Raw genomic sequence first — 63942 nt, 5'->3', positions numbered from 1 at the left:
GCGGTCTCGCAAGTCACAATCCACCTGATGGACATTAGATGACCCATGTGTATAAGAGGTGATGAGAGGAGGTGGGCGCCCGTAGACCATCTCGAACGGCGTCGTCTTAGTCGCAGAATGATAAGTAGTGTTATACCACCACTCAGCCCACGGGAGCCATCAGACCCAGTCCTTGGGACGGTCACTAGTAAAGCAGCGGAGATAAGTTTCCAGACACCGATTAACCACCTCTGTTTGTCCGTCGGTCTGCGGGTGGTATGTTGTGCTCATTTTCAGCTTGGTACCCTGTAACTGAAATAGTTCCTTCCAAAACTTGCTAGTGAATACAGGATCACGATCACTAACAATAGACTGAGGCATCCCATGCAACTTGAATATGTTGTCGATGAACACTTGTGCAATAGTCAAAGCAGTGTAGGGGTGGGATAGCGGGCAGAAGTGACCGTATTTTGTCAAGTGATCAACAACCACGAATATAGCATTCTTTCCTTGGGATATTGGTAGTCCATCGATGAAATCCATAGAAATGTCAGTCCATATCTGATATGGAATAGGCAAGGGCTGAAGCAAGCCAGGACTAGCCACTGTCTCCCCTTTATTTCGTTGGCATACATCACACTCTTCGACAAATTGCTTGACGTCCTTTCGCATGCCCTGCCAGTAAAAGGCACGTGATAGTCGTTTGTAGGTCCGAAGATATCCAGAGTGACCAGCAATTGGGGAAAAGTGCATCTCCTGAAGTAGGACATGCTTTTGGGCTGAAGTGGCTGTCAGCACCAATCGACCCTTATACCTCAAGTCAACTCCATTCCAAGTGTAATGTACACTTGTGGCATCATGTTACAGATTTTGAATAATTCCTTGCGTAGTCGCGTCGTCCACCCATTCCTTCTTGATGTCATCCAAATCGGTGCACCAAGGCATAGATATCGCAACCAGTTGTGCTTGCTCTGGAATATGGGACAACACATCAACGACTACATTCTCGGACCCCTTTTTATAGATGATTTCATAATCATAGCCTAGCAACTTCGATACCCACTTTTGTTGTTCCATAGAAGATATCCTCTGCTCCAAAAAATATTTTAAACTTCTATGGTCTGTCCTGATTTGGAAGCGACGTCCAATCAAGTAAGGCCTCCATTTCTGAACAGAATGAACAATGGCTAGCATTTCTTTGTCATATACTGAAAATTTCTGGTGTAGCAGAGAAAGGGCCTTGCTAGTGAAAGCCAATGGATGACCGTCCTGCCTCAATACACCGCTAATGCCTACCCCGGAAGCATCGCACTCTAGAACAAACTTTTTATTGAAATCAGGAAGGGCCAAGACTGGCGTGGATGACATGGCATTCTTCAATCCCGTGAAAGCTATATCAGCTTCTGAATTCCATTTGAAGGAATCCTTCCGTAAAAGGGTTGTTAATGGTGCGCTGATTTTGCCATAATCTTTTACGAACTTGCGGTAGTAACCAGTTAAGCCGAGAAATCCGCGTAATGCCTTGACGGACTTGGGTGCAGGCCATTCTATCATAGCCTTGATCTTGGAAAGATCTGCTGCCACTCCCTTACTAGAAATGATGTGACCCAAGTACTCTACCTCATATTTCCCAAAGCTGCATTTAGACTTCTTCACAAACAAGGAATGCTCTGAGAGTAATACGAATATGGTGCAGATGATCCGTAAATGACGAGCTATATATGAGAATATCATCGAAAAATACCAAAATGAACTTACGTAGGTGTGGCCTAAAAATGTCATTCATCAAGCTCTGGAGGGTGGATGGTGCGTTGGTCAATCCAAACGGCATCACAAGAAACTCGTAGTGGCCGTCGTGAGTTCGGAAAGCCGTCTTTGGGATGTCTTCCTCGTGCACTCTAATCTGGTGGTACCCAGATCGAAGATCTAGCTTGGAGAAGTATTGAGCACCGCTAAGCTTGTCAAGCAGTTCGTCCACGACCGGGATCAGATATTTATCTTTGACGGTGATCTGATTCAATGCCCGATAATCGACACACATACGCCATGTTCCGTCCTTCTTTCGCACTAGAAGCACTGGAGATGAATGTGGACTGACGATGGGCCGGATGATCCCTGTTTGCAACATTTTCTGAACTATCTTCTCGATCTCTTCTTTCTGGATATGGGGGTAACGATAAGGACGGACATTTGCAGGATTGCTACCCGGAATGAGAGGAATGTGATGATTATGGGTACAATGTGGTGGCAAGCCCTTGGGCTCCTCAAAAATGTCAGGGAACTCTGACAATAGCAACTCTATCTCATGTTCCATCATTGGTTGAGAATGTGGTTGATCAAGTGACCGAAGATGCAATAGGTAAGCGTCACATCCCTTTCGGAGGATGCGCTCCATGCAATGGTTGCTCACTGTTGTAACGGCGCTGTCATTCCTGCCTTTGATTGTGACCGCCTTCCCTTCCAGTGTGAACTGCATAACTAGCTTTGAAACATTCCAAGTAATGTCACCCAATGTGTGTAACCAACGCGCTCCCAAAACAATGTCACAACCATCTAATGGTTGTAAAAACAATTATGTGGTTAACTCGTGATCTTGTACGGAAATTTTCACATGAGAGCATCTTCCCGCACTTGTCAAAGTTCTTCCGTCGGCTACCTTTACATCAAACTTGGTTGACTGCTCTATAGGACAAGCGATTCTTTTGGCCATCCGTTCATCAAGAAAATTATCGGTACTACCCGAGTCTATTAGAATCGTCACAGGTTGACGTTTGATGAATCCATTGACTCGCATAGTTTGGGGTGATGAATAACCAGCGAGAACATTGACAGAAATAGCAACAGGGTCATTATTACCCTTGGGGTCCTCTTGTTCTGGTTCATCACTATCCCCACCCTCTTCTCCTGGGTCATCAGGGTCATTGGCAACATCAATCATCAGAAGTCGTTTTTTCTTACATTGCTGACCCCTATGCTACTTCTCATCACATCGCCAGTATAATCCTTTTGCCATTCAATCCTTGAGCTCTGCGTCTGTCAACCGCTTCACTGGATGGTTTTGACTAACAACCTTTGTAGAGTTCTGCCGAGAGACTTCGGAAGGTCAACTAGTTGCGGTACGGAAAGACCGTCGACTATCTTCATTCAGACGCTCTTCCTGTAACCTGGCATAAGAGATTGTCGAGGACATAGTGCGAGGCGAATACATCTTGACTTCTCGCCGAATTTCCGGGCGAAGTCCTTCAATAAATGTTCCCAGTGACTGAGGTTCCAACCAATCTTGTGCACAATTGGCGAGTCGTTCGAAACAGCTTTGATACTCTAAAACCGTCGTAGTTTGCCGTATCTTTGCTAACTCGCCGTGAACATTCTCATACTGTGAAGGGCCGAAACGGACTATCAATCCATCTACAAACTCTCCACAGTTTGGCAATCCATGATAGATCCCCTCAAACCACTTGAACCATTGGATGGCATCACCTTCTAAATTAATGGAGGCGATGGTAACCCATTGGTCGATAGGAGTTTGATAGAATCGGAAGAAACATTCCGCTCGTGTCACCCATCCCTTTGGATCACTACCATCCCATCGTGGGAAGTCTATCTTCATACGGGGACAATATTGCTCTCGTTCAGAGCCGGAACCGCCTTCCCGACGAACACGATCTTCGTCTCGTCGATCCTGTGTATTGACAGATCTAAGCCCTGCACCGGAATTGTCATGAGTAATAGTTGGCTCAGGTGACGGACGTGTTTGCAGAAGAAGATCCATGATCTTTTGTAACTGGGTCTCAATATTGTTGAATCACGCCTGATAAACCGCATCGAGTTCTTCTCTGATTTCAGCTTTCAAGGCATCCGCCATGGAATAGAGTTGAAGGTCGGTGATGCCGAAAAACTCTTTCTGATGGCGAGTCAGTACCATGCACCAGGAAAGTGCTCTGATACCAAGTTGATAGAACCCTAAGTTCCAACGATGAGACAATAAAAAAGAGAGGGAAAGAGAAAGAGAAATGGGTTGATTCGAGGTAACCCGGGCCTCCCAATAAGCAAGAAAGCAATAGAATTTCGCATAATCTACTAGCCATACGGCATCTACATTATATAGACAATCTATGGGTTCCCGAATAGGAATCAACCCAAAGATGGAATATGTAAAATAGGAAAGACAACATAACAGTGCTAATAATAAAGCTTGCTAAAATAAAGTCCTGCCAAAAGGAGGGACCGTAACATCCCCACAAGTGTCGCTTTAACAATTAACATGGCATAGGAGAGGGAGTTCAGAGTTCTGCAACTCCACAATGAAACCGAAATTTCCGCCCAAATTTCGAAATTTCGGGCGAAATCCAACAAAATAAATAAGAATATAATTTATGTTGTACAAACTTTCGGCCGAAATTTCAGTAATTTGGGCTGAAATTTCGGCAAATTATATAATAATATATAAAATCCAGGTTTTTTTGGGATTTTCCTTAAATTTCAGGAAAAACAAAATTTTGGTCTAAGTTTTAATAAGGTTTTGGGTTTATACGATTTGATTTGGTTCTCAACCGAAACCCGAAATTTTTATGATTTTAGTTAAAATTTTAAACCATGGTCCTACTCTCGGTTTCCCTATCATTTTTTTTTATTTTTTTTTGAATGGCAAAGAATTATAGTCCAGTGAAACCAGATCCGGGGAGATAGCCCTACCATCAAGATGATCAAAGGAAAAGAACCAAGAAAGGGAAAACACAGAGAATTTGTTAACTAGTAGTACAATCCAAACGCTCCATTATGACAACCAATTGTGAGTGCTAAACCGATTGTTGGATGTGTTAAATTCTTAAGTGTATATTTTGGCACCCCATTTTGTTTAGCTTAGTTTATTTTATTTTATTTTTAAGAGATGTAGTGAGGGAAAATATGTATTTTTGTGCCCTTGGGCATATTGCTCATTTTCCCTAACTTGCACATGTGTGAGCCACACATGTTTGCTCCATCTTTTACCACTATCTCTTATTTCAAATTCAAAACCTACTTGAAACTTTAAACTCACCACTTCCCTAAGCATTAAAGTCTCGACTTTCCCATACCCCCAACCACTTACCAAAGCCATTACCTCTTTACTTAACTTAGACTAAGCCTATTCTCATTAACTCCATTTTTTTTGTAGAGATTCTCTATTATCTACCTAGACCTCCATTAAAGCTCCTTGTGTGCAAGCTTGAGATTTGAAGGAAAGGCCAACTTGCCCATATTTTCTCTATATATTGAAGCTTTCTTCCTGAAGCTTTCTTCTCTCATTTTTGTTTTTGTCTTGTATGTTATGTTCTTTTTTCATATATATTGAAGCACATATTTGAAAACTTCAGTTTCACTATTTGAAAAGAAGATATTCCGGTGTTGCAAAATTTGTCTTTCTCTATAGGATGTGAAGAGCCTTAGGCCTTGTTCATTTCATATTGTGACATCCAATTGTGAACCCGCATCCGATTATTGGCATAAAATGGATGGGGAGATTTGCCCCATTTTCTTCCCTCTGCCACCCCTCCTTTCTTGTATTTATGACTACTTTGTTTCACCAGGCGGGGGTGGCCCAGGGAAGAAAAGGGAGCGGATATATCATTTCCCTAAGTAAACAAGGGATAGAGTAGCAAGAGAAGAAATCTTGTCTTGACGAGCTCACACGTGATGTGTGTTAGAATATGTGAGATCCAAACGTTGGATTGGGTGTAGATCTCACATTGGATTATCTTTGTGGTAGATTAAGCAAATTGGTTAGATGAGGCAACCTAGATATAATAGGCAACCATATTATATTAGCAATTAGGTTATATTAATATATTTCTATATACTTATCTTTCATGGGTTATTCTTTGAGTGTTTTATTGAAACATTCATTAGGCTCTCTGTAATGTATCCAAGATTTAGTGAAAGTTTTAAATTTATCATGGTATTACATAGGCCTTGATCCGGGTGGATCTTAGCTACATCTGATCTATCGCAGGAGCTCTCTTTGCATTCGACATCATGTGGGTCCTAGACAAGGGGCCCACTTAAGGGCGACAAAGGCCCACTTAATTGCTACAGATTATAAGGAAAATGGGCATGTGGCCAATTGTGCTGAGGTGGTTGAACTATGTAAGGGGGCGAGCAAGGTGCTGATGTGGCTGTTGGACGGCCATTTACAATTTTACTTTCGGGTGTGAGGTGTTATTTCCATTATTGAAAGAAAACTAGGGATGCAACTTGGGTCTGGTTGGGTTCAGCTTTTGGTAAAAAAATGAATTGGAATCAACCCGAACCCGTCCCAATTTTAAGCTAAAAGCTGAACCCAAATTCCCAAAAATCGCCCCGAGTTGCACTCCTAGAGAAAACACACATCAAATTGAGTTTCTACTGTGAAGAGCAGCCAACACAGCTCATTGCTATTTTGGACCTCAAGTGGAAGCTGCATATCATTCTATTCTAAGTAGGCATTCAACTGCTAAGGTGGGCGGTATCGTATCTTCGCTAAATATAGCAAGTAGGTTACATGAAAAGGAGGGTTTAATGGGTTTTCAGAACCTAATTGCAAGAAAAAAGAAGGGAATAGAAACTAAATAATCCAGGGATTGTCCAAATCGAAACTTGATAATCAAGAGCCTTTGTTTTAGGAAAAAATATGCAATAGGATTGGCAATAGCAGTTTTCCATTATGCACTTTTGTATATGAGTAGATTGTTATGTGCCTCTATCGGTCCCACTCGGGATGGAATAAATTAGTTTATATTTTAGAAATCTCTAGGGTTTGCTTTGGGAAGTGATATATGCGCCCCTTTTGATTATTTAGGACACCCAGCAGCAGTGTACATGGCAATCAGACCCATTGAATCCTTCTGACGTGAAGTATAATCAGCCCCTCTGCAGTCATTGATACACTGACATTGTTGTTGGGTGTCCCAAGTAATCAAAAGGGGCGCATATATCACTTCCCTATGCTCTTTAGCTGTTGGTACGGATAAGAATCTTAGAGGATTATCTAGATTGGTTTTGTAAGAGTTTTAGATAAAGTGGTAAGTAGGTTTTTCATTTATACATAAAGTGTAAGCTGTCTTTTGGAAGGAATGAAGAAAATTGTTTCAGAAAGTGTGTTTTTATGCACAAAGAGGATGGTTGATCCTTCCCTCGAAGTGGATCAAGAGGCCGATCTTCCCTCTAAGAAGATCAAATCCGTTACGAACCGATTCGGGTTCATAACAAGTGGTATTAGAGGCGTCAATCTTGTGCCATGGCTACGCCTTCAGAGTTTTGGGAATCCATACATGAAGATCTACATGAGGTTAAGCCATTGGTTTTGAAAATTATGGAAAGACAAAAATGATTTGCGGAAGGCTTGAAAAAAAAAATGTTGTGATGATCAACAAACCTCGGGTGATGAAAAAGAGACTTCGAAATAGAAAAAGAGGAGAAAAGAAGAAGGAAGAAAGAAAGCAAATAGAAGAAAACAAAAATGCAGAGAGAGAGAGAGAGAGAGAGAGAGAGAGAGTTGTCAATTTCGACAAAGTCGTTGCCCGAAAATCCATCATTCCTCTCAGCCTGTACGCCATCACAAGATCCTCATTCATAGTCATTCGTGCGACAGAATCCCAATTGTTTTAAACAAGCACGGCGATGGAGCTTTGATGAAAAACACAATCAGTTCGATTTGAAAATGGAGTTTCCTCAACACTTGGTGACTAATTGCAAAACGAAGAGAAGAAAGGGAGCGAGAAGGGAGAAGAGTTTTGAAAGGTGTTGTGCAAATCTTTCACAAACGGCCTAGCGTTTAATTTCCAACCTTTAGGTCAACCTTACAGTTCCCATGGGCTTTCAGGAGAATGGTTTTAGTTCTACATTTTTTGTAAAAGTGTCTCTTTCCCTATCATCAATTTCTTCAAGCTTTCATAGCGGATTTGTCCATTTTATGGTTGGCGTGTAAATGGAGTTTCCTCAACACTTGGTGACTAATTGCAAGACGAAGAGAAGCAAGGGAGCGAGAAGGAAAAAGAAAAACAGAAGGGGGGAAGAATTTTGAAAGGTGTTGTGCAAATCTTTCACAAACGGCCTCGCGTTTAATTTCCAACCTTTAGGACAAGGTTGATTCCAAGAGGGGAGGAATGTACATGCCTCTATGGGTCCACTCGGGAAGGAATAAATTAGTTTAGATTTTAGAAATTTCTAGGATTTGCTTTTTAATTGTTGATATGGATAAGAATCTTAGAGGGTTATCTAGATTGGTTTTATACGAGTTTTAGAGAAAGTGGAACGTAGGTTTTCTAATTATAAATAACGTGTAAGCTGTCTTTTGGAAGGAATGAAGAAAATTGTTTCGGAAAGTGTGTTTTTATGCACAAAGGAGGATTGATCCTTTCCTCAAAATGGATCAGGAGGCCGATCTTCCCTCTAAGAAGTTCTCATCCGTTACGAATCGATTCGGGTTCGTAAATAGGTTTTGTAATTTGTAGTTAATAGCAGCAGAACGTTTGAGGAATTGGTCTTTGATGTTTAGAGTTTGATAGTGGAAAAGAAAACGCAAGGGGACATTTACCCTCTCTATTTTTTTTTCAATAAGCCAATTCCCAATCTCTCCCTCTCTCTTCCTTTCATGGTTATGTGTTGCTCTGAAGATTTTTAAGAGATTGTAATCCGTAGCGGGGGTTGCACTCATTCTCTATATACCAATTAGTATTGTGATTGGTTTTTCCATCGAGTGATCACAAGTATCAAGAATTGTTTGTTGTCGTTGGGTAGATATCCGGAGTAGATTCTTTCGAGGGGGCAAATCGTCTCCACTCGAATCTGGATCAAGTGGTATCAGAGCTTAGGCTCGCATACATTACTAGCATCGTGGTATATGGTTACCATGTGTGCACAGCATCAACTCAACAATGAGGGAGTAGTGGATCATCTATCTTCGGAAAGGAGAGAAGGAAGGACTAGAGCCATGGCAGAGACCAACGTAGTAGATGGAAGGCTCTCGTAGTTGGAGGCACAAGTGACCAACATGGTAGCCATGATGGCTAAGTTGGTATACCCAAGGAGTATCAACATCCAAGATAAACAAAGTCAACGCAACTACTCAACAAGATGTGGAAGCCAATGTCGAAGAAGAAGATGAAGGCAGTGAGGCACCACCGATCTATGGTGGCCAAGGCTGATCATTTCTCCAACTTTTCAAAATTGAGATGATGATGAATAGGATATTTTTAAAATAAAAATGTTTTTAGAAAATAGTTTCTAAAATAAAAGCTTTTGGTTTTGGAAAAGGGAGCTTTTTGAAAAAGGTAAAAGAAGAGTTGTTGGAAGAAGGGATTTTTGTCCCACATTGGAAACTCAAAATGGAGGAGAGGGGTTAATATACTCCCTTCCTCCTTTCTCTCTCGCTTTGTTTCTAAAGTGGGTTTTGGAAAAAGGTGGATCCGCGGGACACGCGGTGTGGGCAGTGGCCTGTAGGGCGCTAGTGGTGCTTTTTGGCGCACTTTGGACTACACATCATCGCGAGGAACGATTGGAGCGCTTAAATTTTCCAACTAGAGTATTGGAAAATTACAACTAGTGTTGTTGTTGTGCCTTAGAGAAATTAAACCAAGCAGCATTGACATGATAATCTAATGGCATAATTTGGATTGTTTGCCACTATATGATCTAATAACATACTTTGGATTGTTTATTGCCATAAACACACCTACTCAATTCAAGCCATCTTGGTTGTTTTTGCAAGTCAAACTGCTTTGTGATTTCTTGCAATTTAAGGTTGGACAACAGCACATAAACCCATTAGAGAAGTGTCAAACAACCTATGGAAGCATTATATGAAATATCAAAGATGGGTGAAAATGTAATTAATTAATTACAAGTTTCTCCATGTAATTATAAGCTACAACACTTAGTATTGTTGGATATTTTAATATTTTTAAAGCTTTAAAAGCCTTGACCGTTTGAATCAAAACCCAAACGTTTTGCTAGCATTTATTATATTTTAATATTATATACGTTTTGCATAAGTTGAATTGCTAATATATTCACTCTTTAATATTTTTAATGTTTCTTTTTTGTAACCATTTTTGCCATGAAGAGAGAGACGTTGGGGATGGAAGAATAGTTGGCTATATATACTTCCTTTATGTATACAACAATTCATCCGTGTGATTTCTCTTGCGCATATACATATGCACAAAACAGAACTTCTTCTCTCTTGTTCTATCTATCCATTTTTATATACTTGTGATTTTTACAAGTTTAAAGCTTTCTTTGCAAGCCTTTGTAAAACTATATTTTATTTGGGCAAATTTTCGGCATAAATCGTTGTTCACAAGGTCTGAGCCGGTGCGTGCACATCGTCAACGACAAAGAAAGTGGTGTTGTATCCTGGAGATAGGTCGCAAGAGAACCTGATTGCATACCAAGCGTGGTGGGGGCGATAATCTATCTTAAGGGTAGCGTTATTCCGTAACGTGCCTCTACCACTAAATTCTTCTCAGTTTCTCACATATATGCTTTGATCTTTGGTTACGGATTTGCGGTTTACATTCGGGATCATCAAAGGCAACCCTTTCTTTATTTCATTTCAATTAAATATATCACTAGTTTTGTTGAACTAATCTATTTGACACCTAGATTATTTTCCAACAATCTTAAGATATTATTGGATTAGTTCAACATGGCCGGTGAAGATTACACTTGTCCAGAGAAGTTTGACGGATTGAACTTCAAGCGTTGGCAACAACGCTTATTTTTTTGGCTTTCAACTCTTAAAATTGCCTATATCTTGACCACACCCAAGCCTAGTCCCGAAGAGCATGAGCCCGCTCAATTCGAGGCTACTCAAAAATGGGAAAATGATGACTTTTTGTGTCGTGGTTATATACTTAGTGCCATGACGAATTCCTTGTATGACGTGTATTGTGGAATGAAGACCGCCAAAGAAATGTGGGAAGCTTTAGATAAAAAGTATAAGACCGAAGATGCCGGAGTGAAAAAATATGTAGTTGGAAACTATCTTAGATTTGAGATGGTAGATGGAAAACCCTTCTTAGGACAAGTTTATGAATTCCAACTCTTATTGAATGAGATCCTAGCGAAAGGAATCAAAATGGATGACCGTTTCCATTCGGCGGCCATTATTGATAAACTTCCACCTTCATGGAAGGAATTCGGAAAAAGTCTTAAACATAGAAAAGAGGAATTATCTTTAGAAAATCTCCTAGTAACACTCTGAATAGAAGAACATAGGAATCGTGATCAAAATGACAAAGAATCAGAACTCCTTTCTAAGGCCAATCTTGTTGAAACTGGTGAGAAGAAAACAAATAAAAACTTTGGGTCTCATCAAAATAAGAAGAAGATGGAGAACCGAAACCACTTCTAAAGTAACAAAAGATAGACAAAAATAAGAAGAAAGAGGGTTGTTTCAATTGCGAAAAACTTGGACACTATGCTAGACAATGTCGACATAGAAAGGGGAAAGACACTTCCCAAAATGTCGGAAACTCTCAAGCAAAACCCGCTCCTCAAGCCAATATGGTGGAATCTGGAACTGTTATTCACAGAACCGAAGTGAAGAAGCTTATAACCGTAGACTCTGAAGTGAACATGGTGTTCAATGTGAGTGATTGGTGGGTAGACACTGGAGCCACTATACATGTCTGTTGTGACAGAAGTGCGTTCGTCACCTATCATCAAGTAGATGAAAGCGAAATGCTTTTCATGGGTAACTCCTCAACGGCTAAGGTCATGGGGAAAGGGAAGGTTGATCTCAAACTTACTTCTGGCAAGATTCTCACACTGCACCAAGTTCTCTATGTTCCAGAAGTCGGGAAGAACTTAATTTCTGGCAACTTGTTGAACAAGCACGGTTACAAGCTCGTCTTCGAATCTGATAAGTTTATTCTCACCAAGGGTGGGATGTTTGTGGGAAAGGGTTATGCTTGTGGAGGTTTATTCAAGCTCAATGTATCCATCAATGAAATCAATAAATTTTTTGATTTTTCTGCTTATATTATTGAATCGTATGATATGTGGCATGGTAGATTAGGACATGTAAATTCTCAATCTATCAAAAGGATGAAGAATTTAGGTATGATTCTGTAGACACCCCATTTTGACCGGACCCAAGTTCGCGTTGCTTGTGCGAAGCCTCGTCAAATCAGTGAGCTGGGGTCCCAAATTGAACCTTGGAGTAGCTTAAGGTCTCCATAAAATTTCGTCGAGATCCGAGCGCGTTTGCTCAGTAAACGAGCCGAGAGAGTGTGCGCAGTGCAGACCAAAAAGGGGAGTGAATACATCTGAAAAGGGGGTTGTCTGCGGGAAAAGGAGGCAACTATATCATCTTTACATGAAAAGGGGGGTGCATGATCCCGTCCGAGTCTCGTCCAAGTTCGCGCGCTTAGCACATTTTGTGCGCCCATCAGTGAGTAGTGCTAATATCAGTAACCATTTTTTTTAATATAAAAACCCAAACGAAAAAAATCAAAAGGAAGAGAGTTCATTTTCGTCGAAATTTTTGAGAGGGAGAGAGAGAGATCTGAGAAAAGGGAAATTAGAGGAATTTCTGAGATTTGTGAAGAAGAGTGAGAGAAATCTGGGAAATCTCAGATCTGAGATCTCATATCTGAGAAGAGATCTCGGTTTTTCTTATCTTCCGATCGATCTCGCCTGAGATCCGATTTAGTTCCGCCATTCCTCTGCTTTCTTCGGATCTAGCTACCTTCGTTGCCACGGCTAGAATCCGATCTCCTTTTTCTCCAAGTGCCGTTTCAAAGTTTCTTCTCCGATTTAAGGTGGAATTTTGAAGAAATCGCTAGATCGAGCGTAGAAGAGTTCTTCAACAGCTAAGAATCAAGAGAATTTCATTAATAATTTTGATCAATTTCAGTCAGGTAAGTTTTTATTTTGTCTTCTGTAATTTTTCTATATGCAGTAATTTAGATCTGATATGTATATCTTCGATCCTTATTTGATTTCTTCACTTATCTTTGTCATAATTCAGATAATGATTTTTATGTTTGTCTCATTTTTCTGGACTATGTTATGAAATGGTGAATGAATGGAGTTATTGATCTTGCTATGAATCTTTCCTATCTGATGAATCAAAAGGTCTTTTACGAATTTTCTTAATATAATTTTGATTTTTTTATTGGTTCGATTTGGTAGTTTTCCAACACAGTAAGAAATCCATGAACTGCTTGGATGTGGGATTTTGGTTTGATGTATAAATATTGTTATTTTGCTTCTCTTTGAAAATTAATAAGATCAGGTACTAAAATGGGTGTAGTAGCATTTTCTTTGTTAAGATATGATAATGCCTATCTTAGTCTTTCATTTTGTTGTTGATATTTGATGATGTCAACTGTTAGTTGAACCACTTTTCGTCAAAGGATTCATGATATCATTTAATGATTTTGTGCTCTGCATTTAATAAATTGTGCTGCTACTATTTATCAAATATTTGGTCTAAGGATTTTCGTTATAATAACAAATGGTTAGGGGTTTAATGGATTATCCCCATCTAGTTACAGATCAATTGATTTTGGTAATATTATCCATTCAAGGACATTTACACTTATAATGCTTTGAGATTTGCTCTTGTTCCTTGGAATGGGGCTAAGGTCTATTATAGAACATTTTGTATTTGTTCTCTTATTATGTCTTGTGTTGTTCATTGAATAGTGGTAGAATAATGACTGAGCTGCTCTTCTTGCAATAGGTATAGTCTTTGTCCTTGATAATAGATTGATAACTCACATAATTAACATTTGAGGCTGCATTTGATCCAAATGTTACTTTAATCTTGTGCCTAATGTGTCTTAAGTGAGTATGGAGGTGTTATTCTAATTTAGGAATCCCCATGTAGCGTTGGAGTATGATTCTTGTGTTTGTTCCTTTGGTGCTACGCCCTGTGGAATATTTAGCTTATATGAATTTTCATCAAAATGAGCCTTTGGTGGTTTTCATCTTCTTTAAACTGATTTTGTAATATTTATAATATTTAAAGCTTGAATGTAGATACTTTGTCATTATTACTTTCAGTTAGGCTTACTCTTTGGCCTCAGTTTTATTTGTTTGGGAGTGTTCTTGTTATGAGTTTTTGTTTAGTAACTCAAGAGATCATATTCTTATCCTCTTTAGTATCTTGCACCATCAAGCATATATCCCCTTTCATCTCAGTTGTGTCTATGTGTCTGCTCATGATGTTCAGCTGAATCTGTGATGATATGGCATAACATAACTAGCTCGTTTGTTGGAAAATGTATGTAGAATTGTAGCATGCAATTTAAACTGATTGTTTGATGCTGCTGCACATAATCTAGTTAGTCATTAGAGGTAAAACATGAAAATCAGTGTCATTTCTTTACCATTTATTACATTAACAGATGATGATAAGGTTTCAAGGTATGAAAAGTTGAGATGGGTTGACTGTTTTTGGGATTAATTTTATATGTTAAATATTTAATTGTTAGCTGAAAGATTTTTATTATATTATTTTATTGTTTTGAAACACTAATTCATATCTTTGGGGTAGTATGCATTTGAAGTGATTTCGTTATTAGATTCTCTAGTCAAAATAAGAGAGTGATGGTGTTGCAAATTGGGAATAAAAGTCTCATGGTAGGTTGGGGTTCTCGGGGTTCTCATATTTCATTTAATGTGTGGAAGTGGTTCCTTCAAGGTCATGAGTCATAGCCTGTAGGCTGTGATTCTTCATTAAAAGTCTAAATGGTCAAATAAGTGGAATATGGTTAGTTTAATTCCATTACCTTTGCTACTCAAATTCTCCTCATTTTATGCACAATAGCTCAGCCCTGTTTGATGACAGGCCTAGGGCAATTCATCCACTTTTATTTCAGCCCCAGTTTTAGCACATTTCAACTCATGATTAAGCACAGTTCAACCCCTGTTTTTGTGCAGATTCAACCCATGAATCAGTCCATAATTTGGCACTGTTTTGGCATAAATCCAGCCCATGATTTTGGCACCTGTTTTGACATAAATGCTGCCATCAATGTATAACTGATGTCCTATGTTTCTAAGCTTGGTAACTGTGATCTTAGGTGAATTAAAACGCACATATCTACTGCCATCAATGTATAGCTGTTGTCCTATGTTTCTAAGCCTGATAACTGTGATCTTAGGTGAATTAAAACGTACATATCTGCTGGCATCAATGTATAGCTGCTGTCCTATTTTTCTAAACTTGGTAACTGTGATCTTAGGTGAATTAAAACACACATATCTGCTGCCATCAATGTATAGCTGTTGTCCTATGTTTCTAAGCTTGGTAACTATGATCTTAGGTGAATTAAAACACACATATCTGCTGCCATCATCGCATAGCTGCTGTCCCATAGTTTTATTACTTTGTAATGGTGATTTTTAGGTGAATTAAAATGCACATATCTGATATCCATCAATGCATAATTACTGTCCTGCAGTTTGTAGGCTTTATAATTGTAATTTAGCTAAGTTTGCATGTTATGATATATTGTCTTTGATTAGAACCCGCTCCTTTGCATGTTGTAAGTACTTGAGGCAATTGCCTAGTCTTTTGGTTACCTTCGGAGGTTGGTTCTCTATTCATTGCAAAGGGGGCAATGATGGCGATAGTCGGAGCCTCCCCTTTAGAGAGACAATTTGTGTCTCTATAGAGCTAGCCCAACCTCAGGGGACTTGCTTGGTCCAAGTAGTGTCCCCCTCTCTATTTTAGTAGACTTCTCTGGGTTTTTTTTAGAAACCATTAGATGGTATTTTCTCTTTCTCATTTAGGAGACCATTGTGGTCTTATTAGCGAGTCCCATGCTAGGAGACACACTCTGTCTCATTGAGGTAGTTCTCTTTTGAAGACAAGCCTCATTTTGGACCTACCCTTAGGGATGTCGCTTTAGTTTGGTAGGGAGTATACCCATAGGAGGCATGCCTTGCCTCATTTATAGAGCCCCTATTTGGAGACAAGCCTTGTCTCATTTAGAAGGTTTCCTTTTTTAGAAGGCTTACCCAGCCTTATATTAGAGCAGCTCCTTTTAGAGAGTATTTAACTCATTCTTCCTTTAAGTTGTAGTATTAGAGAGCCTTTGGCTCATTTATCTTCCTTACTGTTTTTTTATTAGAGAGTCGTTGACTCGCTCGTCCTTTGGTTGGCATTGTTAGAGAGTCTTTGACTCGCTCGTCCTTTAGAGAGTGTTATTAGAGAGTCCTTGACTCATCTGTCCTTTTAGGAGCGTTATTTGAGAGTCTTTGACTCATTTACCTTCGCTTTTGGTAGTGTTTTTAGAGGGAGTTTCTCTTTAGTTTTGGTGTCTTTTCTCTTCTTTAGAGATTAGCACAGTCTTATTAAAGCTTTGTTTAGTTGTGATCTTAGATCATCTCATTACTTTTGATAGCTAGCTTATTCGGTTTAGGGGTTTCCCCTGATAGCCCTAGGGTTTGGCTCTAGGGTGTTGCATTGCATTTTCCCTTAGGTCTTTGACCAAAAGGTTGAAATCAGAAATTAAAAATTTAAAAACATCAAAAATTCAAAATCCAAAAACATATAAAAAGCTTTAAAGCCCAAAAACATTGAATACGTTTAAAACTCAAAAACATTAGAAATTTAAAACATAAAAAACATTTGAAAAATCTTTAAAAAAAGCCTAAATTGTTAAGTGTTTTAGAGGTAATAATTAGGAGAGTTCCTTTCGAACTACATTGGCTTGATCCTCTTTCACGAGGTACGTAGTGCAGCTTGGGATCTTTATCCCAAGTCCAGCCAAACCTTTAAAAATAAATTTGTCAAACCTTCCAAAAATGCAAAAACTTCTTCAAAACCTTTTTCAAAGAGATCTTCCCCTAAAGTTAGGAGTTTGTCCTAGCCGTTTGGTTTGTTTTAGAGTTAGGAGTCTGTCCTGATTTGATGATATGGTGTGTCCTGTCGTGTGAGTGTCCCTAGAGTTAGGAGGCCTCGAGTCGATCGGTTAGACATTTAGTTGAACCGATGGCTAGACTAGGAAGCATATAGTCAGCCCATGATTTTCATTAGGTTGCACAGCCTAGATACACATAGGTTATAGGACCCACCTGCGTTAGCTTAAGGCTAATCAACTTGCATTAGTTAGGACTTATAGAGAGTCCTAAAAATTATAATTCACATGAATTTAAGCAGTTATACAAAAAGCTTTAAAAATCAGTCGAGTCTAGTGGATCGAGTCTAGGTTAGTGGTTCTAGATGGTTAGGCATCGTAGTTAGAATAGGTCATCGAACTACGTTGACTCAGATTCTTCCCGAGGCCGGGATACGTAGAGCAGCTGGGATGGACGGCCATCTTGGTCCGAGTCAAGTCGCATTAGAGTTAGGATTTGTTTTGTCCTGTCATATATAGGATTGATTTGTGTTTTATGTTTTGATGTGTTTTCTTACTTTCTTGTACTGATACTATACCTTTAGCTGTAGCTTGTATGTGTATGTCCACCAGAACTTAGACACCCATTAGGCTTGTCACTCATAACCTAGCTATGCTTAGGTGACACATCTTTCATTTTATTTTATATGTGTTTATTATCTTTATCCTCAGGAAATGCATGCTTAGGTAGACGATTCCTGAGGATTATTCTCATTTCACCTGATTTTTACCCAAACTTCTTTGGAGTTAATAATAAATAGCATAAGAGACCAAGTGCTTGCACTCGGACGAATTCGGGGTGCTCTCAGACCTTCTCCATTCGTATCCAAGCACAAACCCATATATATTTCTGGTTATCCATTGCACAGAGGATTTGATTTTAGGGTTCCATGGCATATCCATGGATGGCGACTCTGAGTTTATTTTAGGTATGTCTCGGTTTCGAGCTCTGGCTCCGGATCAAGACATATCTCTTTCTTTTTTATATATCGCCACTCGTGCTATGCTATGAGGGTGGCATCCGTTTCGAGAGTTCCCTGGTAGAGCTCTCCTTCACACGTGGATGATCCAGAGAGAGTGTTAGGGACCCGTTCCCTCACCCGTCCTCAGATCGGGGTCCACAGATTCTAAATGTTTCTATTGAACAAAAACCAAAGTGTCAAATATGTGTTCAATCAAAATTTAGCAAAAAACTATTTAAATCAATAGAAAGAGATTCAGAAATTCTAGGACTAGTACATAGTGATGTTTGCGACCTAAAGAACACTATTACTAGAGGAGGAAATAAATATTTTATTACCTTCATAGATGATAAATCAAAATTTGCAATGGTATATCTTCTTAAATCTAAAGATGAAGCTTTAGAAAAATTTATAACTTATAAAACTGAAGTGGAAAATCAGTTAGAAAAAAGAATTAAAATACTTAGATCAGATCGAGGTGGTGAATACACCTCAAATGAATTTTCTGAATATTGTAGAAAATATAGAATTATTCATGAGGTGAAGGGACCTTATTCTCCACAATAAAATGGAGTTGCAGAAAGAAAAAATAGGACTCTAATTGACATGGTAAATGACATGCTAACTAGTTCAGGGCTACCACTTAACATGTGGGGGGAAGCCTTATTATCGGCTTGTCATATACTAAACAAAATACCCTATAAAAATGAAAATGGAACTCCATTCGAGTTATGGAAAGGTAGAAAACCAAGTCTTAAATACCTTAAAGTGTGGGGGTGTTTAGCTAAAGTAAGCTTACCTCCCCCTAAGAAAACAAAGTTATGTTCTAAAACATTGGATTGTGTATTCATAGGGTATGCACAAAATAGTGCAGCTTATAGATTTCTGGTGGTAAAATCTGAACATAATTCCATTGATGTAAACACTATATTAGAGTCTAGAGATGCAGAATTTTTTGAGGCTGTATTTCCTCTTAAACAAACTAGTGTGAGTCAATCTCTAATACCTCAAACAGAAGTTACATCTAGTAGTCGTGGTATTCCTCAAATAAAAAACCAAGAACCTAAAGGAAGAAAAAGAGGTAGAGAAGAAGGTAACCTAGAGATAGAACCTAGAAGAAGTCTAAGAGCAAAGAAAGCTACTAACTTTGGCTCTGACTTTTATACCTTCTTGGTGGAGGATGATCCATCTACTTTTAAGGAAGCTATGTCTTCTTTGGATGTAAACTTCTGGAAAGAAGCTATAAATAGTGAAATAGAATCCATTATGTCAAATAACACATGGGAGTTAACGGATTTACCTCATGGGTGCAAACTAATAGGTTGTAAATGGATTTTTAAAAAGAAACTTAGAACCGATGGATCTATAGAAAAATTTAAGCATAGATTAGTAGCCAAAGGTTTTAAACAGAAAGAAGGGATAGATTTTTTTGACACCTATTCTCCTGTAACTAGGATTGCAACAATAAGAATGTTGATAGCTATAGCAGCTATCTATAACTTAGAAATCCATCAAATAGATGTTAAAACCGCTTTCCTAAATGGAGAATTAGAAGAAGAAATTTACATGGAACAACCTGAGGGATTTGTAGTCCCAGGTCAAGAACGTAAAGTGTGTAAACTTATAAAATCTCTTTATGGTTTAAAACAAGCACCAAAACAATGGCATGAGAAATTTGATAAAGTAGTGTTATCAAATGGTTTTACCATAAATGATTCTGATAAATGTGTATATAGTAGATTTGAAGGTAATTCTGGAGTTTTGATATGCCTATATGTCGATGATATGTTAATCATTGGTACGAGTCTAGATGTTATAAATGACACTAAGAATCTTTTGTCAGAGAACTTTGACATAAAAGATCTTGGATTGGCAGATGTAATCTTAGGGATTAAGATAATTAAAAATTCAGAAGGGATTATTTTAACACAATCTCATTATGTTGAAAAGATCCTTAGAAAATTTAACAAATTTGATTGTACTCCCTTGAGTGTACCATATGATCCTAGTTCAAAACTTAAGAAAATTACTGGAAAAAGTATATCCCAATTAGAATACTCCAGAATTATAAGCAGTTTAATGTATCTAATGAATTGCACTAGACCAGATATAGCTTACGCGGTTAGTAGGCTAAGTAGATACACTAGTAACCCTAGTCAAGAACATTGGGATGCACTTATCAAGATTTTAAGATATTTGAAAGGCACAATGGAGTTTGGACTCCACTATGGTTGTTATCCCGCTGTATTAGAAGGATATAGCGATGCAAATTGGATTTCAGATTCAGAAGAAACTAAATCCACAAGTGGATATGTTTTCACTTTGGGTGGTGGTGCTGTCGCTTGAAAATCTACCAAGCAGACATGTAGAGCACGTTCCACCATGGAATCTGAATTTATTGCTTTAGATAAAGCAGGTGAAGAAGTGGAATGGATTAGGAATCTGTTAGCAAATATTCCTCTATAGTGCAAGCCAATTCCAGCTATATCTATTCATTGTGATAGCCAAGCTACAATAGCAAGGGCTAAGAGTAGAACATATAATGGTAAATCCAGGCACATACGTCTGAGGCATAATAATGTGAGGCAATTGCTTTTAGATGGAGTGATTGCAATTGACTTTATAAGGTCAGAGAGAAACTTGGCAGATCCACTGCCCAAAGGACTAGCTAAAAAGCTAGTGGCTGAAACATCAAGAGGGATGGGGCTAAAGCCTATCAAATAGAATCACCAATAACGGCAACCCAACCTATATGACTGGAGATCCCAAGAACTAGGTTCAATGGGAAAAATAAGTTATTCGTGTGATCGGTGAAAGCACTATACTTAAATTTTCAAGAGACTGAAAGACTTCTCTTGGTCTATCCCTAAGATGTAAATAGTACTAACTGTAACAATATGGAGGAAGAGCTTTGCTCTGAATGGGTCTATAGCTGTTTATAAGCGGTGTGCGTGGTTACAGGTACCCTTGATGGACTCACCTATGAGTGTGGAAGTGGGGCCGCTTCCTATGAGAATTAAGGGTTGTTCTCTAGAGCGCTCATGAAACAGGACCAGCGCATGGCCGAAATGTGCTACCCCGATAGAACACGGTTACATTGCCGATATCATGTGTGTAATATATGAAGGTCTATTACTCAAAGTTCTTAGTTCAAGACGTAGTTCACTTAGAACTTTAATAGACTCAAATATATAAACACTAAGTGGAGGTTCAAGTCCACAAGACACCTTCACCCATTGCATGATATTTCAAAGTTGCCCATATTTGATTTAATATATTTGATTTGAATTTTAATTCATGTTGGGGATTGTTAGATATTTTAATATTTTTAAAGCTTTAAAAGCCTTGACCGCTTGAATCAAAACCCAAACGTTTTGCTAGCATTTATTATTTTTTAATATTATATACGTTTTGCATAATTTGAATTGCTAATTTATTCACTCTTTAATATTTTTAATGTTTCTTTTTTGTAACCATTTTTGCCATGAAGAGAGAGACGTTGGGGATGGAAGAATAGTTGGCTATATATACTTCCTTTGTGTATACAACAATTCATCCGTGTGATTTCTCTTGTGCATATACATATGCACAAAACAGAACTTCTTCTCTCTTGTTCTATCTATCCATTTTTATATACTTGTGATTTTTACAAGTTTAAAGCTTTCTTTGCAAGCCTTTGTAAAACTATATTTTATTTGGGCAAATTTTCGGCATAAATTGTTGTTCACAAGGTCTGAGCCGGTGCGTGCACACCGTCAACGACAAAGAAAGTGGTGTTGTATCCTGGAGATAGGTCGCAAGAGAACCCGATTTCATACCAAGCGTGGTGGGGGCGATAATCTATCTTAAGGGTAGCGTTATTCCTTAACGTGCCTCTACCACTAAATTCTTCTCAATTTCTCACATATATGCTTTGATCTTTGGTTACGGATTTGCGGTTTACATTCGGGATCATCAAAGGTAACCCTTTCTCTATTTCATTTCAATTAAATATATCACTAGTTTTGTTGAACTAATCTATTTGACACCTAGATTATTTTCCAACAAGTATCTCATCAGATTAGTTCATCTATGAATTTATCATGTAGAATATCTTCTTTCAATGTGTTTCTCATCATATTAGCTCAACTATGAGTTTCTCATACCAATGTTATCTCATGTATAATGTGTTTCTCAAACATGGACGTTGATTTCTAACTTATAAATTGTAATAAACATTAAACTATCAAGATTCTAATGAGTACTAATTTGTTTGTAGATCTCAAATCCAGCAAGAGGCAAGGGTGCATACGAGCAATGGAGTCCTCAAGAATCTCGGGAATTACTTAGGAACTCGTAGATGAAGCCAACAATGGGGCAAGGCAAATTGATGGGTCTTTCTCCAAAAATCTCATCACAAATAAAGTCCTGGCAATGTTAAATTTAAAACTTCAATGTAACAAAACATATGACCAGGGTGCGGAAAAGAACTTACAAACCGATTGCAAAGTTAATGGTGTCGAATTCAGGACTTGGTTGGGATAGTAAAAAAAATTACAGCCCCAGAGGAAGTTTGGGATGCTTATATCATGGAAAGAATATAATTTGTTTCCAACTTAGTGTATTATGCTTTATAAAATTATAACTAAGAATAAATTTTGTCTTTCTTTGATATAGGCGCACTCAGAGGCTACCAACTACAGAATGAAGACAATTGAGGAGTTCGAGGACTTGAAGACAATCATGGGCCAAGGTTTCACAGTTGGTTCATACACTTCACAGGTTTCATAGGCTAGCGTGGATATGGGCAATGGGGAAGATGACTTTGTTGATATTGCATTGGATGATGATATAGGCAATGGTGGAGATGGCTTTGTTGATGATGCACCTTCGCATGTGCCGCCTACCCAGTATACCACATCATCAATGCAACAAAAGAATAAAAATGAGGGAATTACTTCATCTCGTCAAAGGGCACGACTTGATGCAGTACCACAATGAAGTACTTGTTGATTCATTTGTTGAGCTAGTTGGCGAAATGAAGGCTCTTACCCGAAGAATGATGCCCATGCCAATTGGCAAAAGGCATTAAATGAGATTCCGAACTTAGAACGAGACCTTCTTTATAGGGCCCATGAGTTCTTGAACACCCCAGAGGTCAAAGAACAATTTATACAGAGGGACGTGAAAACTTGCAAGGATTTTCTAGGATGGAAGTATGAAAATAGAAGCATATAACTAAGAGCTTGAGGAGAAAATTGATTACTTTGACGATAGATTTTGTCATTTTATGGTATTAAGATGTATTTTGTGGTTTTGTGGTTTTAATAAGATGGAAGTCTGAAAGTAGAAGCATATAACTGATAGCATGAGGAGAAAGTTCATTATTTAGACTGATAGATTTTTGGGTTTTGTGCTATTAAGAAGATGGTTTTTTTTTGTTGGACATACGGTTTGATAAGACACTTACATCATTTTACTATAATGATATATATGCTAAAAGATGATTTTCTCTTCTGTATATGACATGAATGTAGATCGTGTCTCATTATCCTTGGTTGTACATGCATCATGCTAGTTCAGAATTGCCTGGATAGGATTCTTTGTTGCTTTTGTTTGACTGTCTAGTTCATGTCTATACGATGGAAAGCCTAGTGTGGTATGCTCTTCTTATCTCATGTGGCTTGATTTTGCATTTTATTATCATGTTTCCCTTCCTTTCCTTTTATGTTCCTTGCTCTTCCTATCTCATTGTGATGGTTAGTTCTAGTTGTTAAGATTTGTCTTGCTAGTTGGGAAATTTTTCATTTGAGGTTGTGGACAGAAGCCGGGTAGAGCACCGCTGGAGGGCCACTTTATTCAAGAAGTGGTCGTGTTAGATGGAACTTTGATGACTCCAGCTAATGGGAGCAAACAATGGTATAATAACATGGCCCCCTAGCACACAATCTATGTGGATTGGTGGAGACCAACTTGGTAATAGAGGTTCAATTGAGTTGGAGGTTGCAACTTATCAGTTCCTGCATTTTATATTTCCAAATCCTTTAATCAGAGAGGTGATGGTCTATGCTATGCGAGCTCTGTTGATCTTAAATCAGCCATTCATTTATTTTGAATCCGGTTGAGATTAAATTCTCTATTTTTGAAGGTTATTCTACAAATAAAAACCCGTTTGATTACAAGTACATGTTGCATTTTAAATTACATTGATCCTAATTAGAAAGAAAGAAATTGTATACACATTAGAACTCAAACAATAATATGGTGTGGGTGAATCCAACATATGGCCTATCAAATTGATGGTTTGGATCAATCAATGGTGAGGCACATGATGTAATAGCGCATCAAGATTGCACCTTCTAAAGCATTCCTCCTACCGAACAAATGTAATAGGACACATCCACAAAAATATAGTGTGTCCCACCTTGGAATGATTCAGCCGTCCATTTGATAAGTTTTGCTTTGGATCTCTTGTGGCCTCCAAAGGAGATCCGACCCAAGCCCGGCAGTTCGAATCACCGTCCTAGCAGGCCTGATTTTGAGGCTAGAGGAGATCCAAACCAAGCCCTATCAAGTGAACGGCCCAGATCAATCTAACAAATAACTTATTATTGGCCTAGATAGATGAGCCTATGACCCTATCCAAAGTGAAATTACAACTTTAAAAGGACCCACAAATGCACAATATTACTTAAATATTTTAGTAGGGCCCACAAATCTATGGGATCATAGTAAAAATTGATTATTAAAACTCTAGGACTTTAAATTCATGTATTTGTTGATGACTAACAGGTGATTTCAATGTCTGCATGACTCTAAAAGGTCCCCGCTGAAGTCCCCAAAGTTCCAAGTGTTCATGCATTAAAGTCCAAGTCCTCAAAGAGTCATGGACTATATGGAGAAGTCTGTCCGCACAATAAAATCCCACGTATGATGATCCCCACCCCTCTCCTCTCTCGCTTAGGATTTTGCACTCCCCTTTTAACATGATTTGACGTTAAAAAGCGTTAAAGTATGCCCACAATTCACGTTAAAAGGGGGTGAAAAAATCATCTCCCCCTTCGTAATTGTTTAAAGACTTTTCTAAAAAATAAAGAATAATGGATTGCTTTGTTTCAATGCCTCTTTGAGTTCTTATGAAGCCAAAATTGCCCACCCTTAACAATTTCTACTTTTTTAATCTAATCAAACGTTTATTAAATAAAAATCCAAAGTTCCAAACTAAAATATAACACTTCGTGAAAAGACAACCACTTATAGAGATATTTATGTAATTTTATAGACGAGGATTATGGGGCGGGTTGGGACGGGGGCGGGTCAAGAGCCATCCCATCCCCACCATTGAAGGTGGCAAACGGGCCGTGCCGACCCGCGGCCCGGCAAGGCACGGCACGCCACGGATAGCTACAATGACGCGGGCCGTGTTTAGACCCGCGGCACGGCACGGCACAGCACGACAAGCGGCACAGCATGGCCCGACACGGTAAAATCAGTGTAAAAGTGAGTATTTAGGGCTTTTTTCCCGGGCCGTGGGCCGTGGGCCGTGCCGTGCCTAACCTTCAACTTTTCCGTGCCGTGCCGTGCCGTGCCTGGCCCGCGGACCACATCGGGCCGAGAAGTTTCATGCCTTGCACGACCCGTTTGCCACCTTGACCCACCACCACATCCACTTCCCTGTCCTGCTTAAATCAGGAAATTCCCACGCCGTGCCGGCAGGGCAATATCATTTTCCCTACTTTGCCCGTAAGATCAATGGACCCAATTAATGAACATGCATGCCATGTGTACAATGGAGCCAACTGAAAACAATTGTCAAGGGTGTGGCAATATCATTTTCTCGACTTCATTTGTTTGAGGACTTGAGGTGGTCTATTTTCTCAACCACCTCTCCAACTTCATAGAAACACAGATATCTTGGGAACGACGAAGACATTAAAGACAAGGAAAATTATCTAAAGTGGGTGGACCTTATCAACATTTGATCGAGATCTAACGGTGAAGGGATGTGGGTGGACCTTACATTAAGGTGCATTTAGAATCTAGATTGTCCGAAATCTGGGGCTCGAATCAGCATCTTATTCCGATTCCGCCTGATTCAAGTGTTTGGTTCAAGAAAAAGATCAAAATTCAGGGAGCGGAATGGACACCGACGCAGAATTAAAGGGGGGAATGCCGCAATCCGATTCCCACCCACATGAGGTGGTATTCTAATTCCAACCTAGTTGAAATGAATTTTTTTATTAGAATTTTTTTTGAATTAAAAAAAGGAAATAGCAAGGGCTGATTCTTGCCAATTGTCTCAGGCTCTAAGCAGTACTTTCAATAGTTTTTCTCACCTTGCTGCCCACGCCTACAACTACCAATAGGACCTAAAGCTCTATTAGACTAATATTTTTACTTCCATTACAAATAAAACTTCAAATTCTAAACAAACTCCATAGTCAAATCTTAAACTAACAAGAAAGGTTGGTTCAAATATAATACTAATTTTTATCACCCTTGTTTCAATAATGGCCCTCAACTCCTTATTTTACACCTTTCTAATAGAGTTATTTTGCTGTCAAGAAACAATCAGAAACGTGGGGTACGTAGGGGTGTCATGTCAATAGACTCAGGTGGACCGACCGATCCTCAATATCTGATACAATTAAATAGATTTTGGGTGCTAATTTTAATTTGATGGATCCTTTTATAGATCCATATTTAAGGATCCGATTAGGGTTAGAAAATTTTATTTCATTTGCAATGTCGGCAGACATGTTTGAATCTCACTAAGGTCTAGCAACTCAACTCAACTCAACTAAGCCTTTGTCCCAAACTAGTTGGGGTCGGCTAATGAATCCGTTGGAAACTTTTCATGAAGAAGGTGAAAGAATCTACCCGGCTCAAATTGACTAAGTCTAATCCTGACACTAGTTGGGTTCGTCTACATGGATCATTTTCATCCATTCTCTCCTATCCGAGGTCATGTTCTCTGTTATGTTCATAGCCATCAAGTCTTTCTTCACTGTTTCTACCTAAGTTGTTCTCAGCGCCTACCTCTAGACTAGGGTCTAGCAGATTACAAAAAAGCCCTTACATATTTTGTAAGGTATACATTATAAGAGTATTTTTGTAATTTTGTTAAAAAAATATATCTAAATATTAAATGAAGGCTCTCTATAGTAATATACATTGTTGGATTCTATAGGCCCTATTTGGATGACAAGAAAAACATTTCTTTTAGATTTTTTTTTCTTAAGAAAATATTCTCGTTTCCACAAAAGGGTTTATGCGCTCGAGTGCAGAAATAGGGGTGGGCCACATTTGGGGGGGGGGGGGGGGGGGGGCATCTAAAGCATTCATTTGATGGGCCGTTTCATGGATAGGATGTCCACCAAAAATCGGCTCCATTGGATCACCTAGGGTGTCCATTTGTGGGGTGAAAATGGGTATATTTGTGGACAAACAGTATCTGTCTATTTTCTCCCTCACAATTAGACACCTTAAGATGGTCAAATGGAGCTGATTTTTCGTACACCCTCATCCATGATGGGGGCCTGTCAAATGAATGCTTAGGATCACCCCCCCCCCCCCAATGTGGTCCCACCCCTGCTTCCAGCACTCGAGCGCAGATAAGCTATCTGCGCTCGAGCACAGGAACCCTTTTCTCTTTAAAAGGAAATAATATGGGTGTCTAGGAAAAAAAATTAAATGGTGTCGGTTTAAGTGACTTTTTTTTATGTGTAATCAAAGGAAAAGCAAGAAATCCTGAAAAAGTTTCTTTCTGAACTTTTCCAAATATTTCCTGCAATCGGTCATAGGGTTCGGCATATTGTCTATCCTCTCTCGAGGATCAGGACATGAGTGGATCCTATCTTAATCGTGTCCTGTCCTGGCCCCGGTCCATTGACATCAATATAGAAAAGTTGTTAATAAAGTTTGGAGTGTCATTAGCAATACTACTAGATATTCCAAAAAAATGTGGGCGTGATGCACCCACTCTTGTCTGGCTCACTGTCATTTGGATCGGATGATCCTGGCCACTCAGTCTCTAAGACCATGTTTAGGGTCCAGCAAGAAAATCAAAACTGCTGATTATCTTATGCGTTAATCTTAATAATGGGATATCCATCCTTGCATTGTTATTTTGTAGCCCTTAATCTTAATGATGTGATGTCAATTTGATCAGCCATGTCGGCCCACTTGATCAACGGTCTCAATTACACACACATATCCCATGTGGGACCCAATAAGTTTCAATCTCAAACGTGATCTTCCAAAGTAGTTGGACTCCACTATAACACGTGGGCCCCCATTGTATAATGTTTTAACATAACGCGTGGGCCCAGATTAAATGTTACCTGTAAGGCTGTAAGTCTGTAACTACCACCTCCGCCAAACGTGCTCTCCTCTTTCTTTTCTCATCTAAAATCCACAAAAAATCAGTTACTGTAAACTAACCGTTGAGAATTAAATTCATTTAATATCGCCCTCCTCAGCATCCTTAGAGACAAAAAAGAACACCCAGTCACTTAGATCGAACGGTTAAGATTTATTCATGGGGATGTGCTTTTCTTACCTTGGCCCACTGCAACACTTAGACGGCCCAGATCGTTTTATTATTCAAACAGAGTATTAGAGAAAAGGTAATTACAGTAATTGGAAACTAAAAACAGAGACAGCTCTGTTTTGTTGTCAAAGCAACCAAAAAAAGGATAAGTGATATATTCGTCCTCTTTTCTTACTTTGGACAGCCCCTTCTAGTGTATTTATGAGTACGACTAGGGCTGCAATAGGGTCGGGTTGGGTCGGGTTTTTCAAAACCCTAGCCCAACCCTGGATCCCATTATCTCGGCTCTGACCCGCCCTGACCTTGAGTCAGAGCTGAAAAACCTCAACCCATGGTCCGCCTTACAGGGCTCAGTGCTGACCCTGGCCCGCCCTGATTGGCCCTGATTGGGCAGGGCCGGGACGGGCCGGCCCTAATTGACCCTAGTGCAAATACCTGTTAAAAGAGCCAAAAATAAAGCAACCACTTATCATATATAACTAAATGATCAATAAACAGAGAAAGGGAACAAAATAAGACAATATGAATTCAACAACATGATGGCAACAGAGACAATTAATAATAATAATCTAAAGAAACACCAATCCAAGATAATAGAAAACATTAGCAAAATGAACATGCATAGATGGTTCAATTCTATAATAGAAAACTTAGGATCAGGCCGGATCAGGGTACCCGAGGCATTAACCCAGAACCCGACACGACCTGAGTCAGGGTCAAAAACAAATGAACCCTGACCCGCCCTCAGGGATGGAAAATCCAGCCCTGACCCTGTTCGGGCTCAGGGCGGGTCAAGGCTGACACGGCCAAACTTGCACCCCTAAGTATGACAACTTTTGTACACTAAAGGGGGCTGTCCCAATAGAGAAAAAAGGGGGAATATAACGTTTCAAAAAAAAAAAAAAAACTATTCAGTGGGCTCCACCTTCCTACACCAATGTGGGCCCCACCCAAACCAGCTGTTTCTTATCATTGAATTTTTCTTTGCTAAGATCTGTCTTTATTTTCCTTTACAAAGAAATTCCAAGTTGTGATTTTTCTGCCTGAGAAAGAGAGAGAGAGATCTGGTAATTTTGACATCTGGTATTCATTTTATCTCTTTCTTCTGAATCTGAAAGAGAGTTATTGCTTTGTTGAAGGGTCCTTTCTCTTTTTTGTTTCTGGTTTTTGCCCCATCTTTTGGTCGGCAGATCTTTGTAAAGTTCCTAACTTTTAAAAATAGAGATGGGTTTGTGATTTTGTCAAAGATCTTTCAATTTCTGAACGTGGGTCTTTCCTGCCTTGTTGTTTGGTTTGTGGGGCTTGTCTTTTCCATTTACTTTTTATTTTTCATTCTCTTAATGTCTTCAGATCTTCTTTTATTTGGATCTTTTGACAAGTTATTTTTCCCTTTTTTTGTCAAATTTTCTGTATGGCTATTTTTTTTCTTTCTTTTTTAAATTCTTCCACTCTGCTTAAATAGATTTGTACTGATTTGTTATGGGATTGATTTCATATACAAGAAAGGAGGCTCTTTTGATCTGATTTGGTTTTTTGTGTACTGTCATTTATTTAGGTATCAAGATCTGATTGAGGAATGTTAAGAAGATGGGTAATTCTTTTATTTGGATCTTTTGAGAAGTTAATTTTTCCATTTTCCTCTTTTTCTTTGTCAAATTTCTGTATGGTTATTTTTTTTTTAACTTTTTTGAAATTCTATGACTCTAATTCAATAAATTTTCACTGATATGTTATGGGATTGATTTCATATACAGGAAAAAGAGGTTTTTTTTTATCTGATTTGGGTTTTTGTGTAATGTCATTTATTTAGGTATGAAGATCTGATTGAGGAATGATAAGAAGATGGGTAAGAGAGGGAACTGGTTTGTTGCAGTGAAGAAAGCTTTCAGCCCTGAATCTAAAGAGAAGAAAGAACATGTAAGAACTCTCTTTGTATTTCTTTGGCTTCTTAATTTTGTAATGTTCAGCGCGATTTTGATGGAAATGTTGTTCCTTTTGATTAGAAATCCAGTAAATCAAAGATATGTTACATGGATTCTTCTGAATGGGCGAAGAATCCGTGTCGGACACGTCTCGGATTTCAATTCTTTAGGATTCACAGAGACACTTCTAGGTCTCTTATAATTGTTTTTTTTTTTTTTTTTCTGTTTACTTCTACCGCAACCTTACAATTACTTCATGTTTTAAGTTTATCCTTCCTAATAGTAAGTGTGTTTTTTTATATTTTTTATATGAAAACAAAACATTATATTTGCTCAACCTACTAAAAATTTTAATATAGTATTTACTATAATTAAAATTTCAAAATTAATTAAAATATTTTGACGAATCCACGAATCTTTTGTTTCGAGGTTTACTGAATCCGACACTCGTATCCGTACTGATGCAACATGTTAGGGAACTCTCTTTGTATTTATTTGGCTTTTAAATTTTGTTATGTTCATCGTGTTTTTTATGGAAATATTTTTCTCTTTTCATTAGAAATCCAGTAAATCAAAGAAGAAATGGGGCTTCGGGAAATCGAAACACGCCGATCCTTGCTCTTCTTCGTTAGAAACAATCGAACCTCCCCCGATTCCTCCCCCAATCCCGCCGGAGGAGGTGAAATTGACTGATGCAGAGCAAGAACAGAACAAGCATGCTTACTCTGTGGCGATCGCCACTGCCGTCGCGGCCGAGGCTGCCGTTGCTGCCGCTCAGGCTGCGGCGGAGGTTGTTCGTCTCACGTCTGTGTCACACTTCTCTGGTAAATCACGAGAAGAAGTGGCTGCAATCAAGATTCAAACGGCCTTTCGAGGATACCTGGTTCGTTTCTCATATAATCCTTATTCTCTTTCTTTTCCTTTTTTTCTTGTTTAGTCGGATTTTTCCATGGATATGTTTGAATATGGTTGGAAATGTTTGTGATAAGGCACTTCTATCTTCTTATTATTTATTACTGAGAATGCACTCTAACTATCCTTTTCCAATATTTTTTTTCATATTTTCTGTGCCACTGGAAAATTTGTTGATGGGGATTTGTCATGACTTTTTATGGGATGGTTCATAGAAATATCAATTTGACTTGGAAATATCAGTGATGCTTTGAGATCTTGAACAGTTACATGAATATTTTTCTCAACTTAATTGAATTAATTACAAGTTCATTGGTTTTTGTAAGGTTTCTAAAAAAAAGATTGGTGATTTTTCTGACAGATTTTTGGAAATTTCAGTGGAGAATTGGTCCTTAAATTGGTCGCCTTTGATGAAAATGTTAATTCTTCACTTTTACACATTGTTGGTTTTTTTTTTTTTGCATTATCATGGTAATAATAGTTACTTTCTATTAATAGTTTTTTATTTTTTTGGTTTGTTAGTTGATCTGTTTTAGACCTTTTTTTTTGGTAGGTATCCGTTTTAGACCTGTCAGAACTACTAATCAATTTGTCCTTTAGTTGGTTTCTTTTGGTGAAAATGGCAATCCATCAGTTTCACACGTTGATGGTTATTATTTATTTTGCATTATTATTGTCGTGTTAGTTACTTTCTATCAATGGTTTTATATTTTTTTATTTGTTAGTTGATCGGATTTAGACATTTCAGTACTAGTTAATAGTTATTAATTTGTAATCCATGATTCTTGTATTTATTTATTTTCCCTTCAGTGGGCCCCACTCTATCTGATTCTTTGAGTTTATCATGGTACGAGTAGTTACTTTTTATTACACTTAGTTCAATCTGATGTTCCAAAAAAGAATGCCTGACTTATGAATTGGATCTATCACTACAACTTTTTGTTTTTTTTTCAGGCAAGGAGAGCATTGCGAGCTTTGAGAGGACTAGTTAGGTTGAAATCTCTGATAGATGGACATGCCGTCAAGCGTCAAGCCACGACCACACTACGTTGCATGCAGACACTGGCTAGAGTGCAATCGCAGATCCGTACACGAAGGATCAGAATGTCAGAGGAGAACCAGGCTCTTCAAAGGCAGCTTCAGCTGAAACGTGAAAAGGAACTCGAGACCTTGAGAGCCTCTGTAAGTGCCCCTACATTTTGTTGCTCAAACTACTACCAACTTGGTTGTTTCACGTGGTATTAGAGCAAAGGTCCTGAGTTCAAACCTCCTTGATATTAAAAATCCACATGCAATGGCCAACCCAAAAGAGGGGCTACATGTGCCCAATGGGCCACACGTGAGGGAGAGTGTTAAAGTATAAAAGATTAAAATCATTAAACAACGCCATCTCCACAGCTTAAGCTTTTGGAGTAATTGGTTATTTCACCGCATTGTTTGTTTGGATTTTGAGAACCAATTGTGAGTCGAGAACTGATTATTCCAATAATCAGTTTTGGACTCACAATCGGTTCTCAAAGTCTAAAACAAATAGGGCCTTACTGGGGAACAACTGATGTTTACTCCTAATGCAAATGTACAGTTCTACAGTTTCATCAAAAGTCTGATATGTTAGATGGTTGCACTCCATTTTTTGTTCTCCTAACTCATAGAGAAATGAATGATAAAACTGCATCATTTTTCTACATGTGTGCATATGTGACTTTTTAGGGAAACTTTAATTAGCTTTGTTGTTTGGCTGAATTCTTACTTCTGTCTCCTTAATTCCTATATGCTTTGCAGTTCATTGAATGCTTTTCTTGTATCTATGTTCACCAGTTTTAGCATTTTTTGAAGTCCCTTGTTTGTTGAGTCCCAAAGAAAATGTTAACTTACGAACTTCTCCAAAAGCTTAAGCTGTTGGAGAAAGGCGTTGTTTTTCTTTTATACTTTAACACTCCCCCGCACGTGTGGCCCACTTGGCAAACACGTGACACATGTGGTCCCACTTTGAGCCGACCATCGCATTTGGATTTTTGCTATCGAGGAGGTTTGAACTTGAGACCTTTGGCTCTGATACTTCTCCAAAAGCTTAAGCTATTGGAGAAAGGTGTTGTTTATCTTTTATACTTTAACATAAAACAATCTGATTGATGGTAATCTCATACCATAATTGTCTGTCAAACCTATTTCTCGATTCAATCGAGGCCCACAAAGAAGTACTGTAGTTTTATTGCTCAAATTTTCAAGGAAAACCCCATCTAATCTTGTAGGGGCAAGGTGTCCCTACTCCCAGTTACACCTGCAACGCAGAGATACATCCATGATTCCAAATGATCTTGCAGTCTTGAATGTCAACTCCTTGGAGAGAAACAGTAAAAGTAGTGTTTCCAAATGCATAAAATGAACTCGTGTGTGCTTCCATAAACGCCCAACAGTCCAGAAACTCAAATTTTGAACAGACTATAAAGGTAGTGCACTGCGAATGACTAGGATGACCCTTTTGACTCCTTTTGCCGATTTATCTGCCAGTTCATTTGTTGATCCCACATGAGATGGGCTAATCTTGAAGGATAATTCCAATATTTTAGCAATTGTACGTGTTGATTTCCATGGCCATGTTGCTTTCCTCTTTTGCCCAAGATATTACATTAGTTAAATCACCTCCAAAGATGAGATGTTTGCTAAGAGAAAATACAAAAATCTTTAAACCAAGATTAACTTGAGCCCGTTAATTGTGGAGGGTGACTCGACCAATGTCATTGCATGGGCGAAGAATCAAAGTGCTTGGCTGTGGAGATTGGCTTCTATTGTGGACGAAATCCGTGATATTGTACGGATCATAAGGCCACAAGTATCGCATATGAGACGCACGCCAAATACAATGGCTGATTGCCTAGCGAAAGAGGGTGTATCCCGGACGGACACAATGATCGCGGTGAATGTGACCACGGAGGCGATGGGATAGCTGTGATTTTGGATTGTGTATTTTGGTTTTTCCTTTCTATGTAATCTCATGGGGGACATCTTGTCCCTATGGGTTGTAATCCCTATTATGGAATAAAATTGTTATTTTTCAAAAAAAAAAAATCTTTAAACCACAAAATAAGGCTCTTGCTTTTGCCTCGTTGGACTTGCATATACCCACCGGTCCAGAGAAAGCCAAAATAATGTGCAATGAAATACTCCACCCATGCCAGCGGAATGAAATACTCCACCCACGCCAGCTCGACTGGCTTCCTTTTAGAGCTGTCGTACAAAATTAACTTGGTCCAACCACGAGAGAGAGCTGGCCATTTGTGTAAAGGTACTATTTTCCAACCTCTTTACCAAATGATTGTTAGTAAAAGAAAACGAGGTTAAAGAAAGGTAGAGAAGTTACTTCGATAAGTTGTTTAATAGAGAACCTATAGCAAATTTGGGAGAACTTGATAACGCTTTTGATGAACAAACCATTCGTAGAATTCGAACATCAGAGGTAAGAGTAGTTATGAAAAATATGAAATTAGGTAAGGCTAGGGGGGCTGACGATATTCCTATTGAGACTTGGAGATGCTTGGGTGATGTGGGTTTGGTTTGGTTAACTAGATTATTTAACAATATTTTGAAGACTGAGAAGATGCCTGCTGAGTGGAGGAAGAGTACATTAGTACCTATTTTTAAGAATAAAGAGGATATTCAGAGTTGCACCAATTACCGGGGAATCAACCTAATGAGTCACACCATGAAGCTTTGCGAGAGGGTGATTGAGCATAGACTAAGAAAAGAAACTAAGGTGTCAGAATCAGTTTGGCTTATACCCGGACGATCAACTATGGAAGCTATCTTCTTAATTAGGCAGTTAATGGAGAGATTTCGAAAAAATAAAAAGGACTTTCATATGGTTTTCATTGATTATGTATGATAGGATTTCCAGGAATGTTATGTGGTGGGTCCTTGAAAGGAAAAAAGTGCCTACTAGTACTAAATATGTTGATGTGATTAAGGATATGTACACAATGGAGCAGTAACTAGTGTCAGAACCACGGATGAGTTTCCAATTACAATAGGACTGCACCAAGGATCAGCTCTAAGCCCTTATCTTTTTACGTTAGTTATGGATGAGCTTACGAAGAGTATCCATATGAGGTGTCGTGGTGTATGTTATTTGCAGGTGACATAGTATTAATCGTTGAAACCAAATCAGGAGTAAATGCTAAGTTAAAGTTATGGAGAACTACTTTTGGATCCAAAGGTTTTAGACTGAGTAGGACTAAGACATAATATACAGAATGCAACTTTAGTAATGTAAGGAGGCGGGATGAGGATGTAGTAAATATGACTGGACAGGAGGGGTACCTAAGAGGATATCTTAAGCTATCTTGGTTCAATTCTACATAAGGAAGGAGAGATTGAAGAGGATGTTAACCATAGAATAAGAGCAGGTTGGTTGAAGTGGAAGCTTGCCTCAGGAGTTCTGTGCGACCGTAAAATCCCTACCAAGTTGAAGGGAAAGTTTTATAAGACAGCTGTAAGGCCAATCATGCTGTACGACTCAGAATGTTGGGCCACCAAGAAGCAGCATGTGCATAAGATGAGTGTAGAGGAAATGTGAATGCTTAGATGGATCTGCGGTCACACCAGGTTAGATAGAATTAAAAATTAAGACATTCGTAAAAAGGTGGGGGTGGCACCAATTGAGGAGAAGATGAGAGAGCACCGCTTAAGATGGTTTGGACATATCCAACGTAGGCCTTTGGATGCTCCGGTGAGAAGAGGCGACTCGTGCCAAATTGATGGAGTAAAAAGAGGTAGGGGCAGGCCGAAAACAACTTGGGTAGAAACAGTGAGGAAAGACTTGATAGCTGGGAACATAACAGAGAACATGACCTTGGATAGAAACAGTGAGGAAAGACTTGATAGCTAGGAACATAACAGAGAACATGACCTTGGATAGGATAGAATGGAAGAAAATGATCCACATAGAAGAACCCAACTAGAGCCAGGATTAGAGCCGGATAGATTCATTTCACATTCTTCATGAAAGTTTTCTAAAGGATTCATTTAGCCGACCCCAACTAGTTTGGGACAAAGGCTTTGTTGAGTTGAGTTTCCCAAATGATATTCTAATTCCTAATGATTTCTTGCGAAGAATAATTCGAGATTTTCTTGTTATTTCATACCCAAGAGAAGCTCAATCTTCATATCCATTATAATTCTGCCCAAATATCTATTCTTTTCCCTGAAAAATCAATTATATCTCTCCTTCCAAATTTGTCAAATCATCACATAAGGGATGAAACCCCAAAGGATTTTATCGACACTTACAAATAGGCTTCCAACCAATTAAGAAGGATATTCTTAATTGAACGTGAGAAAATCCAAGCCATACTGACGCTCTTAATAATGGCACCCCATAGCTAATGTTGCCTGGATTCGGATTCCCGTGTTGTGATCCGACACGGATTCAAAGTGTCGGATTCAACAAACCCCCAAAAGTATTTTTTATTAAATTAAAAAAAAAAAATATATATATATATATATATATATATATATATATATTAAAATTTGATGGTGGGGGTTGAGACGTAAGGGTTTTTATTAAGAGATTCGAATAAGAAGAGGGAAAGGGGGTTGATGTGAGAGTGGAGGATCGAGGTGCTAGGGTTCTTATTAAGAGAGGGTGTTGTGTTTTTATTAAAAAAAAGTTAAGAAAAAACATGTTTAAAGGGAAAATATACTGGATTCACATTTTAAAAGATACAACGATGTGTCAGATTCGGCTAGGAAAACAACTTTCGTGAAGGACATGACTACGACAAGAATCCGGATGTGTCCCACATAAATCCATGTCCGATTTGCATGTTGCATGTCGAAACGTGACAACAAGGATTTGCATGTTGCATGTCGAAACGTGACAACAAGGATTCAGCTTAGAAGAGCAAAGAATCCATGCAACACTGCAACTTAGGATTCTTGAAACCCAACAATGAATCGTTAGATGACCTATTGACTCCTCATTCATTCAAGAATACAACATAAAAATGCATCTGCTAGCAATTTTATCATGTTATGGTCATTAATTTGTTTTTCGCTTCCTTCTATTATTGGGGGTGGGCATCTTGTGAATTTTTATCTGTATTAGCTCTTGCAAACACCATGTTCGCTTCTCCTCCTTTTCATTACCTGTTTGGTTCAGCACTTGGTATTTGGTTTCATTCTGAGTGCTGCTTGTGTGTTTGTGTGTGTACACACATTCATGCCTTGACTCTCTTGAGCTTATTGTGACCTCTACCTTTTGTCTTTCAATTAGGCGATAATACACCCATAACAAATTGATTCTTAACTTGGACCCCTTGGATGGGAACCCGCTTAGTTAAAAATCCAACTCGTGCAGCGTGATCGATCCACAAACTTTGTATCTAACCAGGCGACTGAAACAAGTTTCGATTGATTTGGCAGGGTCAAAACTGAGTTGACTCAGGAAAGTCCATGATTGACTAGAGGATTTTTAGGGAGAAAAAAGTGATTTGAACTTTTATCACGATCTGCTAACAATGTGTCAACTTTTTTTGCCTTTAATATATTTTAATCAATATCTTTTGAAGTATGAACAAGGTTTTAAATTTCGGTTTCGGAATGTGTTTCGGTCCTCACTGAAACCGAAATTTCGGCGAAATTTTGGACAAAATTGATCGAAATTGAATAAAGTAATATTTTATCCCGTACCAAATGTAGGCTGAAATCCTCGAAATTTCGGCCAAAATTTCTGTAATTTCGGCTGAAATTTCGGGATAATATTAAATAATGATTAAAAAGCTGATTTTTTGGAGATATTCCTTAAATTTCGGCCCAAAATTTCGGGGTTACCCAATTTCTTTCTGTCTCGATCGAAACCCGAAATTTCGGATTTCGGTCGAAATTTAAAACCTTGAGTATGAATCCACCTGCTCATCCTGTGTAGTTGGATATTCTGTTTCGAAGAAGTGTTTTTATGGCAATCTTGTGTTCATCCTGTGTTTTTTTCTCCCTGTTTTTTTTATCCCTGTTAAATATCATTTTTATGATCTTATCTTGCTCCTTGTTGCCATAGACATCTATAGAACTTTTGACACAGTAGATCACTGATAATAATTCTGTATTAGATGGGAGACGAATGGGATGATAGTGCGCAATCCAAAGAGCAAATTGAAGCAAATCATATGAGCAAGCAAGAGGCTGCTATAAGAAGAGAAAGGGCACTCGCATATTCATTTTCTCATCAGGTACACACATTCATATTTATGTTTCTTGTTTCTAAGGAGTACCACTTCAATGTTACTTCCCCAAATTGAATTCCATCCATTCCCATTGTTGCATGTGGTGGGACTCATAACATTCATGAGACCCCTCTCAGTTTAGCCCTCCAATCTTTGTTATTTATGGTACTGAAGAAAATGTGGTCTATTTCAGCGGTTGGGAAAGAATTCTTCGAGGACAATGAACCCAATGTTCATGGATCCAAACAATCCACACTGGGGTTGGAGTTGGTTAGAGCGTTGGATGGCAGCACGGCCATGGGAGAGCCGAACGGTAAGAGATAAAGAATTCAACGACACACAGTCATCTGTAAAGAGTGTAAGCCTCAGTGTTGGAGGAGAAATCAGCAAAGCTTATGCTCGTCGGGATCTCAATGCCGACAAACCTTCACCTGTGGGTCGAAAGTCTAGCCGCCCGGCCACCCATCAGTCCCCCTCAACACCCCCATCAAAGGCATCATCAATTGTTGGTAAGGCAAAAATGGGGAGCCCACGAGGCGCGTGGGGCCCAGATGATGACTCAAGGAGCATGTTCAGCTTGCAATCAGAGCGCCAGAGACGGCTTAGCATTGCAGGGTCGTCTGTGAGGGATGATGAGAGCCTTGCGAGCTCACCAGCTGTCCCAAGTTACATGGCCACTACAGAATCCGCAAAGGCAAAATCCCGATTTCAGAGTCCATTGGGGAACATGGAGACTCTGGATAGAGGCTCGGCAGGGTCTGCAAAGAAGCGTCTCTCTTTTCCGGTAGCGGAGAAGTACAGTCCTTTGCCTCCTGTAGGGGCAAGACGACATTCGGGCCCACCCAAAGTGGACAGCAATTCTGTAAAGGATGGTGGTGTCCTTGCAGAGAACACTGTGAGTAATGGAGGGAGCAGGTAGCCAAACCAAGGAGGAGAGGACAGACACAAGTAGAAAGTTTGGGGAAAAGGGGGTGATGTTTTATTTTAATTTTTTAAAGCTTGATCTTATTTGTAGTTTAATTGATTTGGGTTGATGGCTTGTTTGTGAAAGGTTTGTTGTTTTTAATTATTTGGGTTGAATTCTTGACATAAAGATACTTATTTTTCCCTTTTATTATTGTTTGGGTTATTGGGATTGTGGATGTTTCTAAACAGATAAGAACCCAATTCAGTGGTTTGTCCAATTGATTGTGATCTACCTCTTCCCTTTTTTGGCTCTTTGTGGATTTTCCAAGATGAAAACCAACCATTAAAACATGTTTGTGATGATACTCAATCTAGAGAATTTCTTGGCTGCATGTATGAATGCGTGCAACCTTGCTACATAGTTCAGGTCATTCGTAGGGGAACTGTTATTTTCTGCACCCATTTGATGGTACTCAATGATCTCCAATGAAAGGCTTTCGCGTTGGTAAATATTTACACAGCTTTGGTAAATTGGCTGAAGAGGGAGCATATAAGGAGAATGGTGGTAAACTGGTAAACCATAATGTTAAGGAAAGGAGGACAGAGCCTTAGGAGTTGGATGGCAGCATTTGAGATGTTTCTGGGGTATATATTTTGAGAGATGACTCTTCCCTAACTTATGTAAAGCTGTTTGTTCTTCTAATCAATAGATTTCTTACATCACAAAAAAATATAAAAATATAGAGGTATCCAATGAGGCCCTTAGAGAACCTGTATTGGAAAGAGCAGTACATATCTATACTTGAGAACTTAGAGGTATCCAAAGAAGCCCTCAGTATTCAGAACCTGTATTGGAAAGAGCAGCAAATTTTTGCATCTATACTTGAGCACAAGTTGCTACTGCAAAAGAGACCCTAAAATTTATAAATCATGCTACGTTAGGCTTAGAATTTCCAAAACTCTATTTTAGACTTTCTGATTTACACAGGTCCATTGAACAGCTGTTCCATTTCCCTTTGAAAGACTCGGAAAAAAACTGTTATAATCACTGTATTTACAATTCCAGGAATGGAAATGAGAAAGTTGAATGTTAAAATTGGGCTATCTTTCATGGTAGTTAGTAATTCACTAATTTTATAATTTGTACGTATTATTATTAACCATATTATAAACAGGTTAGCATGCGACGTACGTACCATTCGCAATGTGACATGGGTTTGAGCAAACCAGGAACTTCGAAAATCAAATAAGACTAAAAAAGATTTTTCCCAATAAATCTCGAGTTTCTTTTGTTCTATATGACATTCCCTTAACCAAAGTCTATGGATAGGAGACGATCCACTAGATTGAGTCACTTTAGGGACTCAGAATAGGAGACAAACTGGACTTTTTTTTGTTCGCCCTTTTCTTCTTCTTCCTTCTTTTTCTCACACTTGCTTGCCAATCTAACCCATCAAAACCATGAAATGCGTGATCATGATAGCCACTCAACAATCAATCTTCTCCATCTATGCTCTTGAAAAGGTTGGGGTTGATTGGTGATGATGTGTGCCACTCCCACCCTCTGATAATGTGAGAAGCTGAATCTGACCCTAAAACAGCCAGATAAATACAAGAACATAACATGCCTTTGAAAACTTAAAGAAACCTCTGACTAAAAGACAAAACAGAAGGGGTGGAATGGCTATTCATGGGGGTGAAAATATCACTTTTCCATACACCAACATATATGGAATGGGTTTTGACAACGATGAGGAGACATGTTGCAGAGTCACCAAATAGATTATGTAATCCTCTTATTTATATTTAGAGCAATATTTCCATATCTGATTTCGAAACAGAGATAAAAATTTGATATTTTATCTTCACTAAAAGTTCTCAAGCTGTGAACAAGATTGAGTCCAAGACTCCTCGGCAACAAAAGAACGATGGGCATCCATATACAATGACGGCCATTATAGTTTCTTCGAAGCACTCATTCATCCATGGCTCCCTTTCCTGTTCAATTATGCATTCTTCAATGAAGACTCATGAGTTGGTTCCTTAGGGGTCACCCTTTCCAGAAGAGCCTTGTTATGACAGTGTTCAGTATCAATGAAGTAAAAGTTATTACCCGCTTTAAACGTTACAAAAGGCCTGTTGGTCTGTGGCGGCCTAATGTCAGAAAACCTAATTGTCTTCGGAATGGATCTCGCCAACCATGACAACATCTCAACATCAAAGCTATCCGAACCAGGGTGCCACCTGAGCTTGTGAACATAGGAGCTGACAAACCAGTGAAGAGCTGCAGTGGTGGAAGCACTGAGGAGTATGACAGAAGAAGCAACGACACCTTTAAGAATCATATTCATGCCGGGCCCGGTCATGAAGGTTATGACGGGACCAAGAGACGCCGAAAGGCAGCAGGTGGAGAGGGAGAGTAGTTTTACTTTCTTGATGGTTGATGAGATTGGCCCATAATACACAACTCCAGTATCTTTGCCATCGTCATTGATTTTTTTGGCTCTCTGCGGTCCAATGCTGATTTGCTGTCACTTTCTGTGCTACTCCCTTGTGGAGTGTGAGAAGCCCATCTTATATGAGTACCCTGGCGGATAGAGTCAAAGTTCTCATAACTATTTGGAAGGAGTTCAACAGCGGAGGAGTGTTCCCGTGTTCCAGCAAACCTACAGGAATGAAGACCTGATAGAAGAATAAAAAATTGTAATATACCATAGAACCACATTAGCCGGCCTATAAATCAGCTGACACGGACATTTTCTCAAAATTCATGCTGAATATGCAGAATGAGAAAAGAACAAAAAAATCAAAGGTTGCAAATAGTAGATGCATGCCAGAAACAACTAATTATCACAAGGATCACTTGGAGGTTAAAATATTTTCCTGAATAAAAATTTTAAAACCAATTTTGTTTGATTTTACAAGCAAAGTTTCTGAAAGAGCTCCAAATGATTGTGAAGATGCTCCTGGCACATTCACATATGTTCCTTATTTATAGAATATCACAAGGATAGTACTCAATTTTCACACCAAATGAAGTTGAATTTGATCAAATATTAGTCAGAAAGAGCCATATATCTACGTACCAGTTGCTTGCTGTAATTCATGACAATCAATGGTAACCACGTCAGTAGGAATTTTCAATTAGAAATTGATTTGGTATTTTGTAGTTGTATAAGAGCAGATAAAGAAAAACCATGTGAAATGGATTTGGCATAAGCCCGGTTTGCTCCATAGAAGAGAAAGCTACTGAGAAAAACCTGATATTTTCTAAATGCAGATGACATAGCAAATATAGAACAATGACATGATATGGAACTTATTGGAATAAATCAACTATAATCTAAATGCACATATTATCCTCTTTACCTGAATTAAATATTAAATAGAAAGTCACAAACGCTCTGGAAACATATAATTAAATACTTTCAATCAAATTGCAGGGATATCAAATGAGATAGATCCTCGAGCCATAAATCCACATTACCACCGCAGGGTAAGGGTCTCAATTTTGGCTCGGGCTCGGAAGCTCGCTCGAGCTCGGCTCGAATCCTTAATGAGCCGAGCCGAGCCCGAGCTAGGCCAAGCTCAGCTAGGCTAGGCTCGGCTCGTTAAGGATTTAATATATTTATATATATATATATATATATATATATATATATATATATATAGAGAGAGAGAGAGAGAGAGAGAACATTTCCTACACACTTGTATAGGTAAGTTACCTACACATTACCTTAAAAAACAGTGGGGGCCCACATTGTTTGGGTGATCCAAACAATTCATTTGAATTGTCCTCACATAGATAGGGTGTCCACAAAAAATCAGATCCATAGGATCATCCCAACCCTACGATTTCTGGAGGTAAAATGGACGTGTATAAACCTTCACAAATTAGTCCCTTTTTTGCCTCCATAGTTTGAATGGTTAGGATGATCCTATGGATCTGATTTTTTGTGGACACCCTATCTATGTGAGGAGCATTCAAATGAATGGTTTGGATCACCCAAACAATGTGGGCCCCCACTGTATTTTAAGGTAGTGTGTAGGTAACTTACCTACACAAGTGTGTAGGAAATGTTCTCTCATATATATATTATATTAATATATACACTAAAAGGGTTGTCTATGGAGCGAAGGGGGGAGACAAAATATGTCACTTCTTTTTTGGAACCCCATTTGTTACTTGGACCACCTCCCGTGGTGTAAAAAGAGTAGTCAAATTACACTAGATAGGGCTGTCCAGGGAAGATGAGGGGTGTGAATATATCATTGCCCTTAATATAAGCCAAGCTCGATAAGGCTCACGAGCCTGGCCGAGCCGAGCTCGAGCCCGAGCCGAGCTTTTGAGCTTAACGAGCCGAGCCGAGCCGAGCTGGGCCAAGCTCGGCTCGGCTCGTTTACACCCCTAACCGCAAGGATATCAAATGGACCCCTTAATAATCGAAGGTTATTCAACCAACGTCCTTGCTTGCAACCAACAAGACGAAATGCCCATGGCAATTAGCCATAATCACAGATGAAATTAGGGATTTCAGCTGGATTGTGAATCCTCAAATCCAACATATGAGGAGCCCAGCAAATGAAAGTGAGGACAAGTTGGCAAAAGAAGGGTTGGATAGAGTGGGAGTACATAACTACATACCAAAGAAGTCTGCATTAATACTGATCAGAATCCGACCTAAAGGGTAAAAACCATATTTCGGGTGGTGAATTGCAGGTTGATGTTTGGTGCAAAGATATTTAGGAGCCACATTTATCACTTTTGCAGATCCCAGTCGGCTGCTATGCCCACGCGAGATGAGGAAATTGTACCTGCGGGCACTCCTCATCTTCATAATCGAGAAATGTTACTTTCTGCTTGACACACATCTTCCTTATAACTGTTGTAGGGGATAGGATTATTAAGAGTATGGGGAATCCTTATTGCAGATGCTGATGCAGGGGAGAGATGTTTTTTATAATTGCATTTGTGGGACAACTTGTCATCAAGGATGTAATTTTGGTTATAACCTTTTTTTAATAAAATACAATTACTTTAAAAAAATGAGCTTTGAATGTCAGAGTTGAATATTATTAGTGAATTGCAATCACAATGAATATTATTAGTGAATTGCAATCACAATGCCAAAATTCTTTTTTTTTTTGAAAAAGATAATTACATTTCAAGGAAAGAACAGGAATACAGAATCAACAAAGGACAGGAGGTCCAGAAGGGGGAGTAGTCGCTCAAACAAACAAAAAATACAAAGAAAACAGTAGAAAAACAACAAAATGCAATCGGATAAAGATCGCTAATAATTAGCTTGCTATGATTGGCACCTGGCTTTGCCAACGCGTCAATGCCTGAGTTAGTCAATCTCCATTTATGTTGGAACTGTGGATTGGTAACTATGAAAAGACCAGCAATTTCCAATATAATGTGCGCACCTTCCAAGGGCCCACCGTAGCTCCAACCACCCATGCTAAAAGCACTTTGGAATCCCCTTCAACAATGCACTTTCTAGTGACTGACTCTTTAAAAATGTGTAGGCTGGTGAGAAGGGCTTTAGCCTCCACATCGTTTGAGTCAACTATGCCATAAGGCCCAGAAAAACATTTAAGGGTCCTACCTCGATGGTCCCTAAAGATTCCTCCAATGCCAACGAGACCAAGTTTACCTTTTGTGCTATCGTCGAAGTTCACTTTCATAACATCAGAAGGGGGAGGGAACCATCTAGGGGTGGGTTTTTTTAGAGGACTTCACATCCCAAATGATAACCTTCAATTCTTAAGAGACATGCTAGTAGTAAACACTCAACTAGCCATTTTTTCCTTTAACTAGGTGAGAAAGTCCTTTATGTTCGTGATAATCTTACCAATGGACTTGCTTTTATGCTGGAATATGCTATCTTTCCACTCCAACCATAAGTGCCATATTATTGTGAATAGTACAAGTTTCCACATGATCCTTCTGTCTGAATATACAAAAATGAATTCTCTAATGAAATTCTAGAAGGTCCATGTCATTCCAAAGGGCGAGAGATTGGCCCCCATACTTGAAAAGATATGGGGCAATGGATGAAGAGATGCCCATTGGATTCCTCAGCCTGCAAACAAAGAATACACCTGCTCACGCCATGGAGGTTTAGCCTTTTGAGGTGATCACAACTGATGATTTCCTTTTGACCATCGTCGACATGAAGGCCATCACACCAGGTGGAGCTGAGATGACCAAATTTTTTTTCCATCCCTAGTGACTGGACTGAGAACCCAAAATAAAGGAGAATAGATATTTGATCAAAAGAAGTCCTTTAGGGCCGGCATCCAAATTCTCCTGTCAACATCATGGAGGGGGTGTGTATATATATATATATATATAGCAGAAGAGAAAAGGAGAGAATTATTTGAATTTCTCCCAAAATTCTATGAGAATTCCACATCACTTTTTTTGACTTTTTTTAACAAAGGCACCCATTCAACCCACATATTTTCAATCCTACCCCCTCCTTTATGCTTTTTAACAAAGGCACCCATTAAAGCCACATAATTTCAATCCTACCCCCCTCCTTTATGCTTTTTTAATTATGGAAACCTTTATAGATTGGAGGGCTAGGATCAGCCTATGGAAATGATTTTACGGGCACAACCTATTGATGTTGTGTTCCATCACATGGACGGTTTGGATCAACCTATGATGTGGTCCGTACAGTTCTTTGTCGGCACGTGCATCGCACGGGGTTTTGTACTAGTGTGTATATATATATATATATATTCAAGAAGACCTAGAAAAGAGGTTAGGGACTCAATCTCAAATAGGTTCAAATTTCTCCTAAATCTAAGGTTCCAAACAATTTTCCCATCCCCCCCTCTCTCGCCCATCTCCCTAGGAGTTCTATTAATAATTATATCCTTTTATGTTTTTTGTTTTGCGGGTAGGAGCTTTTCTTTATTCACCTTTGGATGCAGCCCAAAAGGGTGGCAATGATTCTTCTATGTGTCACTACAAGGAATAGGGTTTGGGAGAGCATGGCGCAAAGGATACTCCTACCCAGAGGTGTTCCCAGAATCTAACTCCCTCCCTCCCAAATCTAATGTTGGGATCAACGAAAGGCCTATACTTACAAATGGACTGTCATTCTCCCAAACCCTTACATACAGATGGGTCTCACACTCTCGATCCCCCGACCCTACCGTGTATTTGTTTGCGATGGTTTTATGGCACAAAGCATTCGTTTTGTCACCAAATCTCTAAATCCATTTGCCCGATAGTGTGGAGTTTGTGATCTTCATGTTGCACATTCCAATTCCCCGTTTACTTCTTGGTTTGAAGGTTGTCTTGCACTTTATGAGGTTCTTAAATCTTTTATTTTCCTTCTTTCCATCCCACGGGAAATTTCTTTGAATCCTTTTCAATTCTTCTTTTCGATTGAGGGGATATGGAAGAGAGACATAAAGTATATTGGTAGGTTATAAAGGGTCTCCTTTATGAGAGTGATCCTTCCTCCAAAAGATAGGTAGTTCTTCTTCCAAGAGGTGAGCTTCTTTTCAATTCTTTCAATATTTGGGCCCCCAAAATGTTGGATTTGGTATGCTCAAGCCCAAGGGTAGGCCAAGGTGATTGGGAGTTCTCCTTGCATGCACCCTAGGATGGAGGTAAAAGGTCACTAAGGTCGCATTGTCGACATTGATTCCAACCAAGCTTTTCCAAATGTTGATCTTTAGGCCTCAAATGACTTCGAACCATCTAAAGATTTGTTGGATATTCCTCAACTGTTCACAACTGGCTTCCAAAAAATAAGTATGCCATCATCAAATTAGAAACGTGATTGATTGTGCATTCCTTTTGACTTGAAATCCATTGACCCTTCCCATGGGTTCTCCCCATTTGATAAGTTTGCTTAACGATTCCACCACCATAATGAAAAGAAAAGGAGAAAAAGGGTAACCTCGTCTTAATCCACTAGAGCTCCCAAAGAAGTCACTAGTTTTCCGTTGATAAGGATCAAAAAAGTTGTTGATGATAAGCTTGACTTAATCCACTAATGTCATCTAGTTCCAAAGCTCATCTTCTCTAACATGAAATCAATGAAGTCTCAATCCACATGGTCGTATGCCTTTTCCATGTTTATTTTGCAAATGGTACCTGGCAGCCCATCTTGACTTCTTGAATCCAATAATTTTTTGCAATCAGAACTTCTTTTTTTTTAATGGTTTTTGCAATCAGAACTACACCTAATATTTGCCTTCCATGTACAAACGTACCTTGATATGAGTATATAACATAGACCATTACCTCCTCAAGTCGATGCACCAATACTTTTGAAATAATTTTACATAGGCTATGGATGAGACTTGTGGGTTTGTCTTTAATCTCCATGGTCCCTCCATACCTATCAGTCTTATGAATGTTGGATTAGAATCCTTCCCAATTTTTCATCTAATGAATAATTCCTCAAGGACCGCAAATAGATCTTCCTTAATCTCCTCCCAAAAGGTTTGGTAAAAGCTACGGGCAATCCATCCGAGCATGTTGCTTTATCCCCTTCATGCCAAACACTACCTTTTTTTATTTTCTGTAGCCCAAACTTCCTTTCGAGCCATTCCATCATGTTGAGAGAAGTGTGTTGAAAGAAAGGCAATTCATTTGGGTCACCAAGCATTTTCCTTCATGTCTTGTCTTTTAATTTTTAAAATACATCATTATTGTCGATCCAACATCTGCACGGTTCTCAATCAATCGCTCCTTGTACTAAATGGTATTGATGTTATTAATTCTTCTTCTTGCACAAGCCATCATGCATAAGAAAGCGGAGTTTTTGTCGCCATTTTATCTCCTTTTCTAAAATATAGCAGTGTTCCCTCGTTAGTTCCTTCCTTTCTCCTTGGTCTCAATCTTCAATAGTTCTGATTTCCTCTTTGTAAATTTCCTCCAATCTTGCTAGGATTTCTATGTTGAAATTTGAGCGGCGGAAGAACAAATTTTATTCAATGTAAAAGCTCAAAAGTACACAACTTGTATACACTCAAATGCACTCAAGAGTTTCTCACCCACAATCACTTTGCTCTCATCACACATTCTCAATTTAAAATTTGTTCTTCCATCGCTCAAATTTCAACAAGTGGTATCAGAGCAGGCGATCAGGGATCGATCTATCCGGAAGTTCTGCAACTATACAGTCAGGGACTGTGAAGCTTATTGGTTTGGGACCAGGCTTACTTGGTAGAGTGCAGGGCATCACCAAGTCACGATGGCAGATATTTCTGGTTCGGCTAACGGCGTGGAGAAGCTCAATGATAACAACTACAACAATTGGAGTGTCCGCGTACAATTTTACCTGCTCGGACAGGACCTGTGGGATATTGTCGGCGCGAAAACACCACACCACCCACTGCTGACGAGTTGAAGAAATGGAAGATTAAGGCTGGTAAGGCTATGTACGTCCTTACAGTAACTATTCAAGATGAATTACTGCAACACATTAAAGCGCGAAAACGCCAAAGGAGGCTTGGGACACACTAGCGGCTCTTTTTGCACGAACGAATGATGCTAAGCTCCAGCGGCTGGAGAACGAACTCCTATCATCTTCACAAAAGGATATGACAGTAAGTGAATATTTCACAAAAATTAAATCTATTTGTGAAGAACTTTCAAAATTAGATCCTACAAATGCCATCTCCGAAGCACGAATGAGGAGAATAATTATTCACGGGTTGAGGCCAGAATATAACGGGCTTATTACGGCGACCCGTGGATGGGCCAAAGAGCCAACTCTTATAGAGTTGGAAAATATACTAGCCAATCAAGAGGCCTTAGACAAACAAACGTCTACAACCTCAGTAAATGATGACAAGGCCCTGTTTAGCAAGAGAAAAGGATTCAAGAACAAAAATGCTGTGAAATCAAGAACTGGAGGTGATTGAAAATATCAAGAAGGTTGGAAAGGAAAGGGATTGCAGCAAGGGGGAGCTCGACAAGGATGAGACACCGAAGATAAGAACTATCGTCGCCAAAATAACCAATGTTACAACTGCGGAAAAAGATGACACTTTGCACGGGACCGCTGGTCCAAGCGAGTGGAGGGTAATGCAACAACCTCCACCCAAAATGAGAATGACAGTGAAAATGAGTGGGATTTTCAAGCATCACTTGCCGTTGAAGACCCCACAGAGCTTGCGGCCTCATGCATCATAGAACCAGAGGAGGATCTGCACTTGTTACGGTGAGTGATAAATTAATTAATTATGATGATGATTGGATTGTAGATTCTAGATGCTCCAATCATATGACTGGAAATATGGAGAAGTTGACTGATATGGCGGAATATAAGAAAGGACGAGTGGTCGTCGCAGCAAATTTTATTCAATGTAAAAGCTCAAAAGTACACAACTTGTATACACTCAAATGCACTCAAGAGTTTCTCACCCGCAATCACTTTGCTCTCATCACACACACTCAATTACTCCTTTGCACACTCTAAGGAGAAGCTTTGAACTCTACATACCCAAATGGAAGGGGATGCGTCCTTTTTATACTTGCTAGAGATGCTTCCCCATTATTCTAGAATGGTGGCTACACTCTTCTAGCATTAGATATTTCTAGAAAGAAACATCTAGAACAATGTTTTAAAAGAAAGGAAAAAGGAAGAGTGGAGAAATCTCTAGAAAGAGGATTGTCTAAAAAGAAGAAGAAGAGAATTCTAGAGAGAGGATTCTAGAAGTCTAGAGAGAAATCTAGAAAGAGAGAGAGAGAGAGAGAGAGAGAGAGAGAGAGAGAGAGGGAGTCGGTGCTCTCTTAACATTCTACTTCCTTTTCCTTTGGGATCCATTCTGTTGCACTACTTGTCTGGGAAAGGAAAAGGAAATGATGCGGTAAATGGAAAGGAATTGGAAAGGAAAAGCGGTGGAATGAACGTTCTATTGCCAGGAAACTGTAAGGAAAATAATTGAAATGGAATGCAAAGTGTCGTAAATCATTTGAATTGTGAAAAAGAGTAAGAGGAAAAGCATATGATCAAGCTAGCAATCAATAAAATACTAGAATGAGCAAGAATAAGTGTTCCATCAGCATCGGCGAGTATGAGTATTGTTCAAGTACCACAATAATTGGCATTTGTGCATCAAAAATAAAACCAGTACCACAAAATACAGAAAGAAACTGCTATAAAATAAAAGGTGAGCAATGTCAATGTGGGGTTCTTTCACAATGGCCGGGTGGTCCGGGTCTCAAGATAAACACATGGAGAGCTGAAGTAGGGTGGCTAAGTACTCTAAAAAAACATAAAACAGATAACACATAGTACCAAAGGCCGGTGTAAGCAGTGAATATGAACAGATGAGCTTTCAAGATAGTATAGAATTATTTCTGGCAATGAACAACTCCATTGTTGAAGATTGGTATTCAACTGCAGTAAGATCGCATGTAATTGGCATAAGATGTAGCATGTCAGACATGAAATCCACCACTCTTTATTCAAGAGGTTATATTTAGATGGTTCCTCATTTAATTTGAGGTAGATCCCAATTTATTCTATTTTTTTATTTTGAATATTCAACATCAATCCGGTGGAAAGATCCACAACTTACATATCACAGTGAATAATTTGAAACCAAAACCATTACCAATTTGACCAAAAAATTACCTTATTTCTTTGTCATTTGAGTACTAATTCATCCAAATGTGAATGTCAAATGAAAGGGTAAATGGACAAATGGTTTTTCATGGGCACATAAAAACTCAGAAAGCAGAAGAGAGAATGGCATTTTCCATAAGAAAAACGAAGCCAAAACCTTAATCCAAACAAAAAGCACTGCAAAGCAGAAAAAAAAATCGATGAAGAAGAAAGGAATAACCTGGTAGAGGGTTTCTGGTTGTAAGCTGTCTCGTTTGTGCACGAAGCAAGTGAAAGAGTGCAGTCCTTGTCATCGCTCAACTTCGGCCTCGTGCCCTTGTATATTGCTTCACAGTCTTCGCGCAAAAAATAGGTTCGTTTTATTTCTCCTCTTACATTTGCGTTTTGGGAAATGATACGTTCTCCCCCCTCTCTACCCCGGCTCTATTTTAGGGCTGGCAATTTCACCCGAAAAGGCGGGGATCCGCCCCGCCCCGTTTGGGGAGGGGATTCCCCGATTTGAAAGGGGAAGGGGAAGGGGAAGGGGAAGGGGATGGAGTTGTCCCCGCCCCGCCCCGCTAATCAATGCCATTTTTTTGTAAATTTTTAAGTGTTTTTTTTAAGGAAAACTACTAGAAACTCTGTGGATCGGCTACAAGATTCCCCCAAACATAAACTTAGCTTGTCTTTTCCTTTTAATTAGCTTCTGAGAGCATTTTGGGAACTATAATAACCTTTTCACAGATGTTGAAATAATAAAGACAAGCTGAGAGCCTGAGACGCTGAGTGTATGCAATTATCAAAAAATCGTAGTGCCAACAAAATTTTAGGGTTGGATTGCAGGTTTTAATTTTCAACAAGAAAAATTTAGCTACTAGAAATTTGTTTCATGTCAGCACTAGACTGAATTGCAGTTAAAGAAATAAGTCATTTGTTGATTTTGTTCTCTTCTCCATTCTCATTTCTCATGCTCATCTGGGGGTTAACATGCTATACAGAATGAACTAATGAACATTATTTTGCGTGTGTGAGCGCCCACTTATGGACTTTTAAAGTTCATTGTGACTACTGAAATAGTTACTTTTTGCACATTGGCTGCCTGTTAATGAAGGTAATCCTGGTGCTCATTTCCTATTTATCATTCCATAATTTATGCAGAAAATTGCTGAAAGATGAGGTCCTGTTGTTATTTATGTTTGTTGTCTCATCCATGCATTTCTGATTTTGTCCATCTGTTTGTTGATCACATGAATAGAATCATAGCATTCATCACAATATTGTTTGTAATGGACGTAGAAGAAAGAAGCTCTGTTTGCTGGTTTGATTGGGTTCCAAAGAGGGGGCGGGGCGGGGATTTGTCCCCGAAGGATGCGGGGAGGGGAGGGGAAGGGGAAGGGGATTAGATATTCCCCGCAGGGAGGGGAGGGGGATTCCCCACCATCCCCGTAGAGGGGAAGGGGAAGGGGAGGGGGAAAATTCCCCGCAGAGGGGAAGGGGAAGGGGACCCCAACATCCGGCCCCGACCCGCCCCGTTGCCACCCCTACTCTATTTGGATACAAGTAGTTACCTTGTTGGTAAGTGACACAAGTAGTCAATAAAGAGGGAACAAACATTTGATTTTCCTAGGAATTAGACAGAATAGTGTAGTAGTGTTTGGTTGCCAACCTCGTTGAGCAATGGGAGAGGTTACCGATATAGAAAGTTAAGAGAGACTGAGAGAGGAGGAGAGAAAGAGAAAAGCAAATTTTTATGCCAAATTCCTCCTCTTTTTTATTCTGAAAAATTTGGCTTGGAAAGTATAAGACGGGATATTGATGCCACGTCCAAGGAATTATTGCCTCTGGAAACTTGTCTAGTGGTCTCCAGGGATTTGGATGCTAAATTGGTAACCGAACACCATAAAGTTTACGGGTGCAATTCGCGTCCGGCTAGATCCGGTTGAGGCCAACCCGACCCGAGGAACCATTTACTCAACTCGAACCCGACCAAACCCAATTTCCAATCCGACGAGGGTCAACCCGACCCAGCCTGAGGAACCCTTTTTTCCAACCTGAACCCGACCGAGTTGAGTTCAAACCAACCCAACCCGAGTTTTTTAAGCTTACAAAAAAATTGATAAAAAATGCTGGGTTTCTCTCGGTTCGGGTTGCCCAAGCCCTCAACCCAAACTTAACCCGGGTTGGGAAAATTCAATCGGAACCAAAACCCAACCTGACGGCTTCAGGTTGAACCTGACCTGAGTTGCACCCCTAATAAAGTTACCAAAAAGTGCATTTTTTGAAGCCCGTTCTTGGTACATCTAATGGTGAGATCATCAACACCATTTGAATGGTGGACCCTACTATGGATACCCTATTTTAGAAAGATATCATGTATGACAAACTATCTCGACCAGTGGACTTTCAGTGAAAGAATCAGGATATTTGACTGAATAGTTTCCGCCTGAGGCATTTAAATGCCTCGAATTGAATAATTTTTAGGTGAACTAGTTTTAGAGGCCACCGTATGGATGGTCTGGATCATCAACCATCATATGTTATGGATGGACTGGATCATCCTACCGTATAATCCAATCACATGTATTGTAATGAATCACGGTGGATCTACCATTACTAAAAGGGTGGAAATCACATTTCTTTGCATAGTAAATGGCTGAAATCAGCTAATATTAATAAGGGATTTGCTAGCGCATTTTGCGGATGGCCTGTTGCATGTGAGAGCAGCCACACCGGCTCACTTTTCAACAGGTTTTGTCTTCATTCATTTTTTTGAAAAGGGCAACAGATTATATATATATATATATATGTAAAAACAGAACCGAGGTGGTCCTGAAGGAACAAAGATAATACAAAGATGTGTCTTCATTCATGATGTGGCTGCCATCCACAAAATGCCTTCTGCAGTTCTGCAACTAGCAAATCCCTATTAATTAATATTCCATTGAAATTATCCCTCTTTTTGGTCAGTAATACAAACCAATTTTTGCATCTTCCCCGTTCTGAAAAAAACAAACAATTAAATACTAGATGACATGGGATGGACATATTACATACTTTTGACAGCTTTATGACTCCTATGCTTGAGTACGGGTCTTTGAACACGAATATTTTTATTAGGGGTGCAACTCCGGTCGGGTTACCCGACCCAACCCTACCTCATTCTCGGCTCCTATTTTTTACAAGGGATTCGCTAGTGTCCATTGCAGGAGGCATTTCGCGGTTGGCCTCTTGGATGTGAGAGCCGCCGCGTCATGAATGAAAACAAAAACTGCTGAAAAGTGAGCCTGGGTGGCTGCTCTCACATGCTGCAGCCCACATTGTTTGAAGATCCAAACCATTCATTTGTTGGACCCTTGTGTAGAGAGGCCTTTCTCAAAAACATCTCCATACGCCCAACAGCCGGATTCTTTACATCTTTGAATGAGGTAGGCCACACTATTTTTATAAATATGTGCAGCTACGTATATTTTATAGTAGAAGTCTTTAGGTAGAGAGTAATACTATTATCCCATAATGTGTATTGGGACCCACCTTGTTCGAAGATCCAAACGTTTATTTCTTAGGCCTCCTGCAAGTATGCCTTTCCAATGAAATCATCTCCACAGGATCGATGATCCTAGTATAGGTTTATATATGGTGTCATCCATCAATAGAATGGAGGGTTAGGATCATCCTATTGAGATGATTTTATGGGCAAGGCCTAGTTAAATTTGGGCCCTACAAATGAATGGTTTGGATTTCGATTAAAGTAAGACCGTCTATACGATTTGCCTCATGTGGACGTGCGTATTTTTTAAAAACTACATTGGATGCACCTTTTCGAAGATCTAAAGGCATGTCATATATTCGCCCTCTTTTTTACTTGGGAAAACCACCTCTAATGTGTTTATGACTTCTCTTTTACACTAGAAGGTGGCTGCCCATTTTGATCGAGGGGGGTGAATATATCATTTCTTGTTATAAAACATTTGATCGCGGGTACAATACCCATTTTGATCAAATAAAATGATGACCCTTTCAAATCATTTTTAGAATGCGTATGAAAAATGATGAGAAAACGGTTCGTACACATATGTGTAGAGGGTTCTCTACACACTAGCTTAAAATACAGTGGGGGCCGACATTGTTTGGGTGATCCAAGCCATCCATTTTAAAGGCCCTCACATAGATAGGGTGTCTACAAAAAATCAGATCCATAGGATCATCCCAACCCTACGATTTGTGGAGGTAAAATGGATGTCTTTAAACCTTCACAAATTAGTCCATTTTTTGCCTCCATAGTTCGAATGGTTAGGATGATCCTATGGATCTGATTTTTTGTGGACACCCTATCTATGTGAAAGCCTTAAAAATGAATGGTTTAGATCACCCAAATAATGTGGCCCCCACTGTATTTTAAGCTAGTGTGTAGATAACTACACATATGTGTATAACCGTTTTCTCTTTTTACGATACTAATTTTAGCAACGTTCCTAACAAATCGTTTGCACAGGTTTCTTCTTTCTTTCTTGTATATCGCCAATCCCCCAAATTTCATACTTTCCTCTACTCCCTCTCAATTTTTACACTCACATTGTTACCCAAATCCCCCACATTCAACCTAGGTTTTGCACAATTCTGAACTCTCCCATCAAAACCCTAGAAAATCCACTCATGCCAATCTCTTACATCTCTACAGATCTATACCCAACAGAAGACGATTACCAGTACGAAGAAGAAATCCTCCGAAACCCATTCAACTTAAAACTATGGTATCGTTATCTAATCGCTCAAACCCACTCTCTCTTCAAAAAGCGCGAAATCATCTACGAACGCGCCCTCAAATCCCTCCCGGGAAGCTACAAACTCTGGCACTCCTACCTCCAAGAACGCCTCCAAATCACCCAAAATTTCCCAATCAATAACCCTAATTTCAAAAAACTCAACAACACCTTCGAACGTGCCCTAATCACAATGCACAAAATGCCCCGAATTTGGGTCATGTACCTCCAATCCCTAACCAATCAGAAGCTCATAACTCTTACCCGCCAAACCTTCAATCGCGCCCTCCGCGCTCTCCCCATTACCCAACACCAAAGAATTTGGGAACCCTATTTAATCTTTGTTAGGCAAAAGGGTATCCCTAATGAGACCTCAGTTAGGGTTTATCGTAGATATCTAAAATTCGATCCCGCCCATGTTGAGGATTTCATTGATTTCTTACTTGATTCTCAGCTTTGCAGGAGGCCGCGGAGAGATTGGTATTAGTTCTCAATGATGATGAATTTGATTCTATTAAGGGCAAGACTAAGTACTATCTATGGCTGAAGCTGTGTGATTTGATTACTAAGTACACGAATGAGGTGTCGGGGATCGATGTGGATGCTATAATTCGATGTGGGATTAGGAAGTTCACTGATGAGGTTGGGCGACTTTGGACGTCTCTTGCGGATTATTATGTAAAGAGACGTCTTTACGAGAAGGCGAGGGATGTGTTTGAGGAGGGGATTAATAAGGTTGTTACTGTTAGAGATTTTAGTTTGATCTTTGATTGTTATGCATTGTTTGAAGAGAGTGCATTGGCCGCGAAGATGGAGACAATGGGTGTAAGTGATGATGAGGGTGAGGAGGTTGAGGATAGGAGATTGGATTTTAGTCTCTCTGTGGACAAGTTTTCCAAGAAGATTCTTAGTGGGTTTTGGATGAATGATGATAATGACATTGATTTGAGATTGGCTAGGTTGGATCATCTCATGGAGAGAAGGCCTGAGCTTGCGAATAGCGTTCTTCTTCGGAAGAATCCCAATAATGTTGAGTTGTGGCATAGGAGAGTGAAACTTTTCGAAGGTAATCCCAAGCGGCAAATAGAGACTTATGTTGAGGCTCTGAGGACTGTGGATTCCATGGAAGCAGTTGGGAAGCCTCATACATTGTGGGTTGCTTTTGCTCGGTTGTATGAAAACCACGATGATGTTGCGAATGCGAGAGTGATTTTTGACAAGGCTGTGCAAGTCAATTACGAAGCTGTGGATAACCTGACTACTGTATACTGTGAGTGGGCTGAGATGGAGATGCGGCACAAAAACTTTAAAGGGGCTTTGGAACTAATGAGACGAGCCACGGCCGAGCCTTCTGTTGAGGTCAAACGAAGAGGTACTTAATTATTTTGCTTGTTTTAGTTGTTGTTCCTTACCTTTTTTCTTTTTTCTGCTTCACATAGTTGTTATTATATAAATATGCATTCTATGTTTGAAAATCGATGATGTTTGAAATTCCGTGCACATACATCAGTTATGTTGGAAATTCTGTTTATCCTTCGGATTTATCTTTATTTGATCTATTAAATGCAGTTGCCGCTGATGGGAATGAGCCGGTGCAGATGAAGCTGCACAAATCGTTGAAGTTGTGGACCTTGCATGCAGATTTGGAGCAGAGCTTTGGTACTCTGGAATCCGCTCGCTCAGTGTATGAAAGGATTCTCGATTTGAAGATAGCTACTCCACAAATTATAATAAACTATGCATTGTTTCTGGAGGTATATATCTTTGTGTTTATATTTTCCTACTGTTGTTTCATCCTTGCTTCTCAAATTTTCAATGCATATCTTACAATATTTTTTATATCGACTTCAACAGGATCAAAAATATTTCGAGGACTCGTTTAAGGTATATGAAAGAGGCGTCAAGATCTTCAAATATCCACATGTCAGGGACATTTGGGTGACATACTTATCCAAATTTGTCAAAAGATATGGAAATACAAAATTAGAACGAGCAAGGGAGTTGTTTGAGCATGCGGTTAAAAAGGTACAGCTCTTAAAGAGTTTCTTTTACGCTGTCAAAATATTCTTTTTCCTCCCGACAAACATAACAGCATGCATGACACTCACAGAATTATAAAATGCACATGAAATGATAATTATATCTGTAACATCATTGGCTATTATACTTTCCACTCTATTGGGCATTTCAGTTTCTTGGATAGTCTAGGTTACCAAGTTTTTGTGTCTTATTAATATTATGGAATCATTAAAACCGTAATCTAATATATCAAGTAGTATGACAACTAAGCTTATTCTTTATAAATCAAGAATCTAAAATAATTTGTAATATACTGGGTTTTCACATTGACTGCTGTTGCGGTTTTTTCTTTCTTTTAATCAGTTAATATCATGATGCTAACTGACAATATGGTTTTTCTCTACTTTTTAATATCAGGCACCTGCGGAAGATGTGAAACCATTATATCTACAATATGCAAAATTGGAGGAGGATTATGGGCTTGCAAAGCGTGCGATGAAAGTCTATGCTCAAGCCGCAAAAGCTGTACCAGAAAATGAAAAAAATGAACACGTATGAAATTTATATAGCTCGTGCAGCCAAAATTTTTGGCATTCCAAGAACGAGGGAGATATATGAGGTTAGTACCTTTGACATTTTTTTTGGAAACAGTAACGGTAACTTTTATTAAGAAAAACTAGCAAGATACAAAGAGAAAAACAGTGCAAGGACAAGGTGTCCCTACAACAGTATTGATCTTCACTTAACAGTGCATTCCAATTATTAAATCATTCAATTGAGAAAGATTCTCCAATAATTACATCATTCCTTTGACATTATGCAACCAAATTTTTAGCTAATAAGTTCACTTATGGGTTCATATAATCAAGAACAATGTTGAAACTTGTAAAGACCTGTTGAACACTTATAGATGGTACAATGTTCAAAATGTGGCAAAAATTAAATTTATACAATGTGAAGCATTTTTTATAGTCTAAATTCTTTTGCTGCTACCTCATTTTCTGTTTTTTTTTTAATTTCAAAAAGTTGATGAAATACATTTAAATAAAAATCTGGAAAAAGGGGATACTCAATTATAAAATACTCAAGATGCTTGATAAAATTAAAGAAGAGAAAACACAAAAAGATGCATGCTGTGAAAGATTTATTTTTTACTGAAATAAGAGAATTGTTTCTCAAAGAGAGAGAGAGAGAGAGAGAGAGAGAGAGAGAGAGAGAGAGAGAGATTAAAATTAGAGAATTTAGCTATATATACTAAATAAGGGAGGGTACACTCACTGTGAGAATTGGACTAGGGGATAATAGAACCCAGATGAGAATTTTTAATACCCATCCAAAAAATAATTAATTGTACTGGAAAAATAGGCAGTTATGGAACTATGAATAAATCCATATGAAATCAATGCTTACTGGGAAATCAGTCATAAACACTGAATAATCACCATTATTTATAGTCCTGAAATCACCTTCCATTTTTTAATTTGATGTTTATCAGCAATTATAGAGCTGTAAATACGATCATGTAATCCATAGAAAACCAATAAATACTGATAGAGCGGTGATATTTTCACCCCCTTGCAGTACGCATTCGCCCCCTTATAACGTGATTTGACGTCAAAAAGCATTAAAGTTGCCCGCTGTTCACGTTACAAGGGGGCGAATGCGTACTGCAGAGGGGTGAAAATATAATCTCCCTACTGATAATGCTTGTTGTTGGAATATCTTTACTTGTTGTATTGGAGCCCTTAAGATCCTGCATATCACCTGATAGACTCAACTCAACTCAACAAAGCTTTTTTCCCAAACTAGTTGGGGTCGGCTAAATGAATCCTTTGCTCTGTTTGGTTGACGAATTTTTTTTGTTCCCGGGAGTTAGGTGGGAGAAAAAAATACCCTGGGAGATAGGTGGGAAAAAAAAGTACTAGAAGTATCCCGGTAAAATAAAAAAACCCATGTTTGGTTGACCACACTATGGTAGGAAAAAAAAAGTTCTAGAAGTATCCCGGTAAAATACAAAACCCATGTTTGGTTGGGTGGACTATGGTGGGAAAAAAAACCCTCTCTTCTCTTATTACGAAAACAGGCATTGTATAGTCTATTCTATTTTTAGATGGGTCCCACGTTACATGGTTGAATCAAACGGTCCCGATTAATTTATTTTTTGGTGGGGTTCATTGCATGCCTATGATCCAATCCAGACGTTCAATGGGCCCGGCATAAATAGACTGTCACGTAATCATCTTAAATAAGCTTAAATGGAAGAATCTTGATATATTTGATGGTTGGGATAAAACAAGAACACAGGATTTTCGGGGCATGGCCTATTTACATTGGGCCCCAACAAAATTTTCTTTTGGGTGGACGCCACTGCATTTGGAAAAAAATGACGAACTTATACAATTGTTTTTCTTCTACATGTGAAGGGTAGACATTTTATGAGAACATAAGAACGTTTTTTATTTATATATAGAGTGAAGGGGAAAAAAACGGTTTGCATCATTAAGTACAATCCGAAACATATTTACAACCAGTACACATGTGCTCAAAAAAGAAAAGTACACCACCACGCATAAGAACCATATCTAAGTACAAGAGGAAGTTGAGCCGGCAGAACTTGTTGACGCTAGTGGATACCCTTGAACGCTAGCCTCCTCTTTCCCTTGTTGTGTGCACCCACTAGTAGCAAGTAAATACCCATGAAGGGCAACATCTGCCTCCTGCCTGGTCCCATATGATTGGTAACAAGCTCCACTAAACTTGTTCACCTGAAGATGGCAGTCCTGCCAATTGTCAAACACGCCAACTTGCCTTCCCTTGAAAACCACGTAGAACTTCTGTTTTGCCATTCACCTACAGGAACACACAATAGGATTACAAGTAAACAATAAAGCACATAGACATGCAACAGAGAAAGGGTTCATAAACATAACCAAATGAAAAGAATGTTGAAAGACTTGAAGCACATCTAAGTAGCCACCACCTAGGTGATAGCCACTAAGTTATCGACCTTATAGTTATTGGGCATGAGAAGGGGCTGCACGTGCTCTATATATTTCAAACAGTAGGTGGTTGTCCCAACACCCCCACCTACCCAATTGTGCTATGTGCAGATTTGAACTAACAAGTAAACAGTGAAGAAGAGAAGTGAAAGCTGTGAAGCAAAAAAATAAAAAAATTACACTTACTGTAAGAATTTGTAGGGACTTGATCAAATACTCATCTCATTTACACAAGCTTACACACTGCAACATGTTATTGCACTACATATAAATGAATAGACGTAATGTATTATACAAAAATCGACACCTAAAGAGGAATTGTATGATAGGAAACAATGAATAAAAATGAATACATATACTATATAAGTAGTTAAAAGGCACAGAGAAGACTCACCTTTGCTGCACTTTCGCAGGAAGCCATTTCACGGCTCACTCTCCATGACAGAGCAGCCACATCATATGAATTAAATGAATGTCACAAGTACCCCATGTGATTGTTCTCTAAAATACATACTAACATCTACGACAATGTTTTATAAAGCATGGTCATTAAAGCAGGAGGTGTAGATAACACTTAGATCAGTAGAAGGAAATTTAATAACAATTGTTTTGCAAATTAACATTCCAACCATATTGTCTAAGTTCAAGCAGAGTATCCAAATAAAAACATAGAAGCAACCACAACCACAGGACAACAATAACACAACTGATGTCCGAAGGAGATCGGTCACGCTACTCACTCCCTCCCAACTGACCGGCTCCGAAAGAACTTTGCGACATACATTTCTCGGAGGTCCTTCGCACGGCGAACAAATGATCGCCCCTCTGCCAGGTGTGTGCTCAGATAGTCATATATGTCAGCGAGCGCTGCACGATCAAGACCATCAATTTGTTCCAGTGCCTCCATGATCTGGTCACACAGAATGTTCTCCTTCTCATTATTCTCTTTAACAACAACGGTATTCTCTTTAATAGCAACCGCAACCTCCGAGACACTGGCGGCGAAAGTGTTTATAGTGGAATTCAAATCAGTAGAACCTTGCCTCTTGCGTCTACTCGGACCACCTTCCCTACTTCCCTCCTTGCCCATACTCGTTTCCATTGGACTTGGTGCCTGACGAGAGGTCAACCTACGAATATTTGGCCTACTCGATGAAGTGTGTGTCATAGGGGTCGGCATCTGAGGAGCACTGAAATCCTAGAATGTTGACCCAAACAGTCATCATGGGAGAGGAACTCTGTGAAGCTATCGTCTTCGGTAGGTGGCATTTGAGGAGTGTAGAATTCCTCTACAACTGGCCGTGGCGGATCCCTGTTATTTCTCCGAAATCCCCCATCTGCGATGTCCTTCCCAAATATTTCAACCCAGTCATCATACAGCTCATAAGGTTTCTTGAAGAATTTAGCTGTATCGGGGTTATCCTACACATTAAAGGAGACTATATCAATTAACAAATATATTGACTGGTGGGACAATAATGCTTTAAGTAGTGTAGTTAGGCACTTCTTACACTTACATAATGTTCACCAACGTCATTCGTAACCGTGAGCCTCTTCAACTCACAGTCCCAACTGAACCCACTCCTGTTAACTAATCCATGCAGGATCTTAAATAATTTCTTCATTTGTTTCACATGATTCTCGATTTGTGTGCGCCTCAGATGGAGGCCGAAAGTCTCATTCACAACTGTCGTACAATATACATAAGCACTCTCTTTGAATCCGTTGAGGCATGTCTGCCCCTCCGCACATTGATGGCGCAATGCTGCAAGTAATACCTTATCCATCTCTGTAGACCATTTCGCATTCTTACCTTTATCGGTCTCAGCTTCGTCATCCATAACTTGAAAAGATATCAGTTGGGAAAAATGCAAGAAAACATATATTATCAATGCTTTCAGAATGTTCTCATAACCATGATTTCCGAATTGCAGCGGCTCATCTTGTCCTTCTGTATTACAACAATTGATTCACCAACCCATGCAATCCAACATGAATACATATTAGGCAAGCACGCATGAGTATAATATATTCTGAAAACAGCAATTACCTAACAGCCAACAGCCAACAATATATTGTGTTAGAAGATATTTATTGCAATGGTCAGCCAACATAGCACTCTGTACATTGCATCACACACAACAGCCAACAATATTTTTTTAAGTAGAGGACTTTCTGGAGTGAGAAGCTCACAACTTCAAGTGAGAAATTGCACCTTTATCAGACAAATACCTAGAATGAGGACCATCAACCTAGCAAATAACTGTACTCAGCACAGAGCTCTGTAAAAGGGGAGATCTACATTTGACAGCCATTCAGACAAGACCCAGGCAGTGTGAATTTGTCAAATTCTAGTTTTGTGTTGGGACTTTGACACCAGATTATTTGTCATCTAACCATGGTAGACACTAAACACTAATAAAATCATCTCAAATTATAGTGATTTCTGCCACTAGGCCCACTACTATATTTTTATAATGGCACCACTCATTTTGTTTTACACTTCAGGGCCGTTACAAAGCTATCAACATCCAGTTAAAAAAGTGTACAAGAGAGAGTGAGTAGTGTTGGATAATTTAATATTTTTAGCCTTAAAGGCTTTTGACATCTACGACAATATTTATATGTTTTTACTTTGTAACTGTTTGTGTTTACAAGGACTAGACTTACTACCTTTTCCCCAACTGGAATGCTCACAATCTAGTGTCCTTTGCACCATGTTTGAAGACCCTGTCAAAATGGCTATCAACAGAACATTTTATAAATAACTAAAATAAGAATTATAGGGAATGCACACAGTACATAATGCTTGTCAAAGCAATAGTCTAAACAAATAAAATGTACTATAGTTGTGCTACTTCGAAGACACACTCTTTCTATATCCCTCAACACACTCTTTTTGCCATACAAGACACATAAATTGTTTTTGGTAGAATCGAATAGGATAGTAACAAGAGACACCAAGAATTGAGGAATGAAGAGAATAAAATGAATAGGACAATAAGAAGGACCTTGCTTCCTCAGACAAAAAAGTGAGACAAGTTACATAGAAGGGTGTTAAAATTAAGCACTAGTCACATAGAATCCAAAATTAGTAGACCTTATAAGTGGCATACGAAAATATGTGCATTACAATTCAACCTCAAGCACCATACATGAACCATACAAATTTCGCAAACAAGAACCATATCAAGCAGAGGGTGTATAATCTCTCCACATAGCTGAACATATTTCTGTCCTAATTCTATCTCCTTCTATCCCATCCTG

The 63942-nt window shown here is 39.0% G+C and overlaps 2 protein-coding genes, 1 long non-coding RNA gene and 1 pseudogene across 8 annotated transcripts in view; 3 read left to right on the top strand and 1 right to left on the bottom strand.

Annotated features, from left to right (window-relative positions):
- The first annotated feature begins 12478 nt into the window (after positions 1-12478).
- On the top strand, positions 12479-23282 carry LOC143878660 (uncharacterized). The gene is made up of 3 exons (XR_013251073.1): positions 12479-12863; positions 22077-22191; positions 22475-23282. It is a non-coding gene; the product is annotated as an uncharacterized LOC143878660 (long non-coding RNA).
- A 6026-nt stretch (positions 23283-29308) lies between these two features.
- Positions 29309-39584, top strand: LOC143880419 (protein IQ-DOMAIN 3-like). 5 transcript variants are annotated; one of them, XM_077383413.1, is made up of 7 exons: positions 29309-29416; positions 29905-29940; positions 30160-30266; positions 30831-31154; positions 32138-32365; positions 38287-38406; positions 38594-39584. In XM_077383413.1, exons 3-7 carry the CDS (start codon positions 30192-30194, stop codon positions 39317-39319), a joined length of 1473 nt encoding a protein of 490 aa, XP_077239528.1. In that variant the 5' UTR covers positions 29309-29416; positions 29905-29940; positions 30160-30191; the 3' UTR covers positions 39320-39584. The 5 variants fall into 5 exon arrangements, with proteins under 5 accessions (XP_077239528.1, XP_077239527.1, XP_077239529.1 ...); XM_077383412.1 differs by having other exon boundaries at positions 29338-29432; XM_077383414.1 differs by lacking the exon at positions 29309-29416 and adding an exon at positions 29443-29545.
- Positions 39585-41087: 1503 nt separating this feature from the next.
- Positions 41088-44770, bottom strand: LOC143879109 (uncharacterized). The gene is made up of 4 exons (XM_077381295.1): positions 44629-44770; positions 44122-44189; positions 41893-41988; positions 41088-41834 (listed from the first exon to the last, which is right to left on the bottom strand). Exons 1-4 carry the CDS (start codon positions 44768-44770, stop codon positions 41313-41315), a joined length of 828 nt encoding a protein of 275 aa, XP_077237410.1. The 3' UTR covers positions 41088-41312.
- Positions 44771-55367: 10597 nt separating this feature from the next.
- LOC143880418 (uncharacterized) overlaps positions 55368-63942 on the top strand; it is a 20903-nt pseudogene continuing 12328 nt past the window's right edge. Inside the window, exons 1-4 of the transcript XR_013251685.1 lie at positions 55368-57029; positions 57227-57411; positions 57512-57682; positions 58094-58295. The product of XR_013251685.1 is annotated as an uncharacterized LOC143880418 (transcript). The remainder of the gene's footprint in view (positions 57030-57226; positions 57412-57511; positions 57683-58093; positions 58296-63942) is intronic.

The sequence above is a fragment of the Tasmannia lanceolata genome, unplaced genomic scaffold, assembly GCF_043159265.1.
Source record: "Tasmannia lanceolata isolate RefF3 unplaced genomic scaffold, GAP_Taslan_0.1 ptg000006l, whole genome shotgun sequence".
NCBI lineage: Eukaryota > Viridiplantae > Streptophyta > Magnoliopsida > Canellales > Winteraceae > Tasmannia > Tasmannia lanceolata.
The sequence above is the reverse complement of the archived record's forward strand: the minus strand, read 5'-3'. Positions and strand labels throughout refer to the sequence as shown.

Excerpts from the sequence above, each read along its gene's own strand:
- LOC143880419 (XM_077383413.1), top strand. The coding sequence starts at position 30,192 with ATGGGTAAGAGAGGGAACTGGTTTGTTGCAGTGAAGAAAGCTTTCAGC. Across the intron at positions 32,366-38,286 it reads TCGAGACCTTGAGAGCCTCT|ATGGGAGACGAATGGGATGA; the intron begins GTAAGTGCCCCT and ends ATTCTGTATTAG. Across the intron at positions 38,407-38,593 it reads CATATTCATTTTCTCATCAG|CGGTTGGGAAAGAATTCTTC; the intron begins GTACACACATTC and ends GGTCTATTTCAG.
- LOC143879109 (XM_077381295.1), bottom strand. The coding sequence starts at position 44,770 with ATGGGTGGTTGGAGCTACGGTGGGCCCTTGGAAGGTGCGCACATTATA. Across the intron at positions 44,190-44,628 it reads TGACGCGTTGGCAAAGCCAG|TTATAAGGAAGATGTGTGTC; the intron begins GTGCCAATCATA and ends CCCCTACAACAG. Across the intron at positions 41,835-41,892 it reads CTTTGACTCTATCCGCCAGG|CAAATCAGCATTGGACCGCA; the intron begins GTACTCATATAA and ends AGAAAGTGACAG.